Source organism: Arvicanthis niloticus, chromosome 24, assembly GCF_011762505.2.
Source record: "Arvicanthis niloticus isolate mArvNil1 chromosome 24, mArvNil1.pat.X, whole genome shotgun sequence".
Lineage (NCBI taxonomy): Eukaryota > Metazoa > Chordata > Mammalia > Rodentia > Muridae > Arvicanthis > Arvicanthis niloticus.
In genome coordinates, this window is record NC_133432.1 from 41651660 (window position 1) to 41712607 (window position 60948).

General features: G+C 46.9%; 1 pseudogene; it reads right to left on the reverse strand.

Annotated features, from left to right (window-relative positions):
* Positions 1 to 38023: 38023 nt before the first annotated feature.
* On the reverse strand, positions 38024 to 38471 carry LOC143438213 (large ribosomal subunit protein eL34 pseudogene; annotated as a pseudogene).
* Between the last annotated feature and the right edge of the window lie 22477 nt (positions 38472 to 60948).

Consider the following 60948-nt stretch of genomic DNA (forward strand, 5'->3'; position numbering starts at 1 on the left):
CGAAGGCTAGAATTGCTATATTTAACAAAGACTACAAAAAAAAAAAAAAAAAAAAAAAAAAAAAAAAAAAAAAGTTCAAAAAATAAAAAGGAACAAAACCCAGGAGATCCAATTAAATTTGAATTTTAAAAATAACAAATAGGGTCTTCTTCTAGGTAAGAGCCTGCCTTCAAGTGAACTGGTAAAGGAACAGAGGAACTTTGGAGATCTAGAAGGGAAGTAAAGAGATGCCAGGGAAGAGCCTAGAAAAGAGACATTGCAGAGAATAAGATGAGCACACTTTAGTGTCACAGCCCTCCCCCTTGTGTGTGTGTTGGGGGGGGATATGGGACAAGAAGGGAAGCAGGAGACACTTCCCAAAGGCAAGCCAGAGGGAAGAGGGGCATCTTATTCTCAGCACAAGATTTCAGCCCTTACCACCCTTGAACTGACCTTCCTGCTTTACCAAGACAGTGATCTCTCCAGCTGACTGGTGATACAGGAAACCCTGCCTCCCTCCACCCCCTATCCTCCTATCAACCCCTCCTCGGTCATACGGATGACTCTGAGGGCAGTGGCTGGGCGCCATCTTGAGAAATGACGTATTATTAAAAAGCTGAGCTATCCCAGGAGGGCGGAGCTCAGAGAACAAGCATGGATCCTCAGGGCTGCCCACCACAGCCAGTGGGTGAGGCCCAGAGAGGTAGTTACAGAGAACAGTAAGGCCAGACGCTCATAAGTCTAAGGTCTCAGGTAGCAGGAAGGTGGCTTAGCCTAGGAAAGGTATAGAGAGAGATAGTCCCACCCCCCGTGGCTGGAAACACACCACATCAACTGAGAACCACCCTGGAGTTTGATAGTTCTAAGCTGGAAGTCAATGAGTGAGCCAAACTCCAGGGCTGCTCATAGCTGGGAGAGCCAGAGATGTCTGAAGTCCCAGGGATGTCCAGTAGACACACAGCTGCACCCCCAACAAAAGATAATAATTCCCCTAAGGGGTGTGATCCGAGGGTTCAAGACGGTGAGAGAGCCTGCCCAGCCCACAGACTATAATGCTAGTTGTGGCTGGCAGAAGCTTCTAGAGGAAATTGCCTGTTGTGAAGACAGCTTGGATGGACATCAATCGCCTGCCCAGTACAAATTCTGCAACTGCATACACCATGGGAAAGGCAGGTTCGCAGGTAGCTGTGCATGCCGACCCTTCCCCACCCACCCCGTATGCAGTCTCCAGTGTTCTGTTCGAGAACCTGGGAGAAAGAGACCAATTGTCTTGTCCTTTTCATTCCTTTTTTGTTAACCCCATAGTCTTACCCTCACCTTTAAAAAAATCATTTAGCAGGTCTTTTGCTTTCCTGTATTTTAAAAATGTTCCTGTCATTTTCTTTATCCGTCCATCTATGTTTGTATCTGTGTCTGCTTTTTCCCATTGGGGGACTAGAGTTTTTCCTTTTTCTTGGGTTCTTTTTCTTTTCTTTTGTCGTCCTATCACATTCCGTAGGATTCTGGCTTTACCTTAGTGTCCTCAGACTCTTCTGGCATCCCCCCCCCCCCACATCTATTCAATTTTGTTTTAGAACTTTTTATTATCAGAAACATGTTTTCTTCTCTCTCTTTTTTTGTAACCTCTTATGTATTTGTCTTCTTCTTCATGCTATTCTTTCCCACTCCTTCACCTCTTTTCTACATAAAAAAAATGTATTCATTTTATTCTATCTGTTTGGATGTTTTGTCCACAAGTATATCTGTGCACCACAGACATGCAGTACCTGAAGGAGCCAGAAGATGGCGTCTGATCCCCTGGAACTGGAGTTACGCATGGCATGTGAGGCTCAGCATGAGTGCTTGGAGCCAAACCCAGGTCCTCAGCAAACACAACCAGTACTGTTAATTGCGGAGCCATCTTTCCAGCGCCTTTCTCTGTGTATTTAATCAATGTTGCCTCAGTTTCTCCCCTTTTTGGTTTCCTTTATTTCTCTTATTTATTTACTATTTCTACAATTACCCTAAATAATCTAATTTCATAGCGCACTTTACAGTAGCTTTTCCGTTTTCAGTTTTATGGTCGTTACTGAATTATTGTTAGCCTGTTAAGTTTAAGTGCATTCCACTGTCTTGTATGACTTGATATTGCTAATCCACCTTTATCTGCCCACTCACTGGGAGATCAAGCATTTAAAAGTAGGTTGCTTAACAAGAAAATTCCTTCTCCCCCACCTTAAATCCACAAAGGACACCAAAACCAACAGATGCACAAATTGCAACACAGAAATATAAAAAGGAAAACATAAAGCAAGGCAGGAGGCAGGATGGTTCTCAAAGAGCCTAACTCTTCAACTAATAAACTCAAAGCTACCGAAATTATATAGCAAACATACTGAAAATAATACAGAAAGTATATACTGAAATAATAAACTCAAAGGCACATATATAATGTTTACACATACATATATATGTATATATACATATATACACATTCTATCATGTGTTGTTTTATATATATCAACATGTTTATATATATATTATCATGTTTATATATAGATAGATATAAGTTATCTTATTTAAAACATTTGCATAGATGACTGTTTTCATCAATACTTGTTAGTCAGGGCCACAAGTCTTTTTCATCTTGCTCTGGCTTCTTAAAATACGGTGATTTGGGGATATGTTCATGTCACTCAAAGTTTTCATGTAAAAAAAAAACATTTTACAATACAGTAGCATGTGAAATCTGCAGATAAAATTGTTTCTTGGTTTGAAATTATGTAAACAATAAAACCAAACAACCCCTAGATCCTGGAGTCAGTTTTTTGTTTGTGTGACAGTGATGTACAGGGATTGTGTGCAGATTTTTATGTGAAGATGATTTTTTTAGGAAGGACAATTGAGTTTTTTTAATCCTTAGAAAAAAATAATACAAGACGATTTCCACTTGACAAAGCAAACTCATAACCAAGAGAAGGAAAGGAAGAAGGAGGGGGAGAGGGGTGTTGAGGTTTGTTTTCTTGCCATGTATTGAGATACTAAAAAAGTGATTGTACGGGTTTATGGCCAGCAAACTGCCATAGGAATCGGAGAAGACAGAATTTCAGCAGTCCTGTACTGCAGTGGAGAATAAATGTGATGGGATAATTCGTAGAAATAGAATTTCATTTCTCATAGCTTTGAACTTGGGAAGTTGAAAATCAAAGTCTAAGCAGGTTGGGTGTCTGCCGAAGATCTGGTCTCTCTCTAAGATTAGAACTTGGGTTTAAGCCTTCCCCAGGAGGCCGCCTCCTAATTTTGTTGCCTTGGGAGCTGAGTTTTAGCAGGACTTACAGAGTTGGTCCTCTGTCTCCACATTTCTGCCGTTTGAAGTGCAATCTTCTCTATCTGCAGCATTAGAGCTGCCATCTTGGAACCAGAGCTCTTAAACACAAGATACCAGGACATCTTCCAGCATGGGAGGGAGCAGAGCATGGAGCAGGGAGCCTGGAGGAACTAGTTACCCCCACGTCATTCCTGTCCAAGGGAGGCAGTTGCCTCTGGATGTCCTTCCACCTCCTGCTGACATTCACACAGGCCCTTCAGTACCAACCAGGCTCCTCATCCCTGCAGACTCCGATAGGGGTGAACTCTGCACAGACGCTATATGTCTGACATATGACGACCATCCTAAAATGAGCAGGCTGTCATGGTGGGGCGATGGGGACCCTGGAGATAAACAGAGGTGAAGTATATTCTAGAGCCCCTTCAACACAAGGCACAGCACACCCCTAGTTCAAAGATGCAAAGATGCAAAGTTCTACCACCTACAGAAAAGTCATCCATACTGTGATTGCTCTCTGGGTATTCTCTATGTAAAACCTAGAATCCTTAAGAAATACAGCAAAATTCCCAACATGCCAAAAATTGCCTGCCGACTCTGGTCCTAGGCTCTCCTATCAGACTGTTGAAAAGCATTTAAAAAACAGGTTTATTTGTAGGTGTGGCTGAGGCCCCACACCATTTCTAGATATAGCATTCATTTTCCCACTGGCTCTATGTAAAACCTAGAATCCTTAAGAAATACAGCAAAATTCCCAACATGCCAAAAATTGCCTGCCGACTCTGGTCCTAGGCTCTCCTATCACTCCATGCAAGAAGATTGATTCTAAAGACTGGTCCCATCCACGCGAATTGGTTCTCAGCCGCTGCTCAGCAGACTCATGCACAACTGCTGACAACTCATTAGGGACTCAGAGGAAGCTAATTTCACACTAGACTAGAACCTGTGCTCCACAATGTCCCGGATTCTTCTGTCACCCTGCTCACTACAGCTCACGAGCACCAGTCAGTCAGACTTTTATTCAGGAGCGTGTTGTCTTGGCTCCGTGTTCAGCATCACAAAGAATGCAAACCGGTGATGAATACCAGGTGAGGCACATCACACATATTTAAGAGAGAAGAACCTAGGCTGTGGACAAGCGAAGCATCAGTGGCCAAAGCCACCAGCTCTGTGAGGTGCCACCTTCTTGTGACTGCATTTTAGGTACAAAGCCCTTGATCCAAAGCTTTAGTGTTTAAGTTGATATTTGACACTCCCAGAGGCTTCTACAGAGGCTGTTCACTCTGGTTGACCTGTTTTAGGTATTGTTATCGTTTTTAAAAAGCAATTCATGCTACAGTGGTTGCAGAAGTAATCTGGCTGATATAAAATCCCAAAATTATTATGTGTCATTGTTCTCAAAAGAAACAGAATGGACCGAACAAGAAGTTATTGGACTGGCTTCAGGATGTGGTCCAACAATGGCTGTCTCACACTGGAGAGGTGGAAATCTGATCATTGCTTGGTCCATGAGACTGGACATTCCAGACTTCTCAAGCTGGTGGCGAAGTCTCAGAAGACTCCTGGAGAGCTGAGGATCCTCAATCTATGTTGGAAGCCCAAAGAAGTTGGTTCTATTATCAGGCACAGGATGGATGAACCTGCCAGCCATAGTAAAGGCAAGCAGGCAAAAAGCAAAGCTTTCTTCTTCCATGTGCGTTTATGTGGGCTACCAGCAGAAGGTGCCACCTACAGCTAAAGTGGGTCTTTCTGCTTCAATAATCGGACCAAGGAAGTCTCTCACCAGAGAGGCCAGTAGTAGTCATGTTTTAGTTGATTCCAGGCAGAGTCAAGTTGACCAAGATCAGCCATCACGATGTGGCAGGGAGGAAACTATGCCCCCCAACCCTGCTGGCACCCCAATAGACTACCAGCATTTCTGGGCCCTTCTGGGTATCATGGCTCTCATCAGGTGACTATGACCATCCCATCTCCTGCTGCTGCCCCCAGAGAGAGCAGGGCTCCCCAGAGGGAAGCAGGACAGCCCCATGCTGACATACAAAACCAAAAGAAATGGAACCCGAGTGTTCTGTCTTACTTTTATGAGATATCAAGAAAGCCTTCCTCACCTATAGAGATATCTTAAAATAAAATAGACAAGAACCAGAGGGCTGCTTTCCTTCATGAATTCTTGCTGTCCCTTTGTTTGTTTCTCAGCATTCACTGCCAGACCAGAAACCAGGCAGAAGAACAAGTTTTCAATTGTCATCGTTGTCATCATCATCATCATCATCATCATCATTATCACCACCATCACCACCACCACCACCACCATCAATAGAATGGCTGGAGCAGGACAATTCTTTACACTTACAGAGCATATTTCACCTTTAAAACTCCATAAAGATCAACTAATTAATTAATCCCCTTAGCAACCAAGTAACTACTCTGCTTCTAGACAAGGCAATGGCCTGAAAGCTGAGCCTCCCCAGGGAACAATTTCACCTGGTTTTTTCTTTTTTTCAAGATGCTTCTCTGTCTAACCCTCAAGCCTAAAATTGCTATTGGAGAATGAGGAAGCAGCCTTGACTCTCAGCTATAGCTCTCTGAAAATCTGCCATGTCCTGGATGTGATCATCTCTGATGAGTCAAATAGAAAATTCCAGAAACAAACACGTTTGATTATGTTGGTGAGTTCATGACGGTGCCAGCACCAACGTTAACATTTTGCTGTGTCCATCTCGGGCATGTTCTTCCTTCCAACTTACTGTTCTCCTCAAATCCACAGACCCGAAAAGACTGCAGGTAAAATATTGGTCCCTCCCTGGACCACCCCTGTCTTTCTGAAGAGGAGTCACTGTGGGTTTACATCTAGCGTCCCTGTGATAACATAGTATCTGCCCAACAAACAGAACCTTGGAGAACCAAGAAGATGGTGACTGCATACAGCACAGACATACCAAGGAAAATCACTTGGTCCCAAGGCAGTGGTTTTTATAATGTGATTACCCATGCCCTGCACACTCTGAAGTTCAGTTCTGTATCAATCACATGCTTGGCTTGTCAACTCAGAGAAACTATTGATGGGGAGGGGATAAGAATATATTTTCTACTCCGGCATATGTAGCTACCAGAATCACACCATTACTCTCTGTTATAACAACCTAATATGTAAGCAGCTGATCTGACGCGGACCTGACCTGACGGCTGGAAGGCACCGCAGGTCTGTCAGCTTGGTAAAGCGGTGCCTTCCAGCCGCTGACTAAAAGCGGCTGCCTGCTTTGAAAAGCGGCTGCCAGCTGAGAGAAGCAGTGCCCCAGCCTCAAAGCGGCTGACAGCGCTGACATTCGAGCGTCAGCCGCTCTGAGGCGCAATCCAAGATGGCGGCTACTTAGGCTCAAGTAAAACTGCACTTAGCAGTGCACTTAGGAATTTGACTCCAGCCCCTCCCAAACGGGGCATGCAAATGAGGTACCACTAGGGTACCACGAACCTGGCCAATCACCCCCTCCCGGGCGGGGTATGCTAATGAGTATGCTAATGAGTCATTGCAAATTGACCAATCGGACACCTCCATGCACTTTGCCACGCCCAGGGCTGGGGGTATATAAGCAGCCTGTTCTGGGCATTCGAGGCAGTCTCTCCCAGAAATCTAAAAGAGCGCTTCTAATAAAGGCTGTTGAGAAGGATCCGATTTGTCGCGTCTTCCTTGCTGGACAAGCGGGGCGTGACACTAATAGAAATCCCTTCCGAGAACCTCTAAGATAGTGTAGAAATAGAGTGAGTTAGAGTTTGACTGAAGAGTATTGGTTTCTGTCTGCTTGATAAAGTCACTACCCTTGCCAGAAACTGGCAACTATGTTTACCGATTATGGCGACTATCTGGATGAAGGCCACACTGTAGACCCTGTCTGTAGGCTTAGATTTTTCAAAACCTACTTTAATAAGAGTTCTGTGCTTCAACACCCCCTTTCTAGCCCACTGTCCAAAGGCAGGGGAGGAAGACGGTAAACAGGACAGGGGATGTGGACCTGCTTAGAAGCAGTTCTTTGGGCAGTTCCAATTTCTGTTGTCAGGACACCAGCAGTCCAGTTCAGCAGTGTCAGGATACCAAACACAAATCAGCAGCAGCAGCAACAGCAACAGCCAGGCCTCTGCCCAATCAGCACAAGTCAGTGGGAGTGACCAGAGCAGCTGGGAAGCCAGGAGAAGTTCTCCACCGTGCCTTTCTCAATGAAGTGAAGACCAACGAATTGCATGGCTAGCTATGCAGGTGCGCTGTCACTGTCTGTTGGGCCCCACAAATTCTCTCCCCAAACATCACGTGTCCTCTCATGGGTCTTGCTTCAGCAAAGCATCGTGAGCCTGTGTCACATGATGCAATCAGAAATTTCCACTTCACCTGTCTGCTAAGAAAGGCGTCCTTCAGACTGCCAAAGTCTGTCTGACTTAATAGTTCTAGCAAGGGTCAGTCACCTGAGAAGCATCTACCTGGATGACATTTGTTCCTACAATTTCTGTTTCTGTGAATATGCCAGCAATTCCTTTTAACTGTAAGGTATCTTAGCTGTAAAAGCTGTTAGATATTGTGGGGGTGGTGCCAGACCCGTTCGGAGCATTGGCTTGGGTTTCTAGCCTGCACACTAATAGGAAATTTTCTCTGTCTCTGATGTAGGCTTGGATTCTTGATAATTGGAATGTTTTCCGTAACACTGAGTTTATGTGCACTACATGTATGCATGCAGTACCAGTGGAGGCCAGAAGGGGGTGTCTGATTCCCCTGGAACTGGAGTTAGATATGGTTGTGAGCCACCATGAAGGTCCTGGGAACTGAACCTGGGTCCTCTGGAAGAACAACCAGGGCTCTGAACCACTGAGCCATCTCTCCAGGCTCTCTCTCTCTCTCTCTCTCTCTCTCTCTCTCTCTCTCTCTCTCTGGCTCTCTCTCTCTCTCTCTCTCTCTCTCTCTCTGTGTGTGTGTGTGAGAGAGAGAGACAGACAGACAGACAGACAGACAGACAAACAGACAAAGTGCTGCCTTTCCTCAGAGCATTTACTCTGGACTTCTTTCTCTTCCAGTCCCCACCATTCACTTCTTCACCTATAATGATCCCCACACCTCAGCTGCTTCTGTGATGCTGCCTGGCTCCCTGTCCTGGGTCTATTCCATGGGCTTCCTTTTGAGTACCTATCGTAGCTGGCATCCTTTGGGACTGATAGTCAAGATAACCAATCCCCAACAGTTCCTAGTCAGAACAGACTCCTGTCACACAAGCTGGAAAATGTCTAGTTCTCAAACAAATTTCTCAGATTCAAGTTATATAGCATCTTTGGAGGCGCTGGAAAGAAATGTTTCAGGCAAAACAAAAAGGGTGAGGGATGGTGTTTCAAGGGAAAACTTCTGAATAGGGTTTTCATTGCTGTGAAGAGACACCATGACCAAGGCAACTCTTAGAAAGGATAACATTTAATTGGGGGGTATATTACAGGTTCAGAGGTTCAGTCCATTACCATCATGGCAGGAAGCATGGCAGCATTCAGTCAGGCATGGTGCTGGAGGAGCTGAGAGTTCTACAACTTGTTCTGAAGGCAAACAGGAGACGGGCATCCTCAGGCAGCTAGGAGGAAGCTCTCAAAGCCCACCCCCACAGTGACACACTTCCTCCAACAAGACCACACCTACTCCAACAAGGCCACACCTCCAAATAGCACCACTCCCTGGATCAAGCACATTCAAACTACCACAGCCTCTTCACTTCAGATACAGGCTGGTTAGTAAGGCAGGTTTTCCTCACCCCATGTCCGGGCAGTCTCATGTCCGAAGTGGTCTTCCAGGAAGCCATGAGCTTCTGTGGCTTCTGTGTCCTCCTGGCAGAAAGCCCTGCAGGATCCATTTATTCTGTAACTCTCTGTCCTGCTTGTTGGCTACTGCAGGAAGGGCAGACAGCTGCCTGCCTCAGATGTGACTTAGTGGCCTCTCCCTCCATAGTCCTTCAGATCTGGGGGCGGGTGGCCCATTCTGGTTTCCCTGAGGATGTTGTTGGTGCTCAATGAACTGTTTGTGGAAAGTCTTAGCGATTTTCATTTCATCTTATGGATCCATCCCCTACCTTCTCTCCCTGGCCTTGTGCCCCAGAGGCTGGACCTAAAGAACTAGACCACGCCCCCAATCCCCAGCTCTTGGGAGGTTGGCTGGATTGGGTCCATGGAGACACTAATGGGCCACAGGAAGGTGGGAGAGGAGATGTGAGGGCATTCATCCCCTCCAGATGTTCATGCTGCAGGTGTTCCTTGGGGTGGGCCTCAACCTCCCACCCAGCTGCGACCAACTGAGGCAATCCCCCCTCTGTTTCTCATTTGTTCTGTGGAAGTAGAGTCTCCATTAGACCATGTCCTGAAAATGCCACCATCCTACCTGCTCCCATAGAAGACTCTGACCACCCCAAGGTCCACTCAGGAACTGTGCCATTATTTTCTTGGTAACACTGACTGACTCCCTTTCTAGGCCGGAGAACATGCAAGTCTGGAGAATCTGGCCTGGGACGTGGGGGTTCAGCTTCTTGAGTTGCTGGGACTACAGGTAGATTCTATGGTACCAGGTAGAGTGGGTGGGCTTTTACAAATGATCTGTACCTCATACTGCATCCTGTCCTGGTGTTTCAACGTGGTGATTGGCTTAGAACTGGAGCTTCAGCCTGGCATGGTGACACTGGCCTATATAGTCCCACCTCCTCAGGAGGCTGAGGCAAGAGGGTTGCAAGTTCAAGGCTAGCATGGGCTAAATAGTTAAATGCATTAACAGCCAGCCTAGGTAACTGGAAAGGGCCACGGCTGTGGCTAAGAGGTCAAACACTTGTCTAGACTGTGATGAGCCTCCAGATACGTGATGAACTAACTGCAGATATTCCCTAAGGCATAGTGAGGTGCTTACAGACCTGTACCATTATAGCAACGGTATGGCTCTGCACTTCCTCCTAACCCTTGCTGGCCTCTATGTGGTCTGTGAAACCCAACAGATAAGTCCAGTGAGTACCCAGACCTAATCCTCTGGCTGACTGCCATGCTGCAGCTGATGTGTGCTGAGAGCTTCTTTGTCCACCAGAGAGTCACCCCAGCTAGTCCTTCCTCGTGTAAGAGCCAGCATGCCATTGCTTGGCCTGAAGTAGGTAACGCTGAAACCTCAGGGCGCCATGACATCGCGGCGTTTCTCCTGCTGCAGGTCTTGTTTGTTCCACATTGCTTTTGAACTAAGCCAAGGTGCTCTAGTGTCACAGGGAAGCTGTTTGCTCCACGTGGGGAGGTGGGGACTGGACTAGTACTCCAGTTCCCCGTGGCCTTCTGGGTCTGCTTTTTCTTTCCACCTGCTCTGACCCTGTGACCGGAAGTCTGTTTGTAATAGAATTCTATTTCTTCAAAGGCCTTATGCTCAGACAGTGCCTACCTCCATCCTTGTCACACATTAGGGGACGGTGTTGTCAAGCCTAAGTACCTCTGAGCCCTTCATGCAAACTGAAGCTAAGGCCCAGCTCCTTCCAGAACCCAGCCATTACTTAGAACGGGATGTAGCTTTGGGTGGGAAAGGACAAAGGGTGTTCTGTGTCACACCCACAACATTTCTACTTACCAATCTATGGGATATCTTGACACTGGAGTTGAGCCTGGCTCTAATCCTGGATGGACTGCCCACTGAGCTGCTTGGGTCATAGCTATGGGTCACAACTAGAAATGTAAAGCCAGGCTGCTAGCACAGAAACCAGCTACTTGCCTTTTTTGAACCTCAGTTTTATCATCTGTAAAATGGGCTAAGGACTTAGATCTCATGGAGTTCTATTGTCCTTTGAAGGATGCAAGGACTCATTGTATCATCAGAGCTCAGTGTATCACTTAGTCAATATAAACGCATCTCAGGATGGGGTCAAGGTTGACACAATGTGGAGAACACATTGTATCCATCTGGCCTCTGGAGTGTCCTAGCTCAGCAGTAAAGCTCACTGCAGAGACAGCTGTGCTCAGCCTTATGAGAAAGGACCATATGGGCAGTGCAGTCTGAGTGCAGAGCCAAGTGTGACTCTGAGCTACCATTTCTACCGGTGACACACCACTTCCATGCCACTGTGATGTTGAAAGTTTTAAGTCTGTAAAAATAAAAACCACTACTGGAGTTGCTATCATAACCAAGACTGAGGTGTCACATTCAACTTCTGTATGTGAATGCTGGTCAAGCTTCCAGCCTGCAGATCAACCAGGAGAGGGGACCTTGGGAAGATTCCGCAGAGCCTCATTCCGTCTCCAGCCCCAGGTGAGGTGCTGTCTCGCCCACACCCACCCCGTTCAAACACATTCCATTTACCAACTGGTGCAGTACCTCACAGCCTTGTTGCCATGGGCGACTGCCTGTCACCAGTAGGGAAAGCACCGCCATATTCTCTCCCCCACAACAGAGAGAAAGGAGAATGTGTTCTAACAGTGAATAAAACCTCACTGGCCTCAGGGCATCCTGAAGAACAAACATGAACACTGCTCTGCACCCCAAGGAAGCATAGTCAGCCCAGAGAAGCAAATGGCCCATGCAAGCCAGTAGGCCACATCTCTCATCCCTTCTCTCCTAGCTTGGGAATGTACCAGTAGGTTGAGGTTGAGGTTGCAGAAATTCAGGAGGCTCACAGCACCTGCCCGTCTTAGGCAGGCTTCTACTGTGTTGATAAAACACCATGGCCATAACCAGCTGGGGGAGGAAATGGGTTTTCTCAGTTTACAAGTCTCTGGGTCACAATTCATTGCTGAGGGAAGTCAAGGCAGGAAGTCAAGGCAGGAAGTCAAGGCAGGAAGTCAAGGCAAGAAGTCAAGGCAGGAAGTTGGAGGCAGGAGCTGATGCAGAGGCCACAGGGAAACGCTGCTTACTGGCTTACTCCTCGTGGCTTGCTCAGCCTGCTTTTTTTTAATAGAACCCCCCCCCCCCACCACCCAGGCTTGCCCACAGCCCAGTATAGCAGGGACTTTTTTTTTCAAGTAGAGCAATGATAACTTACCTTCAGTATGGATACCTCACATAAAAAAAATGGGCCTGGCTGAGCTTGCGTGGTAAGAACCCAGGCAGTGGCTGTTTGAAAGTCAGTGTGCTGTTAGTTTTTCTCGACTTGACACAGGTTAGAGCATTTGGCCCCTCCCCCCCCATGCCCCAGGGTAGCTCACCCACCAGATCAAGTCTCCTTTGAAGGCTGGTCCCAGACATCATACAACTGGGCAATGGGAAGACGGCACTCCTTGGGTAGAATCTGGCAAGCAGGTACATCAAACCCAAGTCAGAGCCTGGACAGCAAGCAGATGGGAGCTAGCCTGCGTCAGGCTGCACAGAGGCCAATTGCAACAGGGCTGTGTACTCAAAATTTGGGCCCATGTCCACCCCAGATGGTGAGTGAACACAGCTTGGGTTGGGAGATGGGACAGAGTGTCCTGCCTCAGAGGGACCAGGGGACTGGCAAAGGCCAATGAACCAAGGGGAAGGAGAAGAGGCCATGATGTAAGTGAGTGTGGAGAACGTGTCTGTCTGTCTGTCTGTCTGTCTGTCTGTCTGTCTGTCTGTTTCTCTTTCTTTTGTTCAAGGTATGGTTTCTCCGTGTAGCTCTGACTGTCCTAGAACTTATATTGTAGACCAGGCTGGCCTTGAACTCAGAGATCTACCTGCCTCTACCTCCCAAGTGCTGGGATTAAAGGTGTGCGCCACCACCACCCAGCACATGGCATACTCTCTTATTACCCCCTCCCTCAACATGGTGGCTTTCCTTCACTTTAGCTAGCTCAGAAATAGAGTGAAAGAACCTTTCCTCCTGGGCCAGGCTTCACGTGCATTTCCTCAAGTGGACAAAGAAAGCAGGGACTGTGGTTGTGGGACAGATGGCAGCAGTTTAAGGTCACCCCGGCAATCTAAGTCTGAAAGGTCACTTAAGGGCAGAGGAACTAAGCAGCGGCCTGGCTGCTAGGTTAGGCTGTGGGGAAGGCCCATGTGGACAATGATATTGTTTGCCCCTGTTTGGATCTTGTGGCCTTCTCAGGGGCCCTGAGCACAGGAGTTGCCATGGAGACTTGTAGCTGGGCTTTGGCTACTCTGTAAGTTCTTTCTTCCACCCTTCTCCACCCTATTTCTTCCCTTTCAACCCCCTAACACTAGATAAGAAAGGAAAAGAATAGAAAGCAAATGGGGTGTCATTATCTTTAGACTACTTCCTTCTGATTAAGGGCCTTGAGTTCCTTGGGGCAAATTTCATCTTCACTGTCAGGATATCTAATTTCTTCCTCTTTGTACAGGACTACTTAACAAACCACAACTAACAATGACCAACAGCAACCAACCACTATCCAGCAACCATGCAGCTTCTCAGGGACCTCACATTTATAAACCTTATGAAAAGTCCCCAGAATTCCAAAGTCACACAGTCACAGAAGCTACCTGCCGCTGGCAAAATGTGCCTCCGCCTCTGCTAGAGCACGAAGCAAATCATAATCAGCTGCTGTGGACAAACTAAAGCAGCCCCGTGTCCCACGCCTGGGCCCAAAACAAACACATATCCTTGTAATGCTTCTGTGTTTTGTAAAGGAACCAAAAGTCCAAAATTGTCATTATAGAGACTGTCCTAGCTGTTGTGGTGACAAGTCCTTTCCTGTCAAGGGCACTCCTGGGCTGCTGTGTGGAGGAGGATGGGATGCCACTAGAGATGTGTATGGTGTGTGTGTGTGTGTGGAGGGGGTGCAGCCAGCCATGGGGAATGCACTCTGCATGCATGTTTGGGAGTGTCAGATTTGAGAAAGGAAACACAGGTAGAAGTCAGTAGCTTCAGATTGGAAAAGGACCAAAAGCCTCCTCCCAACTCCCAACAATTAACATCAGAAAGAGAGTTCAAACCCAAACCACAGTTAATCTGTGTGCTGGTGAACCCAAGGTTAAACATTAAAGGGGCTAGACATATCATCCTGGCTGTGAACAGATAGCAAGCCCAGAAGCACTGTTAGATATGTCAACTCTGCATGTGCCTGCTGCCATCGCTTCAAATGTTACCTAAATGTCACTGTATGTCCGTTACATGTTTGCAGTTATCCCAATTAAAACAAACAAACAAACAACAACCACCTAGACCTTATCTTGTTTGAAAATATCAAATTTTAAAGTTAGATATTTAAGCCTGGGCATGGAGGTGCACACCTGTGATTCTGGCACTTGGAGCTGGAGTAGAAGGATCAAGGGTTCAATCAAGGTCAGCCTTGGCAAAGTAATGAGACACTGTCTTAAAGAGCAACTGCACATTTGAAGAGAAACTTGTCATTTTGGGTAGAGTGGTTCATAGGCTCAAGTTTTGCCCCTTGGCAGAGAATCTGTTCAGAACCCAGCCTGGGGGATCTTGTTAAAACTTTGCTGTCTCTTCCCTACAGATCTTCCTCTTTTAAAAATGCCAGTTTACAACTGACTCCCCTTAGGATGGGGTTTACTGAGCAACCTACTTATCCTATAGTTGACACATATGTTTCTTTTAAAGATCCCTTTAATTTTTTGTGTATGAGTGTTTGTCTGAATGTATATATGTGTACCATGAGTGTGCAGTACCAGGAGGGGCCAGAAGAGGGCATCATATTCCCTGTAACTGGAGTTACAGACGATTATTAGCTGCCATGTGGATGCTAGGAACCAAGTTTGAGTGCCCTGAAAGAGCAGCCAGGTGCTTTTAACCTCTGAGCCATCTCTCTAGCCCCAATAGGTTTGTTTAGTGTCTTTCTATCACATGAGACCACCTTCAGAAAATGTTATCAGGCAACTACTGGAAGCCTCATTACCTTGATTTAGGATTTTCTTGGCAGCAATATCTAGTAATGTTGTTGTTGTTGTTGTTATGGTGATTGCTGTTGTTGGTGGTGGTGTGTGTGTGTATCCAAATCTATGTTTTCCTCACAGCTCTGTGTGTTCAATGCCTTTCTCTTTTATGTTTCTAAAATTATATACAGATTGCAGATTCAGGAGCCAGGAAGCCTGTCCATGGGCACCCAAAGTCACTGATGGGCAAACCTACAGGAGAACCCCAAGCAGGACTAGTGACCATGGCCTGTGTTGGAGAGAGAGATAGGTTTGGCTTTTATTGGGGTCCTTAGCTTCTGTTCATGAAACACATCTCTCCTCTCAAAGGGGACAACGGGAAGTTTACTCCTGAGCTAAACATGCATGACAGAGGCCAGAGAGCAGGGATTAGGGTTACCCCAAATAAAATGTTACAACATGGAAATAATTTCATCCAGTTGTCATAGTTCCAGAATAAAAGAAAGTCATAAATCAGACACTTGGACACAGAGAACAGCTAAGAAGAGGCATCGAAAGCACAAGACAATTTGGACTCTGAATTTGTAACATTTCTTCTCTGTACGACCAGGAAGTTTTAATCAGCCAATCTCCTTGCAGAATTTTTAAGGTGGGTGTGGCTTTTTCTTCTTCTTCTTCTTCCTCTTCCTCTTCCTCTTCCTCTTCCTCTTCCTCTTCCTCTTCTTCTTCTTCTTCTTCTTCTTCTTCTTGCAACTTCACTTCCTGCTCTGACTTTTAGAAGGCATAATACAAGCACTTAGCAGACCACAGTGTAAGGTCCCAGCCAGATGCAACTCAAGACCCAGATGGAATCGGTAGGGGTTCAGGATTGAGCGGTGGAGAGACTTGGGATTCTTAGAAGTCAATGCCATTGAAGGAGGCCTGAGGGATGCCATACGTGCTGGCTAGGCATCTCTCCTAATGACGGTATGATTTTAAACTTCACCAAAATTCAAAGGTTCAGAGAAGTCACCCCAATACTTACCTCTGTCCCTGGAGTTGGAGATGAATCATCTGTCCTTCCATTTTTAAAATAACTGTGTGAGTAATACTGTTAATATTTTCCATTTTAAGAGAAACCCAGAAAGTGAAAGGAGATTGTTTTCCTTAAGCAATGTAAATGCCAATGTAACAAAATCCTTCGCATAAGTGTGTGCACATAGCAGACAAAGCATGTCACGGTGAGTGCACCCTGGTCACATGGAAGGACACCGGACTTTCTGATCAGGGTCATCTAAGTATCTGAGAGAAAGACAGGGGTGTAGTCTTTCTCTGAATGCCACAGTAATAATTGGCTGCCAGGGCACTGGAAACCTTCAGGATGGGTGGCTACAGGGAGCCTGCATCTGCTGGCTGCCCTTCTGTGAGGATGCAGGAGGCGGACGTGGGGGAACCAGCTCTCTGTGGCTGCAGATCTGCACCCTGCCTTCCCTCCCCAGCTGCCAGTTTGAAGGGCATGTGGGTTGTGTGATCCCTTTGTTCCTTTGCAAGAAAAGAGAAATGTGCTCTGTGTAAAAATAGGGTTTAAAAGGCTTTAAAAACCAATCATGCCACATCAGTATGGGTGACAGAGGAGAGTGCTTTCTGCGGTGGCACCTGCAGAGACCCCTCCCCCCAGGTCCCGCCAAGGCTTACCCTCTGCACTGCAGCTTGGGTTCCATCTGCTAGAGTCAGTGCTTTTAGGGTTTAAAGGGAGTTCATTCACTCACTGGGAGCAGGAGACAAAACTGGGTTTGGGGCTGCAGCCTGAAAATATACTGCAGTCCCTCAGTCCTCTTTCTGGTCCCCTTAAAGTCCAAGCTTTTCCATTAAAGTTCCCAGATCTTCCTCCACAAGCTTTTCTATATTTTTAGCACCACAGTCTCTCTTGTCTGGTTGTGGTACCCCTTAGACTTTGAGGGCCATCCGAGAAGACATCCAGGGCATCTTGTTAAAAGGTGGAGCATCAAGAGCAATGCGCCTTTCACTCGCTGGACCCCCCACATCACCTTTTTCTTGTTTTAAGGACTTTATTTAGTCTTTAAGGGCAAGAACTGGGTCTTAGATAAAATACAATTAAGTCCCCGACACTCTGTAGGGATCTCTGCACATGACCCGTCAGCATGGCTCCTTTCTTGCCATGACAGCCTCAAGACAGGGGCTTGTAGTTCAGTCCCTAATCAGTTGTTCTTCACTGCTGGCATTGAGCAATAAAAAAATCATCTGCCTTGCCCAGAGGGAGTCTTTAGAGTAATTCCACATGCCTGGCTGGTACCCAGGACCCCACACTATTATGTCAATCCCACCTTGCTCCCTCCTCGCCATTCCTGTGTTACACAGGGGCCCCACTCAGGACTCTGGGATCAGACCTTCATCCTTTCCTTCAATCTCAGCTCTGCCAGTGACTCTGGGCAAGCAATTAATGAGTCACTTTCCTCTGGAAAGTGGAGTTAATGGTACTTCCTTTATTTGTACAGAGAAAGAAGGCTTTTGAGCAGATGTGATACGTTCGGTGACTTGAAACAAGAGCTCTTCCCCTTCTCTGTTCTCCACTGTGATTTGTCAGAAAAATCACCATAACCATCCCACAGTGCTGGGTGAGTGGTCTGACAGCTGGCTCCCTGATGCAGCCCTCTGAGTAGTGCTAGTGAGGACCCTGAAGTTCAGTGCAAGCCTCAAGCTTGTGCCGACTGCAAAGGTAGCCAGCCTCCTTTACCCTATTAGTCTCCTGGGACTCCTGGGATGGCAGGGAGGTTAGGGGCCACCCACTCCCACACCGTTTACCAGCTTTTTTACCTTCAGAAAACATTACTGGGGTCCAGGGAGATGGCTCAGCAGTCAAGAGCAGGTACTGCTTTCACAGAGGATCTGAGTTCGGTTCCCAGTACCTGAATTAGATAGCTCACAACTAACCACCTGTGACCCCCCGTGCAAGGGATCCAACACCCTCTTCTGGCCTCTGTGGTCACACATGTGAGCATGCGCACACGCACTTTTTAAAATTTTTCCTTCACAAGAAACAAAAGCTGTCCACACGCCTCAACCTTTCCCAGAACTCGCCGAGCTCAGTTAAGCCTCACAGTTCTTAGGAAGTGGTGGCACCAGCTCCACGCAGGGGGCCCCACACACAGCCAGCTTCCATCTACTCTATCTGAGCTCTTGACAGAGTGGCTCTGCCTTTGAGGATTCAGCTTCCTTATACAGAGATCCTAAATCAGGAGACTGACACCGATTTTTCTTGCCCACACATAGCATCAGCTGTAATTGCACATTTGCCAGAGACTCCTCGAGAAAGCCAGGGGCTCCAGGTTCCTGCGCAGCGCCTGCTATTGCTCTGCCGCTACCAGAGCGTCATCATGGTATGTAAACGCTCTGAGGGTCTTGTCGGAAGAAGCATGTGTAGGAGGAGCTAAGGTGTGAGGAATAAGGAGAGGAAGAGGAGTAAGGGAGGAAGGGGAGAAGGAAGAGGAGGAGCTAGGGGGGAGGGGAAGAGGAAGGGGAAGGGGAAGGGGAAGGGGGAGGAGGGAGGGGAGGGGAAGGGGGAGGGGGAGGAGGTGAACATGGAGACGGATGTTCACGTGTCTCCGCCAGTCAAAGGTAGTTGGTATATCTAGGTTGGGTATTAGGTCACACTTCTGATTGTATGGGCATCTTGTTATTGATCATCACCAAATATATAAAGCCTTTGGATAATCTAAGCATTAGAGTCTCATTTTTCTACAGGGCCTGCGTGGTTGGCGGGATGGTCTGGGCAATGCCCAGCCTTGCAGAGACAGTGTGGAAGATTGGCAGAGCCATCTCCCACGCTGGTGTCTCGTGGGTGGCAGGACTGGTGTGGCCTCTGGCCAGGCAACATGGCGGCTGAGCTAGACAGAGACGCCACAGCTTAAACAGTCGGCTTGACAGGTGGCCGCTTTTTAAAATAATTACTACAATAAGCATGTATCCTAGGAATAATAACGTTTGGCTGCAGAGGAATGAAAAGGACATGTTGTGTTTCCTTCATTTAGCTATTTGGTGATTTACACTGAGATTCACCGCGTGCCTTGAAACGGGATTGCAGAGGAAGAACTAGAACAGGAGACCACAGGCTGATAATGCCTGCGGGCTCCAGAAGAAGCAGATGGAAAGCCTCCATGTTCAGGGGGTGACAGGGAAGAATGACACATTTACAAGAATGCCATTTTCTCTTTCACCTTGGCCTTCTTGCTGTCTGGGTTTGTTTAGTCTCCACAGCATCCTGCCTGTCTAGGACAGACTCACATCATATCTGATATTTCAGTCAACAACTGGTGATCCACCTGATCTCCATCCAATAAGGTTTAAAGGATTCTGGGAAATTCCTGGCGTGATGCCATAGACATCACAAGGTCACAAGACAGTGTGTGTTAATGGGTTGCTGGCATCAACACGCCGGCTACACTGCCAGATGTATATAAGCCTAGCACATATAATTATGTCCAGTTCACAATGTTGACAGTGTTGGCAAACAGCTGGGCTGCTAGTTTATGCATCTTCTATACTTTCCTACCATTCTTTTAGAGTGTGTGTCTACTTATTAAAAGCAGTTTAGTGTAAATGATTGATCAGCATTAAACTCTACCCCTCGATCTACCAGCATCTGGTGTTTACTGTCTCTTGACCACATGGGATTATTCACCTGGAGACTCAGGCTTGCCCAGCAATGAGCTGTCTTCTCAGGTTAAGTAGCACAGGACTGAGGCTGACTGGCTCTTAACCCCTCCTAACCCCCAGTCCCTGGAGTCAGGTCAGGTTGACCTCACCCCTTGGATCTTGGCGATGGCTATGTGACTCAGGCCAGATAAGTGCTCTGTCTGCCCAGCCTCCTGGACTGATACAGAGATAGAGTTTGCCAGGTAAGATGCAGGCTACTTTCAAAAGCCCAATTAAAAATTTGAATCCAGGCAGACAAATCATTCCCTCTACATTCTGAATATTTCATGAGGCACTCCTAAGAAATTATTTGTTGTTCCTGTGACATTCAAAAATATTTTATTCAATATTATAAACAATATTTTTTTATAATATGCAGGAATTTCAAAGTTCATGTGACATTGTTCTGGTTTGGACACATCTGAACACTTGGTTCTGGATGCTGTTTTGGGTGGTTGTGGTAACCTGGGAGGTGGGACCTGGCTGAAGGAACTAAGTCCCTGGGGAGGGAGTCTAGGTGGAATATTATCTCTGGCTGTCTCCTCTCTCTGTGCTTCCTGCCTTTCTGCAATGTAATCTGTGCTCTGCCACAGACCCCTGCTCTTTCAATGCTCTGCCAGCTCCACCACAGACTTGACTCCTCTGAAGGAGTGGGTCAAAATAAAACTTCCCTTCCCTGTTTCTGTCCTGAATTTCATCACGGCGACCAGTAGTCCAAGCAGACGTTTGTCTTCAGTTTTGTCTTGCTAAGTCTGGCAGTTCTATTCGACAGCCTGACGGGAACCCCATCTCCCCTAATCAGATGTTTTTGAAATTATGTCTTAAAGTCATCTCTGGAAAGGATGACTCCCAAGAAAGTCATCTCCCAGGAAAGGAGTTAGTTAGCTGGAGAGATTGGAAGAAATCTCTCAATCTTCCAGACCCCAGATCCAGCTGTTCTGATGGCCTTTGGCCTGCACAACAAAGCAAGTCACTTGCAACTAAAAACCCTTTGCCAGGATCTCCTCACCCCCCCCTGCAACATTCCCTCTGTATGAAGGCTCTGAAACTGAAAGAATTTCTTTCACCAAAAATCTTTGCCATTCCTGAAAGAACACCATTCATTTCAGTCGTCTTTAATGACGTTTCCAGCGAGTAGCCCATTGCGTTTCCAGTGTCATGGGTCATCGTTGTGTTCTAGAGGGTGATACATCTGCTCCAGAGACTTAGCCCTGAACATTCTAGAAAAGGTTTATTCAACAGATTGTGAGCAAATGCGGGCAGCAACCAGTAGGAGCCAGCAGGGTCCTCTCTTGGAGTGGCTGAAACCTTGTAACATGGGCTTAGATTTCTAGCCAAGGCGATGTCATCGGCCACCCTAGGGACTGAACTTATGACTGTGAGGATGACTGTGCCCATCCTCGGTGGAGTACTGAGGTGTTAAAGGGTAGCTACTGTATGCTTCCAACCCCATGACTTACCTACTCTGAAATTAAGGGATCAGCGCAGACAAAGATAACAGGGTTTCAGGAAGCAGTTTACAGTGATCTCATGATCTTCATCCGGAGGGGGGAAAATAGAGGAAGAAAAATTTAGTCTCAGTGGGAGGACATTGGGGTATTGCAGTTTGTCTGTTAGAATCCAGAGACTCACGCTCAGAGATAGGACATGGCCTGTAATTACCTTGTCCTTGCACGCTGGGCTTTACCAACAATTTAAGGTTAGGGGAGACATTCCATCAGCTTGCTGGTGACACAGAAGGGAAAGAAATGGGCAATATGTTGGAAGACAGAAATGGGATTTAAACCAAGTTAATTTTCTGAATCAATGGTTTAATGCTAACATGCATATATAAGCCACTAGTGCATATACATACATATATATATATATATATATATATATATATATATATATATATTTAAGCAAGAGGAAGAGAACATACTTCCAGCAGGTTAAAAAGTGGCCAGGATATGGAGAGGACACGGTCACTTTGATCTATGACATGCCATGATTCACAAGTGGTGGCCAAAGAGCAAGCTCAGTGGCAGACTGTGTCACTGTCGCCATGTGTCGAGGAGGCTCACAGCCCATGCCCCATGCCAGATCCGATCACCCATCCTCAGTACGCCGACTGAAAGAGCAAAATTAATAGCAGGAAATAGAAAAAGGAGATTTACTCAATGTGGGTGCTTTGGGAAGGAGGGTGGAGGGATCCAGAGAACCTGCCACCACCACCCCATCCCCAGTACCATTGCTGCCGCCACAGCCGCCAACATTGCCACTACCCCCACCACAATTACCATAACTGCCACCACCGCTACCAAGTGTGTATGTGTCCTGAAGTGAGAGTAAAGGTTCAATAGAGGGCTAAAGACATGCTCATCTGAGCAGAGGCAGCCAAGGTGTGGCCCCGCCCACCACTGACCCTTCCTTGTCTGGGCTTCCATCTCATGCTGTAAGGCAGGCAGTCTGTCAAGCTGTTAGAACACCGTGAAATCTCTTTCCAGGAGACAAGGTCTCCCTCTGGCTGCTCCTTTTCCTTCTCCCAGTGTGAGATTCCTGGGGAAATTCTCATTTTTGTGGAATCTATTATTTCAACAGTCTGATAAGTTGCGAGGTGCAAGTGTCTTTTATAAGAACATCTCCATCTCTGCTAGGCTTGTTATGTAAGCAGCTCTACAGTGCCTAGTTCAGGGACAGGTGAACCTCCTGCTCCCTGCCTGGACACACTCCTTTATCATGAAAATATATATATATATATATTTACATACACACACATATGTATATATATATGTATATATCAAAGGGTAAAAATATTAAAAATATTGATCAAAAGCATTTGAACAGAAGCCACCCTGGAGACTCAATCCCTCCCTTAATAATTTTAGTATTTACCTGGAGACTCAATCCCTCCCTTAATAATTTTAGTATTTACCTTTCATCTGTTTCATTAGTTCATCTCCTCCTCCCCCTTCTCCCAATGAAAGCCTTCTGCTTTCACATCTTTTGTGTTGCTGGGGGCTGGAGAGATGGCGCAGCGGTTAAGAGTACTGGCTGCTCTTGCAGAGGACCTGGGTTTGGTTCCCAGCACCTACAAGGTGGCCCATAACCACCTGCAACTCCAGTTCCAGGGAATCTTTCTCCTTCTAACCTCTTTAGGCACCAGGCACGCATGTGGTGCACATACACAAAGGCAAAACATGTTCCGCGCCCCTTTTTGAGTCCCCTCTCAGAGACGTACCTCGATCCTGTAGTCTTTTAACCCGCCCCGAATCTCAGTGGGGGGTGGGGGGAGTCCTCCGCAGCGCCTTGAAATTCCCGGGTTTCGGCACCAGATTGTTCCGCGCCCCTTTTCAAGTCCCTTTCACCCGCGAAAGAGACACATGAGGCGGTGTTCGGGTAGTTACCACAGCGAGGCTTTATTCTTGTATCAGCAGAAGCGGAAAGACCCCAAGCCCGGGAAAGGCACTGCTATATGTACCCTAGAGTGGTGTGTTCACTTCTGATTGGCTGTTCACTCATCACCCATAATACGCCCCAGGATGGGCAGTGACTTTGGCGCGCTTTTGCCTTTTGCACCTGCGCAGTCAGTTGTTTACTTGTGGGAGGACAGGATGCCCGCGCCATCTTGTAATGGCGAATGTTGTCACGCTCACCGAGGCTCCTAACAAAAACACTCATACATATAAAGTAAATCTGAAAAGATTTTTTAAAAATTCTATCCCTTGACCACCTCAAGACACAGGACAAACAGACATTATAAAATCACCTGGTACGATGGGGTAGGGCAGGCAGGCAGGCAGTGATGGGAGTATATATTCACTTCCTTCTGTTTCAAACAAAAGGACTTAAATGTGAGTGAGGCTTTAGTTTAAGATATACAGTAAAGGGATGAGGCTGTATCAATGAGCTAATGTGTCAGATGAACCCTCAGCAACATCCAGAATGCTATAGAGCAACTCTATAGGGCAAAAGACATGGATGGCTTCCTCCACAAATGTTAAAAAATAAAGAGGGACAGAAAAAAAGCCCATTAGTCAGATTTAATGTGAATCAGATTTAAGTTGGGCAAGAGAGGTTTTTCTACTAACTAAATATCTAATGATGTTAATACATTGAAATTTAAGTGTGGTCATTGTTTGTGGATGAGTTTTAGAAACGTTCTTACCTTAAGGAACACGCACAGACATATTTGTGATTAAAAGAGGGAAACAAGTTGGATTGTTTCAGAGTAACACAGTAGAGATGAGAGTGGTGGTGCACACCTTCAATTCAATTCAAGCATGTGGGAGGCTGAGGAAGGCAGACTTTCGTGAGTTTGAAGCCAGGTAGACTATGTAGTGAGACCCTGTCTCAAAACAAGAAAGAACGAAAGAAAAGAAAGAAAGAAAGAAAGAAAGAAAGAAAAGAAAGAAGGAAAGAAAGAAAGAAAGAAAGAAAGAAAGAAAGAAAGAAAGAAAGAAAGAAAGAAAGGTGGATGGATGGGTGGATGGGTGGATGGACAGATGGATGGATGGACAGAAAGACAGATATGCTGATGCTGGCACTCAGTGATAGACTGCATCCTGCACACTCAAAGCCCTGCCTACACTACTGCCACATAATTTTAAAAGATCAATAGTAAGTTGATAATATGAAGATGAACCTGGGGTAATGGCGTGTGAAACTCCATCATGCTGTTCTGGTTTTCTATGCTTGTGTTCTGTAGGAGAAAGTGCTAACAGACCAGAGCCCTATTCTGGATCCTGAATCATGTCATCTTTCACAGACTTGATGTTCTTTGTTGACTCTGAGCATCATAAACCCAACTTCCTCTCTTCTCCTGCGTCACCTCCACAGCCCATGAATGAGAGAGAGAGAGAGAGAGAGAGAGAGAGAGAGAGAGAGAGAGAGAGATCCATTTTGAGTCCACCCTTACTTAGCTTTAAAAAAAACAAAGCAGAACCAGAAAACAAACAAACAAAAGACCACAACTTCAAGGCAGTAAGATGGTCCAGTGGATAGAAGGTGTCTGCAGCCAGGGCTGCTGACCTGAGTTTGACCTCTGCAAGTTGTCCTATGACCTATGACAGAGTGCTAACTGCACACAGCACGCACACACACCAAATAAATGTAGTAAAAATAATTTTCAGAAGCCTCCCTCTAACCTCCCAGCTTTTCTTCCTTCCTATACAGCCCAGGTGCCTCCCAACTTGGATGCAGGTTCTCTGATTCTCCATCTACTGTGTCTGGCTGCAGCTAGAACATGAGGTCCAGGATGCCTTTCGCCTCCCATCACCAACTTCTGTGGTCACATTCTACCTTCCAGCTCCATGCACATAGCTCCGGGTCACTATCCTGCTGCACATTCTGGCCGTGTCCATCTGTCCTCCTCACATGGCACCAGTCCCCCTCACACTGCCCCTCCCAGCACCCCCACATGATGCTACATCAAAGTCCCTCCAACTGCTCCAGAGTGTAGGTGTCCTATCTGCTTGGGCATCCATAATTCTTTTACACTTAGCCAAGGGCAACTCATCTCTCTATGTCTGGTTTTCAAGATGACTGTGATCTGCTGATGTTTCTCCACTATGGAGTGGACTGTGAATTGCTGGCTTCTAGACATCTGTTTGTTTCCCAGTGGACTCTCATGGCCACAGGAGGTACACCCGATCTGTTTGGTTCACCACTGCATCCCAGCAAATAGAAGACTTCCTACAGAGGCCCTTAAAATGTTTTGTTTTGGTTTGGTTTTTGTTGAATGAAAACACTAAATGATACATTAATCAACAATTAGGCAAATTAGTACAATTAGAAGTTGTCAAAACTTTCATGAGGGAAAAAATAGACAAGGAGCATTGATCTTGTCTGAGCAGGTCATCAGTCAGTAGGAGTCACATTTAAGCTGGAGTCTGGGGCTAAGGGGAGGCTCTCCAGGACAGCTATAAAGAGAAAAAGGCCAGTAGATCCTGCAAAAGGCCCCAGGGACATTTGAAACTCTTAGAAATCAGCTCTGGTTCCAAGTCAGAGGTGTGCCCTTTCTCCTGCAGGAAGGTGAGTCTGGACATGTTAGCTGACATGAGGCAGGAAGCCCAGATCAGTTCCATTCAGGCTGTTGGCCCAGTTCACCAGCCTCCAAGGAATCCCCGATCGCCATTGTCCTTACTCCTGAAGAGAGCATCTAATAGTGAGAAACCAAGACCAAGCTAGAGCCAAATGAGGGGGCGTGTCTCAAGGGGGTAGCCTCACTTCCTTCTCAACTCTTCGCCTTCCTGTGTGATCTGGGGCATGCGCAGAACCCAACAGTGTCTGACCTCTCTTCCGAGCAGCACGACTGCCTTTGGCTTGGACGGCTAGGTTCAGCCTTAGGGATGGGTCAAGAGTTCAACCACAGCTTCCTGGCAGGGAGGTTTTCAAGAGCAGGAATATGAGAATCATACAGCCAAACAGTGGAGGAATTGTACATAATTCACATGGTCCCTGAAGGAACATGGACTCATAGCCACAAAGAAAAAAGCAAAAACAGCTGTTTAAACAGCCTGCCCTCTGACCTAGTGACTCTGTCCCCAGAAGCCAGCACTCCAGAAGCAGGCAGAGCCTGGCAAAGCTCAGAATGGTAACATTCACACTCGAATGGTATCTACAGAAAATCAGGGAAATCTAAATATCCAAAATCAAGAAAGGATGAAATAAATTATAACATACCTCAACAAGGACATGGGATTGCGTTTACAAATACATCCCAATTGTTTGGAAAATTCAGTGTTAACTAAAATGGCTATATAGAGTAGGAACTCAAATATTTCAAGGCCTAAATGTGTATTATCAAATGATAAATGTGAAGAAAGGCTTAGGAAGGAATCATACATTGCTATTTCTGATTAGTATAAGTGAATATTTTCATTTCAATATTTTATTTTAATGAACACATTGTACAAACACCAACACCAAAAATGTTTACTTCCTGTCTTACACTTGCTGTATCGAAATATACATAACTCAACTTTGCCATTTCCAGGCCATTTTAAGTACAAAAGTGGTCACTGTGGTCACACTGTTGGTACCGCCACCGCCATACTCATCCTTACCCTGAACACTTCCATCTTCCTAAGCAGAAACTCCATCCCCATCAAACTCCCCACAGCCCACCCTTAGCAAGCACACTCTGCTTTTTATCTCTGGCTTTACTTATCAGGTTGTCCACAGGAGGCAGCAGAGGGCACCTTCACATTTTCCTAAGAGCTCTTGGGTTGCATGGAGCAGTCAACTTGGATACCTTGCTTACAGTGTAATCATCTCTCTCATAGAGCCTAGGACAATGGTTCTCAACCTTCCTAATGCTGTGACCCTTTAATATGGTTCCTAATGTTGTGGTGACCCCAACCATAACATTATTTTTATTGCTACTTCATAACTGTAATTTTGCTAGTTATGAATCATAATGTAAATGTCTGTGTTTTCTGATAATCTTAAGAGACCCTTGTGAAAGGGTCCACTGAACCTTCTGGGGGGGGGGACCATAATCTCAGAGGGTTGAGACTGGCCTAGGGCTTCTGGGACGTTGAAACTGTATTGACTGTTCTTCTTACAGTCTATCTCTAAAATGTCCTCCAAAGGACTGGAGAGATGGCTCAGATGTTAAGAGTGCTTGTTGCTCTTGCAAAGGACCTGAGTTCGATTCCCAGCACCCATGTGGCAGCTCACAACTATCTGTAATTCCAGTTCCAGAGGATTCAAAGCCCTCTCCTGGCCTTCTCTGTAACCAGGTATGTATGTCATGCACAGACATGCATACAGACAAAACACTCATAAACATAAAGTGATAAAATAAATAAATTTTAAAAATAAGATATTCAGCGCCCAGGGTCCTGATCTGATAGTCACTGCAACTGTGACCCTTCCTCCCACAGTGGGTGTGCCTTTCACATCACTGTGACAGCCGGACATAGGAAGTGCCTCAGAAGTGGGTAGTGTGTTTATTTCCTGTTACTATGGCTGCCGGCTGCTATCTAGGCTCAAGTTCAGCTTCCTTAATCTTTAAGCTGTTCTCATGAAACCTTTTTGCCTCCACATTCTGTTGCATGAAGTTCTTACTAACCTGTTTTAAGTTCCAGGCAGACAGTGCTACTAGCCCCCCACCCTGGTTCCCTAGGATCTGTGGATGAAAGACACACACACACACACTAGCTTATTTTTAATATTCTTTTTAGCTCAATGGCTGGGCACTTCTAAGCCTCCCGACACTAACCTTGCCATAACTTTCACTCCCAGTTCAAAACCTCTAAATCTGCCCTCAACTTAGTTGTGTTTCTAATCTCCCATCTGTTACCCCGGGCCCCCTCTAGGAAGCAGCCAATGGCTACTCCACCAGAGATCTCACAAGGCTGGGTAGCTCTCTCTCCCTCCTCAGCACGTCGAATCTTCTTTTGCCCCTTCTGTATTTCCTAGCCAGCCTGTGAGAATCTGGAAGTCCTGCCTCTTCCATCCAGCCATCGGCTGCTAACATCTACTGATCAATAAAGAACCAGTTGGGGAACAGGACCTTCAGGGTTCACCTGCAGATTCCTGATCAAGGAATCAGAACCAACCCCCATGACATTCTTCCTTTTAATTCTCATTTTTATTTGTTGAAGATTTATTTTTATTCGTGTGTGTGTGTGTGTGTGTGTGTGTGTGTGTGTGTGTGTGTGTCTGCCCGTGGAGGCCAGAAGAGGTGCTTGTGAGCTGCCTGACATGGGTGCAGGGAACTGAACTTAAGTCCTTTGCAAAAGCAATATGTCCTCTTAACTACTGAGCCATCTCTAGCACCCTCTTTTTAATATTTGTTTATTTAGCACTGAGGATTCAAAGTCGAGTCTTGTGTGTGCCAGACAGAGCTATACCCAAAGCCCCTTTCTTTTACTTTTTATTTTTGACACAAACTCTCACTAAGTTCCTCAGGTATGCCATGAGCTTGCGGTCCTCCCGCTTCAAAGGACTATGTAGCCACGGTGACAGGCCTGTGCCACCAGGCCATCTGACCCTTGGCCCTTGACCATCCCATTCTCTTCACGCCCCCTTTATGAAACAAAATAACAAAATGCAGAACTCTGGATTTTGTAGAGAAGAAACAGAAACAGGATGATAAGGAAACCGGGGAAGAGTAATGAAGACCCAGGAGACTGGCTGGCAGCTTCATCCACCCCATGGTACCTGGAGAGGCACTCACAATTGCCGTCTCCTGATGCTCCCATTCATTTCATCCTGGTTAAGACAAAGGGCTTTGAAAAACAAAAAACCCAAAAAACAAAAACAAACTAAAACAAAAAGCCTTTCCCCAAGCTGTATTTAAATGGAAGGCTGTGGGCGCCAATGTTTCTAGAACTTTCTATGTTTTTGCCTTTTGAGATCAGTTATAATTCTCTGGATCCCCACACATGGCCTTTGTGTACAGTCTCCCCTTCTTCCTGTGGCATATCTGTGGGTTCACAGTGTCTCCCCTTTTCTTTCTTCTCCTTTAGAACGGTCTCCTAATCTGCTCCTGGCTGTGTGCTTTGCAGGCTGAAAAGGAGAGAATCACAGATTTCCTTCACTCACAAGACCTGGAAGCCAGAGCCCTGAAGCCCCCAAGCCCAGTAAGTAGTTCAAGTATAAGACTGTATATACAAGAAAAATTAAGCGCTACGAACAACTCCTTTGATTAAAAAAAAAAAGGAAACAAAAAATAACACCATATAAATATTGAACATCAAGTTCACTTGTGCTAATTAAGAAATATTGGACATTTGTTTTGAATGGGCTTAGCAACCATTCCCTTTGAGTGGAATCTTCTGGAAGACTGGTGAGAACAGACTGGATGTCTTAAAGAGAAAGCTTGGAATATAGACAGGCATGGCTGCCAGCCGTCTCCCTTTCAGATGCCCACCGCTTTCCGAGACTGTGTCCTCTAAGGCATCCATCCCTGTGAGGCAAGCTGTGCCCCCAGGAGGCGCCTCTTCCCCAGGGCGTCTGTGTGGAGCAGAAGTGGGCAGGCTTGGGCACGGAGCATTATACTGAGATGCTCAAGTGCCCTGTTCCTCTCTGAAGATGCAATTTCCTTCACTGAGGGTGTAAGGTAAATAAGGAACTGGAGAGGCTTGAGCCCAAGTTTCCACTGACACCTCTTTCTCCTCCTCTGTCCATTCTCAATGCCTCCATCCTACTTGGGAGTGCTGTTAGCTTGACACTTTGAAAGACTTTCTCCTTGTACGCTTGGCAGACCCCCAGGTTTGGCGTTGCTGTGCTGCTTAAAGATTCAGGCTGCATGGGCCTGGCATCAAGTTGTTCCAGGCTTGGCCGAGACCACCTGGCTCTGCCTAGAACTTGGAAAGATGCAGTCCAGAGGAAGGAGACTCTCCTGTCTCTGGGGAGAACTGTCCTTGGCCTGAATTCGTCAAACAGAATTTATTAGGATAAGATCCGAGGGGGCAGAAAGAGTGAAGAATATATTCTTAAAGCTGAGTTAAAATCTAAGTCTATGTTGTGGATATGACAGTAAAAATAGAATTTCAGGCTCCTGTAACACAGCATGCTGCAAAGCTCCACTTCAGAGCAGGTCACACGGGGTCATACTGTCCTGGGGTCCCTGGATCCTTCCTAAAATGCCCTAAAAACAAACCCTTGAAGGAGCTGATAGAACCCCAGATATTGAAGTTCCTAAGAAAAGCCTCTGGCTTTATTCCCAGAATTTACCCACACCCCACAGGAAAAAAAACATTGTTAAAGAAGTCACTGGGCAGCATAACTAACGACAGTAAGGTAGATACTCATGTTGGGGACACTCCGTAAACCAAACTATGCCCAATTTAAAGACTTATTTTAAAGAAGTAGGCCACAGTCCGGTAGTGTAAATGCCTCAAAAGATACACAATGCAGATAGCTCCTGTCCATCTGCTACTTTGTCCAGCCCTAAATTGTGGCAATATTTATTTGGGTGCCTAACTGCTTAGAATTGAGCATTCACTCAACACTGCTAGAGACAGACAGACAGACAGACAGACAGACACACACACACACACACACACACACACACACACACACACACACACACATACCAGGAAGGAAAAAGAGAAAATATGGAAATGTCATAAGACTGCATTTAGACTGGGTCAAGGATGGCTTCTCAGAAAATAATGTGTCCCCATTTTAACTCACTGACTTATAAGTATTTTAATGAATTATGGAAGTGAAACAGTCAAATGTTGAAGTTGCTGTGATCCTCTTTATTCTGTCTTTGCCATTAAATGTTTAATTACAAATTATAATCTACAGCACCCCCTTCTGTGCCCTTCCCCCAGCCTTGGACAGGCCTGAAAGACCTTGTTTACCACAACAGACCAAGTGATAGGATCTAGGTGGAGTTACCCACCTTGGCAGCATGAAACTTAGAAGAAAAACTGTTCCTGGGCTTGCCTTGAGATATCTCCAGCCTTGACCAAGAACAGATGATCAGATTATTTCACCCATCTCTGGCTTAAACAAGAAAGGGTTTGGGTTGGGTCTTTCCCTTTAAATTGAGAGCTAAACATTAAAGCTTTGAGCCTTGATCAGAGAACTTTGTCTTGGCTTCATCTCTTCTTGCCCTCCATCCCCCCTTTGTTCCCAGCCCCCCTTTCAGGTAAACCCAATTGATCCATGGCTGCAGGCAGCTACACCCCTCAGTGTCTAAAAGAGTGGTCATCTTGGAGACTAGCGTGATTTCTGGGAAGAAGAAGGTACTCTGAAGTCAAGGAGTTGAGTTTGAACTCCAACAGCAGGCTGTCTAGCTTCTGACTGTGGCTGATTCACTCGCGGTCTGTTTACTCCAGTCTTCATGAGTAAGTGAAGTCTATCTTGCCTCTTTTACAGGACCCTAAGAATTAGTATGCATGAATACTAATGGTGTCAATTAATGATTAAATATGATTAGGATGGAATGGTCGTTCCTAATTTAGTGGGAGAAAACAGGAGGGACGTTGCTAATGAGAAGAATTACTACTGAGCACATGCAGCAAGCATCCCCGCAGAAACGGTGCTTCCAGGCAGTGTAGGACAGGTTGGATGTTGGGTACCAAACAGACCTAGATGATGCTACCTCTCCTCTGGGCCGGTTGTCATGCTCAGAGGTGGGCGCATCGTGCTGAGGACACTATTACTAAAATTCCCGCCCTTCCCCTAAGGTCCCAACGATGAACTAAGGTGTGATTCCATCATAGCTCACTCTGGGGACAAATGAGTTAATGGGGCTTCCTTAGAGAGAAATGGTGAGGGATTCCGGACAGGCACATAGATAGGCAGGAGCAAGGGGGGCCTTGAAGCAGCCATACTGGGAAGTCTGTACCCAGCATAGATGATGACTTCTCTTGGGCTGCATAGACAGTGCACCCTCCTCTAGATTTTCCCTCACCTATAGACTCTAGCCTGGTGGTTCTCAACCCCTTTGGAGGATGAACAGTTTTTTCACAGGGTTCACCTAAGACCATTGGAAAACACGGATATTTACATTATGATTCATAACAGTAGCAAAATTACAGTTATGAAGTAGCAACAAAAATAGTTTCATGGTTGGGGGCGTCACTGCAACATGAGGGACTGTATAAAAGGCTTGCAGCATTAGAAAGGTTAAGAAGCACTGCTCCAGCCCCTCTCCAAGACTGAAGCATTGTACAGTTAGGGCAGGTTTGCTTACAATTGGTTGGAAGAAATAGCTGGATGGTCAGGTAAGGGTCCCTGATCCTTCCCAAGCCCTCCTTCCAAGAAGGAAAGTGCATGGTCAACAAGCCCAACTGTGACAATCTTTGGTGAGCAGGTGTCGCTGGTCTTTGCTACTTTGTGTGTTCTTTTTGAAGGAAGGATAGAAGGGAGAGAGATAGAGACCCCTGAATCTAATTTCTTTCCCTTTGTTTCTTCTTTGAGCACAACTACTAACAAGCCACAAGCAACCCCACTGAACAACCGACAACCACCAGCGACACCTCTCAGGGCTCTAGCATTTATATACCCTCTGAAAAGTTCCCAGAATTCCAAACATCACACAATCAAAGATACTACCTGCAGCGGGTAAGACCTCGCCTCTGCTAGAGCACGAGGCAAATCATAGTCAGCTGCTGCACACAGCCCAAAGCAGCCTCATAGCCCCACACTTGGGATTCAAATGTGTTCCGAGCCCCTCCGTGTCCCCTTTGCCCGCGAAAAAGAACACGTGAGGCAATGTTCGGGTGGTTACTACAACGAGGCTTTACTTCTTGTATAAGCAGAAGCGGAAAGACAGAAAGACCGGAAAAGGCACTGTCTAAATACACCCTAGAGTGACGTGCTCACTTCTGATTGGCTGTTCACTCATTACCCATAATACGCCCCGGGATGGGCAGTGGCTTTTGACAGGCTTTTTGCCTTTTGCACCTGCGCAGTCAGTTGTTTACTTGTGGAGACGCGGGATGTCAGCGCCATCTTGCAATGGCGGAATGTATCACCGCTAACCGCGGCTTCCTACACAAATGAAAACATATTCTTATAATATTTTCATGGGTTTGCTTTAAGAAACCAAAACTCCAGAATCCTTACTACAAGCAGGCCCAGCTGAAGTCCTAAAGGTCATAGTTTGGCTTGGAGGACAGTCCTTGTACAACAGGCCTACTATAAGGTCCTAGAGGGGCAAGCAGAAGTTAGGATTGTGAGGCACTTTGTCAGCTGGCTTTAAAACTCAGGCTTGAAGTTGCAGGGCTGTAATCCCAGCTGCTTCAGAGTCTGATGCAGTCGGTCTGGGTGACTTAGTGAGAGACCCAGTCTCAAGATAAAGAGCAAAGCCCTGGCTGGGACTGTAGTTAGCAATAGGGCTCTTGGCTAGCACATGAGGTTCTTGGTTTAAGTACCACAAAGGAGAGAAAAACCTACCTAGCCTTTGCAGAGTAGCAAGCAGCCAGCATGCTGGGTTAGGGGGTGATGTAGTCAAGGGGAAGCCCTGAGGTTCACACACAGGAGGCAACTAGCCTGTGAATCCCCCCTTGAAATAATACAGTGTTCTTCTCTAACTGTGGCCATGGGATGCACTCTCCCTCCGCTCTTGCAGAGCCCACCAACCTTTTAATTAGCTGTCTATATACTCAGCTGCTGGCTTCAGGGTCTCATTAAATCTGCCTCACAGTTGAGCAAGGCAAAGGCAGGCAACCAGGCTGAAAGGCTTGGCCAGTGGCATCTGTTCCCCTCGAGGTGGTGAACAAAGTTCTGCTCTCATTCACTTGACTTTTTTTTTCTTACTCTCTCAGTGTTCAGAAAATATCAAGATAGTTCCAGGGGAGCTGTGCAGCCATGCAGCCATGTCCTCTGATGTCACCATGGGCATGTGTGAGGAGCAGGATTGGGATAGATCAGTGGTTCCCCAAACTAGCCTAACTTATATTTGGAAACAAATACAGGTCTATCCAGGTGACTCAGAAGACAAAGGAGCTTCCTGCCAAGCCGATGATCAGCGTTTGGTCCCTGGGATCCAAGTGGTGAAAGAAAAGAATCCCTGACATTCCCTCATTGTCATGTATACTGTGATGAATGCAGTCACACATGCAAACAGAAAAAGTGGATAAATAAAATATAATTGGAAAATTAAAGAGTTGCAAAGACTCCATCTCAAATATCCCCATGTTGTTGATAGGAATTTGTCTAAAACATTGGTTCTTAGCCCTGTGGAGGTTGAACTATACCCTGTGGCAGGATACTTATTCTGCTACATTGTATTCTCAGTGAAGCTCAGTGATTAGGCAGTACAAGAGGAGGTGGAGCTGAGAGAAGAGAGGAAGGGGAGGGGAGAAAGAGAGGAAGGGGAGGAGAAGAAGGAGGCTATCAGCCATGGGGAACCACAATGGGTGGAAAGCTGTCCTGGGTACCAACTTCTATCAAAAGGTTAGATATTGGGTAACAACTCTAATGTTCGGGCATCTTGTTGATTGAGCATTTCTAAATATATAAATCCTTTAGATAATCATTAAGCTTTAAGGGTCTCATTTCTACGGGTACTGCAAGGATGGCAGATATTGTCTGGGGTTCAGATGAGCTTTGTGGATGCAGCATGGTGGATTGGCAGAGTCACCCCCACGCTGGCATCTCACAGGTGCCAGGGCCTGCGTACATAGAGCTAGCCAGAGCTCCAGTCAGAGCTGAGGAGCAACGGGAACATGGGGGCTGCCCAGGAACAAGCCAGACCAGGCACCATTTTTTAAATATCTCCCATACAATACCCTTTCATGAGGTTTACCTAAAACCATTGGAAAACACAGATATTTACATTAGGATTAATAACAATAACAAAATAGTTATGAAGTAGCAACGGAACTAATTTTATGGTTGGGCTCACCACAGCATGAGGAGCTGTATTTAAGGACCTTAGGAAGGCTGGGACCCACTGGCTTAAAAATCTAAGTTCTGGGGTTTGTTTTTTCCCCTTAAACACAGACACCAATCTCACCCCTGCATGACTCTCGTCTTTTACTAGTGAAGACCCCCAAACTCAGGAGACCCTTCCTCAAGTCTCAGGAAATCACGACCACCCCAAAATCACAAGAAACTATACCTGGATGCAATCAGCAGAGGTTTATTGGGGAGAGTTGGCCGGCCAAGATCAAAACAGCTCATCCATGAAGGAACAGAATTTTGACAAAAGGCCAGCAAGCTGAGGGAGTTTTTTTTTATAGCATGGGGTGGGGAAAGGAAGGAATTTTTGCGAGGTTACACATGATTGGTTGTTTTACAAATTTTGAACATCAGCAGGCTGTAACACTGGGAAGACCTCAAAGGGGGGGGGGGGTAACCAAAAACAGTGGAACATTTCAGAGGAATCCACCCTAAATGGTTTAAAGCCACGTGAAAATTACTCTGCATACTCATTTTTCTCAAAAATGTAGTTTTACCATGTCACTGTGCCCTATCCTGTCATTATCAACTATTTCAGGTTAAATATTTCTCACTTTCTCCAGTCACAGCCCCACCTAGATGACTTGTATCTTTCTCAGTGGTCAGGAATGTGTCTTCCTGCTTTTGGGCTTTTCCCACCCACAGGTGGGTCTACTCCCTGAGGCTTGAGGAATGTAATCCAGCAAGTGTCCTCTGATTCAGGGATAATGTCCTCCACCCCGAATGTGTCCCGGGGCAGTGAAGGCCTGAAATCTTATTTTTTAGTTCTGTGTTCTGGAACCTGCACTTTTTCTGCTCAGGTCTAAAGGCAAAGAAAAAGTCTACATATATTTTATAAAATGGTCTTATAATTTTTCACTCTATACTAGCAGCAACCAGAACACTCTCCTGTCCTCCTGGGCACAATTTTTGCCTATGCATAATAGCTTCAAAACTTGGTTTACCCACAGTTGCCTGACGTGGAGTACAATATACAAAAAAAAAAAATATCCCCCTTTGCCATGTCTGTCCAAGCTGTAATCTGAGATGTCACAGGGAGGTCCTTGGAGCCCTGCTACCCCCCCCCCCCAGTCCAGAACTGCATGCTTATTGGAGAACTGGCTTCTTATAACAGGGGCTCCTCCTAGGATCTGGGAAGATGGTGCATTCATGAGTCTGTGGGTCTGAGCCCCAGGGCTATGCATGTGAGTACACTGCACTCATTGATTTTCAACTGGTTTGCACAGTGGAATCTGTCCTACACATCTGAAAACAACTGGTGTGAATATCAATGCCTTGGGCATTGTTTTCAACTCCCCGGGGCGGCTCTAATGAGCCTCAAAACAACAGATGAATGAGTGGGTTAAAATTAAAAGCCAAAGGAACCACTGGGGGGTGGGTAAGATGGGGGGAGGGGCAGTTGGAGCAGGGTCTAACTTCAGTCCTATTTTAGCCAGCACCCTCCCCCCACCTCTGCCCCCCCCCCCCCCACGTGCCCCATGGCACTGACATCAGATCTGGATGCAGGAAGAACCATAGACTCCTGTCACTGAATGGCCCTGAAGCCCTCTGTTCAGAACCAGGGAGGATGTGTGTGTCTTGGATGTGACGTCTCCATGTAATGGCTGGCACCTTTCAGCTTCCTCCTTCAGGATCTCTGGGGCAGACCAGTTTCTTGCCTGAGTACACCCCAGTCACAGGAGAACATGTCCTGTGCCACCTAGACCTTTCAGTGTCTCCAGCAGAAAACTGCCTGTTTTTATTTTGTATACCTACTGGGATATAGCAATCCACTTGGGGAGAAATAACAGTTGGTTCTAGGTAGAAATTGAACTCTGAATTTTGGGTAGGCTTGATGCTCACTGCTTCAGAGCACTCACAAAGCCCTTGCCACCTCTAAAATCAGCCTGACAACACCCAGGAGTGGACAAGCTTGCCCACATCCATTCACACACAGGGGCAGGCTGGGCTGCACAGCCAGGAAGGTTTGGGTTGGGAGCTAAGTGCACGTGCCCTAATCAGCGCATCCAATCCTTGGGCCCACTGAAGTTCTACGTGGTGTTAGTTAGAGACTTATAGGAGGCTGCACACAGGCTTCCCTAGTCGGCAGGATCCTGCAGACCAGTGGGCTTCTCTGTCAAGCTTTGATGACCTGGGTGCAAAGCACAGATGTCTCCTGACTGTTTGGCACAGAGATTGTGGGGGAGACCTGTAGCTACTCTCAACTCTGTGTTGAAGATGCGCTGCAAAAATCCCTTTCCTGGAGAAGATAAAAACATCTACCTGTACCCAGGATAGATAAGTACCCCCATAGTTGTGTATAAGGACCCCTCTTCTAGTCCTTCCCTGCCTGTATAGCTTCATCTGCTCTCAACCTGTGGGTCTCAGCTCCACACAGGGTCACAGATCAGACATTTATATTGTGATTCATAACAGTAGCAAAGTCACAGTTGTGAAGTAACAACAAAAATAATTTTATGATTGGGGGGGAAACATCACAACATGAGGAACTGTATTAAAGGGTCACAGCATTAGGAAGGTAGAGACCTAATGCTCTAGTCCCTCCCCAAACCCCTGGACCTCACAAGGATGGCTAGACACAGTGAGGGTCCCATGGTACTTCCGGAACTCCCCATCCCTTTAGAAGGTAAGTACTTAAGCATAACTGTGATCTTTTGAGAGTGGGCTAAAAATGGTGGCTGTTTGGTTCAGAGGACCTCTCTTTCTCTCTCTCCCTCTTTCTACCTCTCTGCCTGTACTACCCTCTTAACTCCCCTCCCCATGCCCTGAATAAACTCTATTCTGTACTATACTGCTGTGTGGCTGTCCCTCAGGGAGAAAAGATGCTTTGGCATGGGCCCGCTGAGACATCCCCTTCCCCCGTACCTCACCACGCACCCATAGAACCTACTCTCTTTATCTTTTTTTTTTGACCCAAGCCTTGATTTTTATTATTTAAAAAAAATTGCATATTTATTTTGCTTTCTGACTCTGTGCTTGTGCCTTCAACACTTTCACAACGATTTTCTGCTCCTCAATAAGGAAAGCTCGCTTGATCCTGTCTCGGACACACTTGGCACACATGGACCCACCATAGGCCCTGCTGACATGCTTCTTTGTCTTAGACAATCTCATAAGGACTTTGGGTCTCACAGCACGAACCCCTCGAAGTCTGCCTGGGCACACACCACATGCGGATTTAGGAGCTTTCCCAACCTTCTTGGTGTAAAGGTAAACAATCCTGTTGCCAGGGGTCCGGGACAGCCTAGTTTTGTTAGAGGCTGTGTTGTAGGAAAGCCTACGACTGTAGGTCAAACGCTGGACCATCTTGAGTGCCTCTAAGCACCGTCCCCGGAAGAGGAAAAGGAAGAGGCGGGCGAGTTCAAAGGTCAAATGTGACTCTCTCTTTATCTTTTTATAAACACATTATCCAGAGCTGGGTTAAAACCTAAACCTGCAATAACTAGGAAATGATCCCCTGCTGGAACCAGAGGGTGGGGAGAGCCACTGGGCAGTGTTTAGAACTTGTCTTCCACAGGGGACTTTTCTCCTATCAATTTATTTTTAAGTTGTGTATGTGAGTGGGTGCAGGCCTCCACCTGGCAGCAGTGTGGGGCTCCTGGGCTTGAGGCTGCCTTGTTAATACTAGACGGGCAAGGGGCAGGCTAACTAACAATAGGGTCCCTGCTCCCTAGGCTGCCCTGTGCCCTCCATAGGGCCCAAATGAAGGTCTCTGCTTCTGCGTCTCCGGAGCTTCCAGACAGGGCTGTCTCCTGGGATGCTGCAACAGACTGTGTCTTTTAAAAAATTCAGCCCAGAAAAGGAGAGAAACGTTAAAATGCCAGTGAGACCGTAAGCCACTATTTCAGGATAAGAAGCAGTATTTCGGGAGACTCCAAGGAACTCATTTGAGAGGGTTTGGGCGGGAGAAACAGGGACAGGAAAAACCCTCAAGGACTGGCAATCTGGGATGGCTGGAGAGGCTTGCCTGAGACTCTCCCAGGAAGCCCTAGGAAGCTGGAAGCATCAAAGCACAGAGCAAGCTGTAGTCTGCTCAGGCTGCCCAGAGGCTGGGGTGGGGTGGGGGGGCCTGAGTGGCCTTGTGCCATACCATAGCAGCATCGAGGGGAGGGCAGGAGGAGGCTCAATAGAAGCTCTGGGAAGAATTCTGCTCTGTGTCCATTGCCACTGTGTGCCAGCCACGTGCAAGGAGCTGCCAGAGGCTGGGACAATGAGATGTTCTAATTTTGACAGCAAAGAGCTACATTTTGAGTATACAAGAACAGCCAACTATGTGGAATGTCTACTCGGCAGCAGCCTTGCCTAACTGGGCAGCACTGGCTTTCTAATTTAATCCCTGTGACACAAAGCACAAACTAAGCACCACGGGCGAGGACATGGACCTTGGAGCCAGATTTCAGATCCTGCCTTGGGCACTAATGAGCTGTGCAACTTTAAGTGCTGCGCTTAACCTCTCTGTGCATTTATTTATAAAGTAGGAGGGACAATTGTGCTTATCTTGGAAAAGCATTGTAGATATTCTGCGTTCGTATGTATGTATGTATGCATATGTATATGTCTGGGCTCAGAGCTCAGGTCTCTGCCTTGAGCTTACCCCTGCTTGGTCTCCAGCTAGCAGGTTTATCCTGAGTTCTGTCATTTGGGGTCACTTCATATGGTGGAGACATATGCAGAACTCCTGATAATGGAGTTCTGCATATGTGGTAATGCCGTGCTCCAAGATGGTGGTTTATCCCAATGGGGTTAAGCAGCCTGGGCTGTGCACAGACCACCCAGACAGGCCACTAGACAGATACGTGGCCAGCAATGGGATGTAGCATTCTCACGTCTACAGATCACTTAAGGAAACCGGGGTCTCTGGAGCACACTGGCCTACGCCAGCTTCCCAGATGCATCCTTCAGCCCTACTGGGCTTCTCTGTTGCTTCTAGGTCTCCAAACTGTAGATAATATGTTAAAAGTACTGAGTGAGCCTGGAGCTTCTGAGGCAGCTGGTCTGGGTCAGAGCTGGAAGAACGATTGTTCTTGACCTCCCTAAAATCATCTAAGCAACTGATATTGTGTGCCTGGAGCCAACTCTTTCCTACCTAGCCCAGGGATCACTGGCTCATGGGCACAGAGCTAAGCGTTCCTTGCAGCAGTGTGGCCACTAATTCATTTCTGTGAGAGGGTCCCATGCTTCTTTCTTGTTTCAGTCTCTTCTGGATGGGCCAAAGAGAGGATTCTGAGGACAGCTGGCCTCGGACCCTGGACCATAGACTCCTTTTACCTGAGAGAGCCTGCTTCTCTGGCCCACCACAAGGAGCTAATCACCTGTTTGCCCAATGCCCACCTCAGTAGATTGCTTTTGAGTAAGCATGAGTGTCTTGGGCTCCTGGGAAACTTCCAGAAATAAGCATGTGTAAGACAGAGACCCAGCAACATAAAACATCTGGGAACAAGGCAGGGGCATTTTAAATCTTCCCAGGTGACCCAGTAGGGGAATAGCTAAGACTTCACTGCTCAACTCCCTGGGCCTCAGACCCTGCTGAAGTCTGGAACTGAGAGGCATGGGATGCCTGGGGAGCCTGGCTTGTGTGTCTTTGTCCCAGTAGAAAGCACAGCTACACTTTTCTACTGTTCTGTTTGGCATCTAGCCACTCCTGGATTACGCTAAAGGGCGTCCAGTCTCCAAGTGAACCATGTACTCGGTTGAGTATGACAGCTATGGCCTGTTTAGTTCTGTATCTCCTATAATGCCTGGAAGGCCACCAGGCCACCATGGGGGAGCACAGCGTACATTTGCCTAGGGATTTGGGCAAGCCAACAAATGAGGACCACAAAGAAAGAAGGGAGGTTCATGACTCTAGCCCTCATTTCCAGTAATATCATGGGGCGGACAAGGTAATAGTTCTCCAAAGGCTAATACATTGTATCATAAAGGAAACTTGCAAAATGCGTATTTACTGATGTCCTTCTTTCTATGTAAAAAGGTTGCCATGGAGACCTAAGGGCAGGCTGCTGGTGTCTACTGTAGGATTAGGTCAGGTTGGTGTACTGAGGCAAGCACACCGCCATGTGGTGCTGCTGCAGCTGGATGTTTTAGGGGACACACCTGGGGGATCCTGTGAATAAAAGAGTGAATTAGTTCCTTTACCCCAGAAACTCGGGATTCTGCGGTTGTTAAAATTCTCTTTCAAAGCTGATAATTATGCAAGGCAGGCAACATTCACGTCTGCAGTTCAAACCCTCGTTATCTCAAAGCCCTCCATATGTGAGCCACCCCGATCCCAATCCAGCTTTGGCCAACAGCACTTGGCCTCTTGGGCTTCAAAGCTCAGTTCACCCTCCAGCTTCCAGACATACGGAAGGAGCTCCCAGGCCTCTGGCCAGCACTGTGTCTACTCATAGAAACAACCTAATTAGCAAGCCTGCAGGCACTGCTGCAGCTTGCGGGAGGTGTCTGTGATACTGCTAATTAATTGTGCATTAATTGCACAAGCCTTTCCCTACACCAGGAAGACTTGCACTGCGTCTGTGTTTTCTCCATCTCAGCTGCATTTTCTGAGTTCTGATTCTAAAGACAAAAACCATAGTAAAGATTAAATATTGCAGAGCCCAAGGCATCCCTTGGGTTACTTGAAAATATTTGCAGGGCTCCGAGTCCCAGAGGGAGTTGGCTTTGGGCTCCAAAGAACCTGGCTGGGGATATCCTGTGCTGGGCCAATCAGTTACAATATACTATCAAAAATAAGGATTTGATCTCCCTTCCTCCCTTTCTGCCTCACTTCCCCCTTTCCTATCTCCCTCCCCTCCTTTCCTCGCTGGGGATGAATTCAGGGTCTGATGGATTTCTACCCTGTGCCAGTGAGCCCAGCTCAAGGGCTGCATCTTTCATTTTTCTTGTAAGTGATTCTTTTCATACTGGAAACGAATGGTGTGGTATTCAGACTCGGCTTATTCTGTTCTGAGACTGTGAAATACTGTACCAAGGTGTTTGCGGACTGGGTACCTCTCTGTCCCCTAGGACCCTTCTTTCAAAAATTGCCCACTGCAGGCACAGCAGGGTAGAGCCGAGCATTGGCCCTAGATGTTAGTGTTTGGGGCTTGTTAATGTCCATTTCCTGTTCCTCCGCTCTGCCTTAAAGTCAGCCCAGATAGCTGGGCGAGCAGTGGAGGTGTACAGGACTATCCTCCAAGCCAGACTGCTGCCATCTTCCTCAGATCAGTTGTGCCCAACTGCACAAGATCATTACAGCTGGGCCTCCTGACTTCCTTCACAGAAGGTGAAATGGGGAGGATTATGGGACCCTCACCTGAGCATCCGGCCACCCCTCCCAACCAGCTGTATGCAATTCTGTCCTATTTGCACATGGCCCTGGGGTGGGTGTCTTAGAGTTTTACTTCTGTGAACAGACACCATGACCAAGGCAACTCTTATAAAGGACAACATTTAACTGGGGCTGACTTACAGGTTCAGTCCATTATCGTCAAGGTACGAGCATGGCAGCGTCCAGGCAAGCATGGTGCAGGAGGAGCTGAGAGTTCTACTTCTTATGCCAAAGGCAGCTAGGAGAAGACTGGTTTTCAGGCTGTCCCTAGGATGTAGGTCTTAAAGCCCATGCCCACAGTGACACACCTACTCCAGCAAGGCCATACCATCTGATAGTGCCACTCCCTGGGCTAAGCAAATACAAACCATCACAGTAGGGCTTGACAATATAAGAAGAAAGGGCCTAGGAGAGGGATTTCCATCTTCAGATCCATGGAGGTGTTGTCATCCATGTTGGGTGTGGACCTTCTAGTGTGGCTGTGCTTTAATGTCACCCATGCTCCTGCCTGTAACCCTTCACCCACTGTGGTTTGAATATGCTTGGCCCAGGGAGTGGCACTATTAGGAGGTGTGGCCTTGTTGGAGTAGGTGTGTCACTGTGGGCATGGGCTTTAAGACCCACATCCTAAGGACAGCCTGAAAACCAGTCTTCTCCTAGCTGCCTTTGGCACAAGAAGTAGAACTCTCAGCTCCTGCAGGCCCATGTCTGCCTGGATGCTGCCATGCTCCCCTGCCTTGATGATAATGGACCGACTCTCTGAACTTTTAAGCCAGCGCCAGTTAAATGTTATCCTTTATAAGACTTGCCTTGGTCATGGTGTCTGTTCACAACAGTAAAACCCTAACTAAGACACCCATTGATCTATAAGTAAGAACCCCAAAACTCACTGGTTCTCTCTAGTAAACTTTGGTATGATCATTGTTGGGTCCTCAGGAGGAAAGGGCAGAAATACCTCCTCCAGGGAAGACATTTAGCAACAGGCATGTAGACTGAATGCTGGTGGAAACACCCAATAGACCCAGAGTTATGCTAAAAGTAATGTGGCAAGTATCAACTCCAAGCTTCCCTTACTTCCTGGTTCTCGCTGGCAGTCCAAACCTTCTGAGGCCCCATCTCCAAGGGAGGACACTGAGACTTCATGCTTCTTCACGGAGTCTTGTTCCTTGTAGAGGAGCAAGGTGGTCTGCAGGGCACCTTCTCAGCTAAGAAAATGGGGAAGGGGAGGACTATGAGTGACAGCTCAGGGTGTCAGCCCTCAGTGGGCACCCCTACCCATGCTTGCTTTGAGCAGAAGTGTTTTGTCATCAGTATCCAGCAGCATCCTTGGATCAGTCAAGGATTTTTATTTTCTGAGGTGGCAGCTGATGCTGTTGACTAGGGATGGTGCCCTACCAGAAATTCCTCTTGGAGCTCAACTTATTCACAGCCTTGCCTATTGCCCCTGTGAGCAGGTAGATGTCAGCACCCAAGGGACTGACAGGAAGAGCTCTGGGTTCTCCCAGAGATGGAAAGAGGTACACGTTCCACAGTGCACTACTTGTGTGACCTCTTCAGATCTTTTTCTAAAGTCGTTCCTATATTGTGGAATTTTCTTCAGAGTTAGGCAAGGTTTTGTAAGTACAGTGCTAACACAGTCCCTTGCTATATAACCTCGTTATGGTGAAGAACAGTGGTGTGGGCATTCAGAGCACTTTAATTCATTAAAGCATAACAACACCTGAGTCCTTCCCGGTCTCACTGCCCCAAGCTTTCTCAGAGCAATCATTTTTATCTGTCTGATTTCTGTCACCTTCTTTGGTTTCTTGATGCCAGTGTACATTTACGTAGTCACTTAACCAGTGTGTTTCCTGATGGCCCAGGCTGAGTATGTGCTCGTCATGTGTGAGACCCTGGGTTCAATTCCTGGCAGTGTACACATCACATATCTGTACACATGGGGAGGTTTATGGCTTAGCCTGTCCCTCGGTCTTACATTTTATAAAAAGCATGTGTTGTCTCTGTGACATTTCTGATGCTTGTTTTGGTCACTGCTACACTCATCCGTGTTGATCAATATAACTGTGATCCATTTGTTTTTCATTATAGCCATTATAAAATATAGATATTGCACAATAATATCCCATTGTGTGAGGACCGTATTCTGTGTGCATTTGTCCTGCTCATAGACATTTGCGGATTTTATGGTTTGGTTGCAAAGAGCTTTTTTGAGATATCATTCATATTCTGTCTTAGTTCTTTTTCATGTTGCTGTAATAAAAAATATTCAGCCAAGTCAAGCCTGGTGATGCACACCTTTAATCCCAGCACTTGGGAGGCAGAGGCAGGCAGATCTCTGAGTTCCAGGCCAGCCTGGTCTACAGAGTGAGTTCCAGGACAGCCAGGACTGCGCAGAGAAGCCCTGTCTTGAAAACAAAACAAACCAACCAAACAAAAAATGTTCAGACAAAAGCAATTTAAGGGAGAAAGGGTTTACTTAGCTCACAGTTTCAGGTTACAGGTTACAGCCTGTCCTAGTTGACTCTTTGTTGCTGTGACAAACGCCTCGATCCAAAGCAACGTGGAGAGCAGAGAGGTTGCTCCATCTTACAGCTCATTCTTCATCACGGGAAGGCACGGCAGGAACTCAAGCAGGACGGACATAGAGGCAGGAACTGAAGCAGAGACTGTGGAGGATTGCTGCTTACAAGTTTGCTCTCAGGTTCATGTCAGCTAGCTTTCTAATACAGCCCAGGACCCACCTGCTTAGGGTTGGCACCGCCCATAGTGGGCTGAGCTGCTCTCCATCAGTTAGCATTGGAAAAGATGCTGTACAGACATGCCGATCGGAGGGAGGCAAGTCCTGGACTAAGGTTCCCCTCTTCCCAGGTGTGTCAAGCTGACAACCGAGCCTAGACATTGCAGTCTATTGCGGCAGGGAAATGGTGGTGGCCGGAGCTTGAGGGAGCTGGTTACACTGTATCCATGCTGAAGAAGAGGGGAACCAGCACACGCTGCTTGCTGGTGCTTGGCTGTCTCTCTCCATTTATACAGTCCAGGACCTGCCTCAGAATGACGCCATTCACAGTAAGTGGATTCCCCACTTTGATTAATGTAAACAGGATGATTCCCCCACAGGCATGCGCAGAAGCCCATCTGTCTCCCAGGTGATTCTAAATTACATCGAGCTGAGGACACTAATCATCACATGCACTGTATACAAGTTATCTAGTGTGTCGTTCAGTGTTTTGTAGTATATTCACAGACTGGGAAGCCACCACAACAGGCGTTTGCACCCCATTCTTTCCAGTTTCCAGAAACTACCCACTCCATATAGATTCTCCTGTACAGAGAATTCTGGAGCACAGAATCGTAGTGTCTTCGGTTTTTTTTATGCCTGGCTCCTGTCACTCAGAATAATGTCTTTGAGGTTCGTCCTCACTGTGGACGCTTCTGTAATTTATTGCTAAGTCAGCTCCCGCTTTCTACTTATGTATTCATTAGTTTATGGGCATTGAGCTGTTTGTTTATAGCGTTCTGCTCTTGCTAAGAGTGTTATTACAAACATCACGCCACGTTGTTTCCTGGGCACATGTGCAAGAGTTTTCTCCGGGGTGTATTCTTGGAGCTGTCGAAACATACGGAAGGCAAATGCTCAGCTCCAGAAGATAATGCCAAATGCTTCGCAAACGGCTCGAACGACTTCCTCCCTCGCCAGCAAAACAGGAGCTAGCTTGACCTATTCACTCCCTTGCTTCATGCTTGGCCTGGTCGGAATTCCTAGCTTCTGTAAAGGTTGTTTACATTTTCTTTTCTAACCAGCCAGCCACAGCTCTGCCCTTGACCCATTGCCTGCTAATTAGATTCTAATGGAGATCCGGGCAGAAGCCCAGTGGCTCCTTCCATAATTAGCAAGTCTTCTGTGTAATATTTCTAGCTTTAGCTTCCTGACCCAGAATTCCAGTGTTAGTGTTGTGGCCACTTCCTTTCCGGGCCAGCTTTGTGTTCTATCTGCTGGCTTGGGCTGGCATCCCACCCACATCTCTCTAGGTAGACACAGACATGCTGCCTGTATCCTTGGCCTCAGTACCTCCTGGTCCTGCAATAAAGTCATTCCCCAGCTCCTCTTCCCACGCCCAACTCCAGTGACATCCACCACATCCAGGCAGCAGAATCTGCAGTGAAGGATGGAGTTTTGATACCTCCCAAACAAGAGAGAAGTCCCTTCTGTATGTGACTGGCTCATCCTGGGAGGGACAGAAGTCAGGCTCAGGGTGTGCCTTTCCTTTGCCCATCAGTTATGAGGCCATCGAGTCCGAGTTACCAGGAGCATAACTTCAGTTCCCATGTACCTCGTTCTCTGCAGAATCTTTTATTCTTTATTTACTGTCTTTCCCATTAATTAAATTTCACTAGCATTTTCCCTCCAGAGGGCCCTCCAAATAACTTCTACAACAAACACTACAAAAAAAGGCTAGCTCTGAAAATCAGCGGGGACAGGAGAAACAGGAGGCAGTGTGATACTATATTGTGTTGTATATATCTCTTTATTTTCAGACAGAACCTTGCTATATGGCTCAGGCTGGCCCCTGGCTTGTGCTCTTCCTGGCTTAGGCCTTCTGAGTGCTGGGGTTATGGGCACTAACCACCATGCCCATCTTACAGAGGGCTTTTAGATCTCTGGTAGATAGGGAGGCATTTGCCATCCACATCAATGCACCGTTTGGTCAGTTGTGGTCACAGCATCCCCAGCTCTGCTCCCACAAAGAGGGCTGAACTGTGGAAGGCCAGTGGCCTTTGCTCATATGCACAGCCTACTCCCCCACCCCCCACACTCCAACTCCCTTGGGTCTTCCAAGGTTCTGGGGTCTGCACGGCTGGCTGTGCAGTGTTGGGAGCTGACTTTTAGCAGAAAGCGGCTAGATTATCTTTGCAGCCATTTGGAACCATATACCCTGATAAGAGATTTGGTTTTCAGTGGCCTACAACAGCTGAAGCACACTCTGATATCCCACATATTTTGTGTTGCTGTTTACTGCCCCCAGCTGCAAGGTGCACATGGTGGCCACGCCTGCAAGGCATGCAGTTCACGTGCTGTCCACGTGCTATTCAGGCCATATATGCCTGTAAAGCACACGTGGTATCCAAGCCTGCAAGGCACATTGTGCACGTGCTGTCCACGCTATAGACGCCTGTAAGGCTTACGTCATATCAACACCTGCAAGGCATGTGGTATCCACGCACCTACAAGGCACGTGGCAAAAGCCTATAAATAGCTCAGAATTCCCTTCAATAAACGAGACTTGGTAAGAGACTTGATCAGACTTTCTGTCTTGTCTCCATTCTTCGCGTTTCTTCCCCTTTATCCTCTCTCTCTCTCTCTCTCTCTCTCTCTCTCTCTCTCTCTCTCTCTCTCGACCCTGACCCTCGGACCGGAGCGGCAGCTTGGGCCAGGACACAGTGGCCACCAAGCGTGGAGCGGAGCAGGCCGCAACATTTTGGCCCACAAAGCCGGGCAGTACGGGCCGAGACAGTTTGACGCCTAACGTGGGGCAGTTCTCAACATTGTGGTGCCCAACGAGTACAGTTCTCAACAGTGCAGGTGAGTGCATTATTAACTACTCAGCCAGTCTTGACTGACTTGGCTTACAGAGAAGTCTCCTCTTAATCTGCAAGAGATGTATCTTAAGACTTCTGCAGTGGGTAGCTGTAGCCACAGACAGTACTAACCCCACATATATCCCCCCCCTCTGTCTCTCTCTTTCTCTCTCCTCCTCTTTTCCCTTTCCTCCCTCTCTGTCTCTCCATATCACCTTCATTCCCTGTCTGTCTCCCTCTGTCTCTCTATCTCTGTGTGTGTGTCTGTCTCTCTCTTCTCTTTTCTCTCTTTTCTCTCTTTCCCCTCTCCCTCTCTCCGTCTCTCTGTGTCTCTCTGTGTCTCTGTCTCTCTCTCTCTCTCTCTCTCTCTCTCTCTCTCTCTCTCTCTCTCTCTCCTGTGTGTGTGTGTGTGTGTGTGTGTGTGTGTGTGTGTGATATCTGGACAAAACAACTTCAGGAAATTTAATTTTTAGTGTAGTGCACCGGCACGAATATCTGTACCATGTGTGTGCAGTGCCCATGAAGTCCTGCAGAGGGCACCAGATCCCCTGGGACTGAGTTGTAGACAAAGGTGAACTGCCACCAGGTCCTCTGAAAGAGGTTCTTAACCACTGAGCCATCTCTCCAGCCCAAGGAAAATTTATTTTGGCCCAGAGTTTGGGAGGTATCAGTCCACTGTGATAGGGGTGGGGGATTGGGAGGTGGGGGGATGGTGGGGAGCCATTTCCATCATGGTTGCCAAGAGCAGAGAGAGGTCTATACTAGTAGGCTCCTTCCTGGTTTTCCCTTTCATTGTAGTTGAGTCCCCAGCCTATGGTTGAGTGTTGCCCACATTCAGGTCTCCCCTGCCCCTTAACCCTCTCTGAACTCACCCTCACAGACACACCCAGAGGCGTACTTCAATAATCTAAGTATTTCTCAATCCAATCAAGTTAACGATCATGATGAGCCATGTCATACATGCCTGTAATCAAGTTGATACTTTAAGCTCAGTAAGATATTAACATACTATAGATCTAAGCTACCTCAGTGTGTTCACAATCTTTCCTTATTAAGCCCAAACCAGTCACTTTTCTACTTAAAACACTGTGTGCTGTTACTGTGGCACATGCAAATTGCCACCAACACCATGACTGGGCTTTGGAGCCACCAGTAAAATAAGCATTACTTGAGTGGATATACCAAGGTGCCCTGACCATCCACCCAGTAGTGTGGGCAGCCGTTGTGTGACTTGTGGGCAGAGAGTTTATATAGAAGCATGTACTGGGTACAGAGATGGTGTGTGCCCCAGAAGGGATGGGACAGACAGTTCGACTTCACCATGTTGTCAGAATGGAGTGCAATGTTCTGGTGGGTTCAATAAGAATGGCCCCCGTAGGCCCATAGACTTGGATGCTTGGGGATGCTTTCTGCTGCCTGTGGATCTGGATGCAGAACTCTCAGCTCCTCCTGGACCATGTCTGCTTGTGTGCTGCCATACTCCCGCCATGACGATGAACTAAACTGAAACTATAAACCAGACCAGATTCAATGCTCTCTTTTATAAGAGCCATGGTCATGGTGTCTCTTCACAGCAGCAGAAGACCCACTAAGACAATGTAAAGCTTATTATTTCTGAGAATTTTGCAGCTAGTATTTTGGACCATGGTTGGACTTCAGGAGGCCACGCCACAAGTATTAGTCCCCACTGTGTAGGTCATTTTAACTTTAATTTTTTTTTTCAAATAAGAACAATACTAAGTGTACTCTTGATGCTAAAATAGGCAGTATCCTTAGACTGGGTCAAAATGCCACACGCGTGTGAAGACTTAATATGTTTCATACTTATTAGCAGATTACCATCAGAAATGTCAAGCCAATTATGGCTCTCAGCAAAAACGAAAGTGTAAGAGAGTCTACCCGTGTCTGCTTTGGCAATTTGTGTTTGTAAAGCTTTTCCAGAGGTGTGGGGGGAGTGGGGGTGGGGGGAGAGATCTAATCTTTGGCTTAATTGTTACCGTGTTGATTACCTGTGAACCTCAGCATTTTTAAGTATGTGTGGCCCTGGCACGTGAAAATGAAAGATAACGTTACAAGAATGGATATTTTTTTTACAGCGCTATTAGAGACAATTGACCTACAGTGAACCGTACCTGCTTAACATATACATTGGAATGTTCTGGAACATTCGGACTCGTGAACAGTAAGGGCAGAAGGAAGCTTCCACTTCACCCTCCGAAGGTTCCCAGGAGTGAACTGCCCATAGGCAGGTGAACATGAGAGAAAGGTATAGAGAGAGTCTCTTATATGCATCACCTGCCAATAAAAAAAAAAGATGGCCAATGAGCTGAGGCAAGAAGTAGGGGGTGGAACACTGGCAGGAAGAGAGGATTCTGGGAAGTGGTGAGAGAATAAAAGAAGACATGGTAGATGCTGAGGAAGTGGCTAAGGAAGACTCAAGGGAGGAGGCAGGCCAGGACTGAAGGAGAGGTAACTAACCGTGTGGAAGACATAGAATAGTTTGAATGGGTTAAATAAGTTACAAGCTAGTCAGGCAATGAACCAAAGCTCATGGCCAAGGCATTTATTAATAAATAATAAGTCTCAGAGTCGTCATTCTGGGAGCAGGGGATTTTCTTTTTAACAGAAAGGTGGATGGGTTCATTTAACATGCCCTGGGGAATCACCGGGTAGTGATTCCCCAGGAAGCCAAGGAGTTCTAGATGTTTATCTGCTCCACCTCTTAGGAGAGAAGAAAGAGATAGGCCCCAAGGCCACACCATGGCTTGTACATAAGTCCCTTCCTCCCTCTGACTCTCTCAGCTGCTTTTCCTATAAAGCACAGGCTAACCTACCTAGGGATGGCACTGCCCGCAGTCGGCTGGACCACCCTGTATCAATCATTCATCAAGAATGATTTGGAACATAACATTTTTATTGATCCTCTGGGAATTTCACACCAGGTACCCCGATCACATTTACTTCCCAGTTTTTCCTTGTCTGGTCCATCTTGTGACCTCACCCTACCCCCAGCAGAAAAAAAGTAAAAATAAGAATTAAAAAAAAAAAGTTCACTTTGTGTTATCTATATACCCACTGGATTGAAGCACGGTCCAACTCCCAGTGGTCTGCCCCTTAAACAGAACTGAATCTTTCCCCTCCACACCTCCTCCAGAAGCCATTGATTGTGAAGAGCTACTCTTCAGCATCCCCACCTCACTGTTTAAGAGTTCTCTTCAATGGCTTCCTGTTCAGCTGTTAGTTTGGGGGTGGGGGGCAAGAGGAGGATGGGGTTGTCACAGAAGCCTTCGATGTCCCTTCCTCTCAATTGTGCATCTACTGCTATTAATACCACAGCAAAAGTAGCCTCCTTGCTCTTCAGTCAGTGGGAGCACAGATCATAGGCCTCTGGTGACCCAAACAAGAGCCTTGCAGGCAGCCCAGACCGTGGGGATCACCATGGCCTCAGGTGGCCACTCAGATCAGTATGGCCCACGACAGCCCATAGACATCCACATGGCCCTTGATAGTAACATGAGCTATGGACCTCAACACTGCAGAAGGACCTCAGACCCAGATATGGCCCCAGTGGCAGCATGGATCCCGACATCACCATGGCCTTAGATGCCAGTGCAGGCCATCACACAGTTCAGAATGGCCCCTGGCAGTAGCACAGATCACGGACATCAACATGGATTCAGGTGGCAGTTCAGGCCACAAACATCCACGTGGCCTTCAGTGACAACACAGGTCACAGACATCAACACAGACCGACTCCAGCTGCTGTAGAACCCAGACATGGCCTTCAGCAGCAAGGACCCAGACATTACCATGGCCACAGATGGCAGCCTGCAGGTCCCTCACATCATTATAGCCTATGGTGGAGGCACAGCCTATGGACACCAACGTGGGTTCAGGATGGAGCACAGACAATGGACATCCACATGGCCCTTGGTGGTAACATGGGCCACAGACATCAACACTGTCCCAGCCCGCCATGCCCACCTCATGTTATAAACTTTAAACACAGTAGATTTTAAAACAAAAAGCATAAACCATGAAAAGAACAGGTAACATGAGCTTCATTAAAATCAAACACTTTTAGCTCTGCAAGAGACTGTTCAGAGAATAAAAAGAGAAGCTACATACTGGGAGAAAATAGTTGTAATTCACATGCCTGAAAACAACTTGCATCCAAAATATACAATATGCATTTTAAAGTTTATTTGTTTTATGTGTATGTTTCCCTGTGTGTCTGTCTGTGCACCATAGGGGAACAGTGCACACAGAGGCCAGAAGAGGGCATCAGATTCCCTAAAACTGGAATTATGTATGGTTGTGAGCCCTTATGTGGATGCTGGGAACTAAACCTGGGTCATCTACAAAAGCAGCCAGTGCTCTTAACTACTGAACTTTCTCTCCAGCCTTTAACAATTTACACTTAAAGCACAAAAATAAGAAACATCACAAGTTGAATAATGGATAAAAGGTCTAAATGAACAATGTACAAAGAAGACAGCAGGAAAGTATCCAAAGAAAAGATGCCCAACATTGAATGCCACAAGGAGAGGGAGAGGAAGAGGAAGGGGAAAGGGAAGGGGAGGGGAAGAGGGAGGGGGAGAGGAGGGGGAGGGGAGGAGGAGGAGGAAGGGAGAAGAAGAAGAGGAGGAGGAGGAGAGGAGGAAGAGGAGGAGGAGGAGAGGAGGAAGAGGAGGAGGAGGAGAGGAGGAAGAGGAGGAGGAGGAGCAGCAGCAGCAGCCTCAGCAGCAGCAGCAGCAGCAAAACATTCAGAATCTGCTCAGTTCTATGGCTCAGAAGTTCTGGATGCATTGATGGACAGCTAGTTTACTTAAAGTGTAAAGTCCAGGGCCAGAATCTCAGACACAACAGGAGTCAAGAATCCGAATTTTTTTTGTAGTTGTTTCCTGGTGACTTTGAGGTGCTCAGTGAAGACGGCAATCTTGCCGAAGTGTGCACTCTACTGAGGCTACCTCTTCTGGTTTCCAAAGAGAGCCTATTTTAAAAAGTCCCCTGTTGTGTCTCTCCTGGAAAGGCTAGCTTTCCACGCCTGCTGAAACCAAGTATGTAGTCCAGCTCTTTGGGAGCTAAACTTTGTCCTTCTCCTTCGCTGATCTTGCTTGATTTCCATCATGCTTTGCATCTAGACTTGTACAAATGATGATGTTTGTCTGGTAAAGGATTGGCCCTACTAATGAGTGCCAGGTAGGACCTTGGTGCTAGACAGCCATTTCTTTCATTGTTGCACAGATAGAGCCACAGCCTGGATCTGGGAAGACGGTGATGGCTGAGATGTTTTTCTTGCCCTCGTGGAATGAAATTTAGTGCACAAAGCCAACAATTGAACACTAATCTGTGATGAGCGGCTGGCAGTGAACATGCCTGATGCTATGGGTCCATGTACAAGACATGAACTAATTCTGGAGGCAGACATTTTGGAACAAAACTCAATGACAGGTGGTAGGCAGTGCTCATGCCAAAGACAAGGAAGATGGCGGCAGGTGGTAAGAGAGGCAAGGACACAGAGTGCCACTCACAAGGCCAGAAGGGAGAATGTGAATGAATGGCTACCCTGGGAGGAGGACAGAGAAGAGTAATGGGGAGCCAGACAGCTGGGTGTGAGGTGGGAAGAAACAGGAAGACCAGCGGCATCCAAAAGCCAAGGCACGATAAAAGGAATTTTGGATCCTAGGAGGACCAGGAAATGGAGCTGAGGGAACCAGTTTGAAGCTCTGGACAGGATTCATGGAGGTCAGAAGGCTAAGCTGAGCAAGGCCTGGGGTGCTGGCTCACTGAGTTGCTCACCTGAGGCCTTGACCTAGGACTCCCAGCTCTGCTCTCCTATCCACCACCCCCACCCCCACTTGGCTTTGATACCTTTGCAGCCTCCTGCCTTGACACTCCTTTAGCCACTGCCTCCTTAGCCCCAGCCACACTTCCAGTTCCTTCTCTCTGTGAGGTGCTGGTTGACGAAATCCTGCAACTTCCTGTCAATCGCTGCCACAATGGATTCTTGCTTCTATATGTTGCCTTGGTCTTGGTGCTTCATTACAACAGCAGGGAAGTGCCTAATACACATGTGACCCTGTTAAAGTTCTGCGATCATCCTCTGAAGTAAAAAGTATTCTCAAGTAAAGAAAAGGGTCTGGGCTTGGCCTAAATCTAAAGCCTCTGAAAGCTACCCATGCAGATGATGGCTGGGCATCAGGGTCCGAAGATCTGACTTTCAGCCTGTAACATCTGCAGCTTTTGCCACACTTCCTTTCTGTTTGATGCAGGAAAGGGTCTGTGAACTGACAAAACAGCTTCCCTTTCAGATCACACCAGACAGGAAGTTGTCTGTTGCGCAGTGTTGAGGCCAAGTTCAAGTTCGCAGGTTAGTTCAAGTTCGCTGCACCTTCGAACTTAATCAGGTACAGGAGTGATTGCCATGGATTCAATGTAATGATACAAAATGCCTAGCTGCAGCAAGAAAGAAACCCGATGGCTGTCAGTACAGGAATGAATCAGTTCAGGAAAGCAAAAGCTCTTTATTCCAGCTGGGAATGGTAGCGCTTCAAATGCAAAACAAGATCAAGCGGTGAACAGAGTCAGGGCACACTGGAGAAAGCAAGCACTCTGTGGTGACCTCATACATTGATCTTACCCAAGTTGTAACCTCAAGGGCTGTAGCTTCTGAACCTCTCTCAGGTTTTCTGGGCCACTCACTCACCGCCCATCCTAGGTCAACAACCCTTAAAGCTAGAAGACAGAGGATCTGGAAAGCGACTTGTTTCAGAAAAAAAACATGCTGTCGGAACTAAATAATGTGTGAATAATTGTGTGTATCAGAAGCAAACGGTGGCAGTAGCCCTCCTAATTGTGTAGCTTCTACTGAGGCTGCTGGGGAAATTGATGTTCTACAGAATATCTTGAAGAAACAGAGTAAGGAAACGAACTTCCCAATTTGTTTTATGAAGCTAGTGTTACCCTGATCCTGAAATAGATATAGACAATACAGAAGAGAAATTCACATATCAGTGGCACTCAAAGGCATTACAAATGCTCTTGAAATGCCAATAAGATTCAGTAACACGTCAAAGGAATTAATCATATCCCACAGCCAAAGGAGAGTTTATCTCAGATTGATTTAGTATTGCAAACCCAGAGTGTAATCCACTAAAATAACAGGAAAAAAAAACATGGTTTGATAAATCAGTAAAAGAAAAGCATGTGATAAAATTTAGTAGTGGCCACCGTGGATTTTTTTTAAAAAAAGGGAAAAAGACACACACACACCTCAGAAAAATAGGAACAGAGTGGAAACGACTCAAGCTGATAAAAATAATGGCTCAGTCTCCCTTGTTTGGGAAGGCAGTTTGCCTTCCTCTGAGACAGAGACAGACAGTCAGGCAAGGGTCCCTGGCCACTCAAAAGTCTGCTAGAAACAAGTTCCTGTCTGTATCTTGTGGAAAAGTGAAACCGTTTCCCAGTCAACTGTTTTCAGTTCAGCTATGGAGGAAGCTACTGTGTGGCTTGGACAATGTCTCCAGGTCAACTTACTGTTTTGTAATGTGATACCGGGGAGGGGCCACAGACCTCTAGCAGGAAGCACCACTGCCCGTGCTCATTTGGGATCTCACCCCTGCTCTGGACATTGCTGCAGCGTTTGGAACTGCTGCTTATCATACGCAAGCTGAGTTTTCAAACACCTGCTTTTTGAAGCCCTCTGCTCCGTGATCTTAACTCTTGCAGATGTCATCACATCTGTCTGGGCGGGCTTGTATGCCGTACTACAGTTCGAAAATGAACAGTTGCTACCAAAACTCTTTTTGAGGCTCAAGACATTATAAGCACAATGTAATAATCTGGGTAGGTGGTGGACTTGGAAGAGGTAGTTTGTGGGACTGCTTCCCTCACGAAGGGATTAATATGCTTCCTTTGAGACCAGGTTAGTTATTAGGGCAATGAGTTGTCATAAAGTGAGCCTGCAGGGGCTGGAGAGATGGTTTGGTGGTTAAGAGCACTGGTTGAGTTTCTAGAGGTCCTAGATTTGGTTCCCAGCATCCACGTGATGGCATTTAACAGTCTATAACGCTTGTTATGGAAGATCTGATGACCTCTTCTGGCCTTTGTGGCCACTGCACACATGAGGTGCACATATGTACATGTGGGCAAAATACCATACACAGGAGGAGGAGCAGGAGCAGGAGCAGGAGCAGGAGCAGGAGCAGGAGCAGGAGCAGGAGCAGGAGCAGGAGCAGGAGGAGATGGTGGAAGTGTGCCAGGCACTTATCTCCAGAGATGGTGCAGCCTGAAGCCCGTACCAGAGGCCAAGCAGAGGCTGGCAACTATGTTCTTGAATTTCCATAACAGTAATCTAAGTAAATTTATAAAATTACCCGTTTTCAAGATTTCTTCATAAAACTGGGCTAAGACATAGAGGCAGTATAATTTTTTTTTAAGTTTTTATTTTCTTATTATATGTAAGTACACTGTAGCTGTCTTCAGACACTCCACAAGAGGGCATCAGATATCATTGCAGATGGTTGGTTGTGAGCCACCATGTGGTTGCTGGGATTTGAACGCATGACCTCTGGAAGAGCAGTCAGTGCTCTTAACCACTGAGCCATCTCAACAGCCCGGCAGTATAATTTTTAACCCTGATAACTCTGCCAGCTTGCTGTGAAAAAAAAAAAAAGAGAGAGATTGTAAATACGTGATGAATTAGTAAGACATTAAAACAAACAACTTATCAATAATTGAAAATGCTGGTGATTAATAGCCTTTTTTGCCTCCACATTTCAGCTGAGAAGTCGCTGGGACAACTGGGACAAGGGTTACGATTGTGTGGTTTGGGGGATTTAGGTGCTGTAGTGAAGTAGTTCCCAGGCAATCACAAGACATAGAAGCTATGGGACCCCAGAGAGTTCCAGGTAGAGGGACCCTACCCTTGAGGGAATCCTATGGGGATCTCAGTTTCAGTTCTTGCACTGACATTTTGTTGACCTTTAATATCACCAATCATGATACATCTTAGGAGCTGGAGAGACGGCTTAGTCAGCAAAGGGTTTGCTGGACAAGCATAACAACCAGGGTTCAGGTCTCCAGCACCCACATAAATAGCTATGTGCCCACAGTTATAGGGCTGGAGGCACAAGCAGGTGGATCCTTAGGGTTTGCCAGCCAGTCTAGCAGAATACAGGACTTCCAGATTCAGTGAGAGATCATGTCAAACACATGCACACACACACACACACACACACACACACACACACACACACATTAAAATCCGGTAACAATGGATCCTAAGTGAGTCCTGTTCTTCTCGGGATCTAGAGAAAGATGGCGAAGAATGAGTAGCCCCTGACACAGGGCATGGAACGTTCTGAGAAGCCTCAAGGCATTCATAGTGTAGAGACAGAGACAGGAGACAAGGGGATAGTTCAATTCACTCATTGCTGCTGTTGCTTTGATGAAGAGTTGGTGGTGAGGTTTTGAGACAGGGAAAGGGAGAGCATTGTGGGTAGTCACTATGAAAAAGCAAGGAGGGACTCCCAGAGAATTACTCTGTGTGGAATAACCACTTGGAACCAGATGGTGTGGGGTACTGGGGGACATGCATAAGGACATTCGCAAATTCAAATAACTTCTCCATTGTCCTGAGAAGATTCAGAGCTACCCACCACAGGCAAGCCCGAAATGCTCCTGATACTAGTTTCAGATATGAAAACAGATGTTATAAGGGGACAGACACATCTGCATGACTCCCCCTATAGGGAGACGCTGCACCCTGCATGCATGCTGTTGCAAGAATACATTGCCCCAGGGCACTTAGGAAAGGCAGAGGCTCTACTTGCTGTCTGGAAATGCAGTATCAGTCTGGCCCATTTCCCTTCCATTCTTAAGAGCACAGCCAACTCAGGGCTTTAGGGTGTCGGATCCTGCAGCACATGTCTTGCAGTTCTTACAAGGCTGTTCACAGCCTGTCCTGATTGCTTTCTAGGAACTTGGCTCTAGCTGAGATACTTAGCCAAGCAGTTAGGTAACTGCCTGACACTTTCCTAGTTCATTCAAGGCCAGGCTCAATGTTGGAGGACCCCACCTGGCCCTGCTGGTCCTGCTGGTCCTAGGCATTATAGCCAGCTCAACACAGCTATCCTGACCTTATGGGTCTGGGATTAAACCTGGGTCCTCTTAACCACTGAGCCATCTCTCCAGTCCTCAACCTCTCAAGAGCTCAAACACAGCAGGTGACAGATGGAGTGGCCTGTCCTGGAGCTTGGCTGTGAGGATGAGTTCCTTGAAAGAGGGAAAATAAATACTCATTTTAGTTATAAAAGGCCAAGGCAGTTTGCACAGCGCTCAAGATAATTTCCCAATAGGTCATTGTGTTATATTAGATTATTAATAAATCACCTGCTACTTAAAGAATAAGCCTGGGTCACAGCCACTCTGGGGAAATGGAAAAGAAAGAGAAGCAAGGGAAATGACACCCTGGACCTCAGATATCCTGGGCCCCAGACACCCTGGACCCCAGACACCTGAACCCCGGACACCCTGGACCCCACATCTCCCTCAAACATGCACAAAGTACTCTGTTGCTATCTGTGATAGATCCAACAGGGGGAGTGTGCATGCTTGAGGGCTGTCAACTTCACTACTTCCTGTATCAGGAATGGAGGCCCTTGGGGTGGGTTGGGAGACTCCATGCTCTCAGTGGCCGCCCAGTGAACTCATCTGGAGAGTTCAAAGCATCTTGACTGCAAAGATGCTAAGTGTACTGAAGCTGTACGTCACCGTGGAGGTATAGGAAACCTCTTCTGTTTTGAGAGATTACGCACAGAAATTCTTGGAGGTGAAAGATCATGGTGTAACTAACCTTCAACCAGTTCAGAATTTATCTTAAACTATTGTCTATGTGGGGTATGTCTATATGGAAAAGAAATAACAAAGCAAATAGATTAAAGTCATTTCTTGGCTCATAGTATCAAGGGCATGGTGAGTACTCTTGGCATTCAGCTAAGTCATACAACTTTTTATTAAATTTGAGATTATTTCCAAAAACATTTTAATGTCTCAATCTAATTCTTGAGCAAAACTCTCTGCAGTTCTGTTTTAATGGGTCTGGAGTGTTTCAAGTGCAGGTGATACCTAAGGTTGGGGACACCCCAGAAGCAAGGCTGAAAGATTTGGGCTTCCCTCTTAAGGGTTCAGGCACCTTTTCTTGGAAGGTTGGCATCTCTGCCTCCAGGCCTGAGGCAGTCTCTGTGCTCCTGAGACAACAGCCTTTGGGGAGTAGCATCCCCAGCCGAGACTGTCCTGTACAGAGAGTGCCTGGCATCTGCCACACATCCATCACCCTTTCCTGCATATAGAGGTCGCCATGCTGATTACATAACCACTGAGCACCCTTTCCTGCCAGCTGGGGATGACCAGTGAGCAGGGATGGGCTTCCTGCCTTTCTCTTCCTGGAAGGCAATGATGTGGGAGCAGAAGTGGGTACAGGTGGTGACTTGAGAAAGAATCCCAGGGGGACCCCTGCTCCAATTACCTGCTTTAGCTGAGAACTGAGGTGGCCATTCACTCTCTGTTAACGGAAATGCAGCCTTGCCTGTCCATCACTTCTCGCCTGTCTTTTGGGACCAGTGGTGAGCATTTGTGAGGTAGCAAGGTCAGGGATCAGGGGCTTGATGGCGACAGCCTTCCCTATGGGGACCCTTGTGGATCTCACCTGGAGCTCACTCATACCTTTTAAAGCCCTGTAAGCAGAGGTTGAGGCTTCTTGCATGTGGTCCACATCGTCTTGGTGCTATTTGTGTGATGTTATTTCTCACCTAAGCATGCCCTTAGGCTCCTTCTTTCCTTCCTTCCTTCCTTCCTTCCTTCCTTCCTTCCTTCTTTTCTTCCTTCCTTCCTTCCTTCCTTCCTTCCTTCCTTCTTTTCTTCCTTCCTTCCTTCTTTTCTTCCTTCCTTCCTTCCTTCCTTCTTTTCTTCCTTCCTTCCTTCCTTCTTTTCTTCCTTCCTTCCTTCCTTCCTTCCTTCCTTCCTTCCTTTCTTCCTTCCTTTATTTTCCTGTAAGATGGAATTTCTTTACTCAGTAACTTGAAACTGCCTTCTGGACCCAGGTGGTCTCAGTGTGGTCCTGTTCCCCTAAAGAGCAGGTACCAGGTATTAGTAACCTATTAGCCAGGCAGACTTGGACACAAAGAGGAAGGGTGGTTGGAGGGAGAGCCAGGGGAGCAGGGCAGCAGTGTGACTGTATGGAGGACAGAGAAGTGAGAAGGGGAAGTCACCCCTAGGGGACAGGCTTTGGAAAACGCAGTGGCAGGCAGTGAGGAATGTAGGGATGACCCAGTCCTGAAGTGCTCTGGTTAAGGGATGCTCCTGGAAGCACAGGCAGTCTCCTGGGCAAGGGCACCAAGGGTGGGTGAGAGGATCTGGGAAGAAGGGCTGGGCATCTGGGTCTTAGCTGGTTCTCAGAGCTTCTGGCCTGACCTTTAGATTAGCGTGTAGTCTGTGAGTGGGATTTATTTTTTCAGCTCCAGGAGAAATCTCAGACTTGACCAAGGAGACAGAACCAGTTGGTAGCCCTGTTAGGGGAATATATGCACTCATTTAAGGGCCTTTGCTCCTGCCTATAAAATGACTCTCATTGGGGATAGAATATGGGGGGGGGGTTGTTTACTAACAAAACTTTTAGAAAACATTCTCCTCCAGGGTCCTTTCCCTAGAGGCCCCCTGGGGTCTACAGACAAGTGGGTCCCAGGTTCCTGACACACTGTGGGGATATACAGTGGGTGAGGTGGGCATAGGACAGGATGCTCACTAGGGCCAGGGCTCTGGAAACTGTCCTGGATCTGGCTTACAGGCAAAGACAGCTCCTATGCTGGGTTGGCTCTGGACAGCCCAAGGTGTTCATGCATCTTCTCCAGCGGCTAGGGAACTAGGCTAATTCTGAGGCCAATCTTTGAA